This window comes from Podarcis filfolensis (assembly GCF_964270895.1).
Source record: "Podarcis filfolensis genome assembly, chromosome: 12".
Lineage (NCBI taxonomy): Eukaryota > Metazoa > Chordata > Lepidosauria > Squamata > Lacertidae > Podarcis > Podarcis filfolensis.
In genome coordinates, this window is record NC_139614.1 from 40,333,759 (window position 1) to 40,391,751 (window position 57,993).

Sequence of the window (57,993 nt, forward strand, 5' to 3'; positions counted from 1 at the left end):
GTCCTACATCACGTCCTGCCTCATTAATTCTGTTGCAGGTGGGACCCACCCTAATTGGGAAAGCCATCGTATGTCCCAACCCAGTGATTGCACGATGACCAACTAGTATGAGTGGTACTCACCTGAAGAGTAGATTTGTTAGGTCATCACTGGGGCCTCTCACTAATATGGGCTGCAACTGAAATTCTTCCTATATAGCACAATGTTATGGTTATTATATTTTGAGTTAAGCTATGGTTGATATTATTGATATTGTTGGGAAGTGTGCTTTTTCGCTTGTTTTTTCCTTACTTGTAATGTGAGAGTCTGGTGAAGGTACAAGCTTGGCAAGTCTGCAAACTGGGAGCCCACCCACTTCCCAGAGCTGTTCATTCCTGCCTTCGACACCAGAGGGAGCCATAGCCCAACACAGTGAACGCATGGTGACCTCACAAATCTACTCATGTGAGTACCAATCATACATTTTCTTTCACTGTGCTTAGAATGCACTCCTGACTTTTCTTTAAAAATTGTTTTATGCTATTATGATATGGCGTGCTCTGGTCCATGGGGTCACGAAGAGTCGGACACGACTAAACGACTAAACAACAACATTATGATATTTTTATTATTCTTACTGTTGTTATTAATTTTTTTAACCACCCCTCATTTGAAGAGCACAGGGGAGTTCACTACATAATTATGAACTGCTTTGGGACCCAAGAGCCCACAGATATGCTATTTATTCAGAATAAATAAATACTTGCCCCAAAGCAAGTCCAAGTTCTATAGTGATTACTCCCAGCATTAATTCTGCAGCATTAATTCACCAAACAAGTAAATATGGCTTCAATCTTAAGCCCCATCTGGGAGTAGCAGGGGTGAGTAGGGCCTACTCAGAGTAACCAGGACGGAAGGTGGAGGCAGAGACAGATTTTGCTGTAGCAGCTCTAGGCCATCACAGGACAGAGGCCCAGAATGGGTTCACTGCCAGTAGCCAAACTAGTTTAGGAACCAGCAGGTCCCTGAGTGGCCCATTTCCACCCCCACCCCCCAAAACACCCTGCTACAGGGCTTTACTGGCTAATAGAGCACTAGCAGTACGTTCCACTTGCCCTGCCTTTGGCAGGTGCAGTGAGGATCTCTGGATTCACATCCCATGTCACACACCCCAGCATGGTGGATCAGGGCGTAGGATTGCACTTCAAGGGTCAGTTTCCTGCTGCAGTTGGAAAGAAGTATGGTGTAGCAGTTTCCAGCAGCTAGAGTTTTCTTTGGTAGGAGATAACCACATTCAAACCTTGCTCAGCCATTTAGCTCCCTCTCAGCCAATAGCTACTTTGCAAGTGAGTGTGAGGTTAACCTCTTTCTGAGCTAATTTTAAGTGTTAGAAGAAAAGGAAACCACATAGAGAATTATTAACAGTTTAAATGCAATATGTTACTCAGATGTTGTGGGTGATGGGAAGAAGGGGGATGGGGAGGAAACCAGTAGAAAGTCCCTGTAAGAGTATGTTTGAACACAACTGGTTCAAACTGCAGTTAATTGCATTGGACTGAAAACATCAAATCCAGGCTTGTGATGTGAATGTCTTAATCCACATGTGTGTCTACCACTCATGTATTTCCTCAATATACAGCTCTGAGAGGGGTAGGACCCTTTGCATGGAAACACTACATGTGTCTGTTAAAAATGTGTGTGGCTTTAATTCTTATGCTAAATAACTTGCACACCAGGAATTAGAAAAAGATTGTTTATTACACTTAACTATAAGAGACCAGGTGTTTGGATGCTGCTTCAGAAATCAATATGACTATTCCTTTGGGGTTTAAGTACAGTTTGTCTCCCACTATGTTCTATGAAGGGACACGGGTGGCGCTGTGGGTTAAACCACAGAGCCTAGGACTTGCCAATCAGAAGGTTCGAATCCCCGTGACGGGGTGAGCTCCTGTTGCTCAGTCGCTGCTCCTGCCAACCTAGCAGTTCGAAAGCATGTCAAAGTGCAAGTAGATAAATAGGTAACGCTTCAGTGGGAAGGTAAATGGCATTTCCGTGCACTGCTCTGGTTCATCAGAAGCGGCTTATTCATGCTGGCCACATGTCCCGGAAGCTGTACGCCGGCTCCCTCGGCCAGTAAAGCGAGATGAGCACCGCAACTCCAGAGTCGGTCACAACTGGACCTAATGGTCAGGGGTCCCTTTACGTTCTATGAAGAGGACTTCCCGAGTGAGGTAATAATGTAACACTCAAGTCTTTTGTACCATTGTTTACTTATTCCTGCTAGTTTTTCCTTCTCGAGATGACTTTGATATGACCTTAATTTTGGGGGAAACACAACTTTATCTCTACAGTTCCTGAAAGCAATCTTCATAGTCTATTTGAAGTCTGCTTCCTGCCAGGAGGAGGTTGTTTACCAATCCTTGTATTGTCAGGTAGATCTAGGTTTCTGATATTTTCTACAAGTCATAGGGGTCAGGCTGTTAGCTGCTCACTTAGAGGTCATCTGTAAGATAAGAGCTTGTACCAGGGTCACAGCTAGTAACAAGTCTAGACTGGGCCCCATTGTTACACAAGAAACTCTTGCCACAGAAGATATTGCAAGAGTGAAATTTGGTATCACTTTTCCAGGACACAACAATGCACATAGACACCATGGGGCTATAGTTATGTCAAAAAAGTAACATGCACATCATCACACACAGGTCTGGGCTGCAAACTCTAATGCTAAATATTGCATTTACTTGGAAGTAATCCCTGTGAAAATTAATGGGAGTCACTTCCAAAGGATGATGCAGCCTCTAAGCATGTTCATTCAGAAGCTTCTGAGATTAACCTTTTCAATGCATGTACTGCCAGGGTTGTAGGCGGCCATTAATACCCTCCCCTTCTGTAGCCAGTTTTGGCATGTCCAACCTTGAAAGCACCTTCACTCAAAGAACCATTGGGCTTGTAAGTTATTTTTCTTTTGAGTGCAGAGATGCTCTTCAGGCCTATGATTACTTGACAAGTTTCTGATTTGATCTGATTAGGGCCATTGATAAATTGCCTCATATGTCCAGAGTACTCAAAGCTGTTTGGTTTTTTTTGTCCCACTTCTTGTCATTCTTATGTTGATTGTGGGTGGCTGTATATTAAGTCATGTAAACAGGTGGAGGGTGTGTGCCTGGTTGAGAGCAAAATGCCCTAATCCAGCTGCAATCCTGCCTTCAAGCTTAGAGAAATCTCACCTGAGAACATATTCACTCCAAGCAAAATACCCTTTACAGGTAAGCCCAATTTTTCTCCCTCTAGTGTTACATGAAGATTAGATTATTGTTACTGTATAACTAAAACCAGAATGTTTCTCCTCAACATTTTGATTGTGGTATTTATTTGCAAGACCTTTATCTTTTTAGAGATTCTTAGGTCCAGTTAGTATGTTTAGGATTAAATTTCAAATCTGCTTCTCAACAAAAACTTTTGTATTATGTACATAATAATAGTTAGGGCTGATCTATTTTGTGTTCAGGTAAGTTATTTGTAGTAGATAAATTGTTTTTACCTCAATCTGACAGGTTTCTTCAAGAGGTACTAAGTTACAAAGCGCAGAAAGGAAATTCAGGTGTGATGTTTTAAAAGATTTTTTATTTAATAAATAACTTCCATGATAGCACTGTAAAAAGTGAACATTTGTTAAAATAAAAGGCACTTAAAATAAGAATGTGGATAGTATAGAACACATGACAGAATGGGCAGCGGCAAATATACATGGCACATCAAACATGAAAGTCATGTTACATGACAATTGTGCAGTCTTAGCTACAATATGAAGGTAAATTTACAGCCAAGACTGCAAAAAAGTTGTTTTTACAACAATCATCTTACACAAAATGAAATCAAATACATTAAAGAAAAAGGTGACAAAGCACCAGGCTTTAACCTAAGCAAAAACATTAGAAAAACCACCACCACCGACGAATTAAGGCCCTTTATGCATTCAGAAGATGTATTGGCAGACTTTTTTTCTGTACCAAAGTCAGGATTTGAGTTTACAAAGTAAAATTCTTTTTCGGTCACCATGCAGCAATGTCATAAAAAAAGAATGGCACAGTATTAAAGCTATTATTCTGAATCTATTTTTTCTTCCTATTTCTTATACATCACCCCTGACAGTTTAAAATGCATCTGTACATATTAAATTGTCTTTTACATCATGATTTCTGTCTCATTAAACTTACTGCATCAAGTAAGGTTAAATCTTGCAAAAAGTCCATTATTCACAAGCTAAAGTTAATTTTGTAATTTACAAAGAATTATTTGGCTTGCATTTTAACTGTGCAAACCAAAGCCCTGATGTGCCTATAAAGAAAAAGAAAAACTGATCTAATATTAATACTTAATGGCTAGGCAGAACCCTTATACTGGTTACTTTAGCCATTTCACTCCAGATACAGGTCAGAAAGGCACCATGTGACCTTAGTTAAGGAGGCTATGCAGTGTCAAGTTTTCTTACCAATCTCCTGGCACTATTTGCAAAAAGAAAAAAAAACCCTTCAAAAAATAAAAACATACTGTACAGTTTTAAAACCTGCATAGAAAACAAACCTATATGTAATGTATTGAATTAGTAAATTCATTGCGATATTGCTCTAAAGCTATGTTACCGTGACTACAAAACTGCTACATTGCATACAGTGTTGTGGAGTTAGAAAGCAGTTGTAGAATTAGAAAGCAGTTTTCATTTCCCCTCATATTTAGGATTCACCACGGTTGTCACTGCACTCTTGTAGATAGGATTCTCGCCCTAGAAGAAAAAGAATTATTAATATCACAAATGACATAAGAAATCTTACTGTAAAAGTATTTGAAGCAGCTCATTTACTGGAAGCAATTCCACACACCGTCAAACCAATCCAGAAATCCATGTGCATGTTTGACCCTCAACTCTTGCGAAGGATTACTGGATTGCAACAGGCAAGTACATAAAAAAATAGCTAAAGATCATCTAGCAGCTTTAGCTTTTATGAAGCATCATGCCTTGTATACTTTTTTAAAGAATATGTAAGAGGGTTAACACACATGGATGGCAAATCGATAGAAACCTACACCTGCTACTTTAGTGAAAGCTATGAAGGCTTTAGGCACATGCTTTTTAAGGACAGGTGCTTTAAGCATTTCATATCTTTCCTCTACAAAAAAGGTACATGGGATTGTTCCTGGAAAATGGGTTGCATTTGTACCAATGCAAAACAAAATGGTGGTATCAGGACAAACTGATTGCAACCTTATTATTCACAGAGCCTTAAGAGAATGGCCAAACAGAGGCTATGATAATAAGACATACAGAAACCTGTAGCTAATAAAGGCCAATGTTTGTCATAATTTTCATTTATAACAAGAATTGTTCATACATTTTATTCTATGAGACACACAAAAACATAGCTCAATTGTGACCATAGCCATTCACATCTTTAGTTACTCAAGGACAGTGCTATCGAAGTGAGTGAACTGGGTGGGCTTACCACTAGCAACCCCTCTGCTACAGATAATGTTTCCACACCATTAGAAAGCCTATTATAAGCAGCTTTGAATTGAATTCATAATTTCTGCATGTCTGGGTGTGCCTGCCAAATGGTCCTTTATATAAGCATGCAACACATCCATACACATGCATGCTCTGGAATTATTGTTTATGCAGAATTCAGAATGTTTTAAACTTTACAAGAGTAAAACTATTATGTGCTTCCAATGTAGCAGTTTATATGCCACACTTAACTATACCAAAGCTTAGTGCAAACACATAAGTGTGTGAGCTTCTGGAGAGGACATGATGAGCAAAGCAGGCCAACAAGCAACCTAACTAAACATTCCATTTGCAAGGACAAGATAGAGGCAATTCTGTTGTCTGCCTGCTTTGCTGCCTTCAAAAGGGACCTCAAAAAGGCAAAGCAAGAACTCATGGCCATTTTGAGAGCTCTTGTAACAACAATTCATGCCTCTTAACTAGCATTTTTTCCTGTGAAGTGAAAATATGCAAGAGGAAGGAAAGACTGTCCAAGGAAAATTAGCAGGAATTTGATAGCATTCAGAAATATCTTAGCTGGTTTCCTGGGAGCTATTATGCCTCTGGTACCCACTTGTGCAGATACTGGAAGAGTGGCAAACAGCATACGGGTGGAAATACATGACAAAGCCAGCACAGCCTCATGATGGCTTCATATTACAAAGGAAAAGAGAGAGAGAGAGAGAGATCGAAAGCACCACTTCTACAGTCTCGTGTGAAGAGGGAACTACAAGGTCCTCTAGTGGTACTACATGACAAGACTGAAGTACTCTACAATATCGGTTCCCCTTTGCATGTACTTGGAGGCCTCTAACTTCTCTTTCATGGCTTTCTAGGCAAAATTCACTGCCTGTAAAAATTGGCCTTCCTTCACTAAGCTGGAAGGATGGCTGAAAGATTTATAACCAAGTGAGTTAGAAGCTGAGGAGTCAAAGTTTTAAGTGTGAGATTACCAACAGAAAAAGTAGGGGGAAATGAAAAGGAAGATGTTGCATAAGTCAAAGCCAACAGCAGGATCATTCAACACCAGTTACCTATGATATTTAACTTAAAAATCCAGCTAAAACTAGGCAGATTTAGTCTTATGGAGCTGCATTCAATGAACTTTTATTCTGAGTGGGCCCAAGTTAGTCAGGGCCATTAATTTCAATGGGTATACTCTTGAGCAGAATTTAGCCGAGTACAATCCATGGATTTTAATGAAAATGCATTAAGCAGGGTGGTTAACACTTCTGTTGATGTTAATTAAGTCCTAATACTTCTTGTACTTGACTATAATATGCCCATATATCAATTTGGCCAGTTCCAGAGGACACTAATCTTGGTCATTTGTCCTATCCCAAAGCCCCCAATAGTATTGCTATTCTCAATTTTCAAGGGAACAGAGGCCTGCAGGCAGTGCAAGAGAATTCTATTTACCTGCCCCACTTTTTTCAGTGCAGCCCCTTTAAGTGCACCTTGCCTGAGAGCCACAAACATCCTGGAGCTGGCACTGTACATATGCTCAGGCAAGTTGTTCAGATCTTACTAAGAAGGGGACAGGGCCCTAAAGCGCAACCCTAACTATAGTTTGGTCATTATTTCCCCTCATTTAAGCTCCACTGCATAATTCATAAAAAAGCAGCTGGCAAGATTGGTAAGAGTGATTAGTTAATGGCACATACAGCAGACTTTGAAGAAAGTGACATGCACAGAGAAAGAAATGGAAAGGAAAATACGAACGGAAACTTAGAGACCAGCTTTACGTCCATAGTTTGGATTCTTGAAATTATTAATAGGACTCTTGTATATAGGATTTTCTTGCTGAAGGTAGAAAAATGGTCAATGTGGAATGCAGAATTTCAGTGTATCAGTTTCCAAATAAGGTTTTCAACAATTCTTTCAAATATGACATTTCAATAATATATAGTATTGTGATGTTTTCTGTACCAACTATATACAGTGGTACCTCAGATTACAAACCCTGCTAACCCGAAGAGTTACCTCGAGTTGAGAACTTTGCCCCAGGATGAGAACGGAAATCGTGTGCCAACAGTGCAGTGGCAGCAAGAGACTCCATTAGCAAAAGCACGCCTCTATTTAAGAACAGTTTCAGATTAAGAACGGACCTCCGGAATGAATTAAGTTTGTAACTAGAGGTACCACTGTATACACAATGTATTGACTCTTAACAGAAACTATATAGCTCAATTACATTGTAGCTAAGACCCAGGGAATACTTGTGAATATCAAGAGTAACTTAATGTGACCGTTGTTAGTTCAAATGCTTGGTCTCCATCTAAAATTCCTGGGTGGCACAATGAAAGCCTCAAAGCCAGCCACGAGATGATACATCTATCTGTAAAAGTTATCCAGTCCAAAGACCACCAGTTTTTATTGCAAAGTTTAGGTAGAAGATCCAGAGAAACACTAAGCCAGGCTGTCTGGGCTTTATTCTAGAGCAGCGGTTCCCAATTAGCTAAGTACTGCAGACCTCCCATTTTTTCAAAAGCCAAGCCATGGACCCCCTAATTTTGAAAATTTTGATTTCTCTATGGTAATTTTTGTTATGTGAATTGTGCTGTGGACTCCTTGGGTGGATTACACAGACCACTAACTGGGAACCACTGTCCTAGAGGGATGAATGTCTAAAATGTCTGAAGTATACAAAAGAACATTTGCTGTATTCTCCAGGTGTTGTGTATAGCTATCACTCACCGTATCCCACTTTGCATTCATCTTTTCCTTCTCAAATTTTGCAAATTCTCTCCTGTCATGAATGATCATAAGTAGCTTCCAAATCAGCAGTAAAGCAAGACCAATAAGAACAATTCCAGCAACCACACCAGCAACGATGGGAATGATATCGGGACCTGTCGGGCATTCTAGGGAGCAAAGCAATCGAAGCACAATCAAGCATGATGTAAATCAGCAATGTGGAAACAGGATGTTTGGCCAAAACAAATTCTGAATTTCTGCTGCCTGTAAGAGTTCAATTTTTACAGATAGAGCAGTTTTTAAATTAATTTATCTAGAAACGTAAAGCTTAATACTTTGTATTTTGATAGTAATAAAATAAATAAATGTATGATAATATATTGTTAAGCACTTTCTTGTTTTTGCTTTGTTTTAATTTACCTTTTCTCCACCCTTTTCACTTTATTTCTCTGCTGAAAGCCAACAATATCCATGTGAGAAACAAAACATACCTGGGGTCTTTACCACGTGGACAATGGCATTGTTGTTTGAATCAACTGAGTAGGTGAAATAGAACCAGCAGTCATCAATATCCTTCTCTTTGCAATGAGACTGTGCTTTATAGTCTCCAGGCTGTGGCAACTTCTCTCTATGGTCTACTGGTGTCAAGCTAAAATGTGAACACTCTTCTTCACAGGTGTCCTTCTTTCCTCCTCTGTTAAAAGCTCTGCACTGCACACAGTCCCTAATGCAAGTCAGATACAAGATACATCAGAATAAAATTAGTGTGGCAGTTTAGTATGCAGGAAGAACACAAAAGTTAAACAGAGGTTGAGTTCCAGTCCTCTTTAATTTTCAAACACAGCTGAAATGGAACTGCAGACACATTATCCCTACCACTGCATTGGCTGCATCTTCCTTTTTCTTTTCAATACAGCCTCTTTGATCCATTAAGAGAGCATCCAGAAGCCTGCTTAGCAGGGCCTACATTACACTGCACTCAGTGGAATAAGAGAGAAAGGGAGGTGGACAAGGATCATCCCTGAGCCTGCTCCAGCTGGACTTTCCCCACAGAACCATCTTCCATCATGCAGCCTACTGAAATTATTTCAGGAGAGGCAGGCGAACAAGAAAGTATCAGTGCCTGCTCCAACTGGACAGTCACCTCCCCCACATCCTGGGTTTTCCGCTACCAAGTAAGTACTATATGGAAAGGATCCTGATGAACTATTATATTTTAATGCTGTTGTGATTTTATTAATAGATTTTCATGTTATTTCCAAGCCAACTTGGAAGGAGGACTGCATCCTGAAAGGCAGCATATTAAAAAAGAAAGGAAGAAATTTAGCATATTTAAAATGAGTTGCAAATACATTCTAGTAATAGGTATTCAGCAACTGAACTACAATGCTGTGAAATAACTGGGTGCACTCAAGTGCAGTTTTTACACAGATTTAAGATATTCTAAAAAGGTAAAGGTAAAGGGACCCCTGACCATTAGGTCCAGTCGTGACCGATTCTGGGGTTGTGGCGCTCATCTCGCTTTATTGGCCAAGGGAGCCTGCGTACAGCTTCCGGGTCATGTGGCCAGCATGACTAAGCCACTTCTTGCGAACCAGAGCAGTGCATGGAAACGCCGTTTACCTTCCCGCCAGAGCGGTACCTATTTATCTACTTGCACTTTGATGTGCTTTCGAACTGCTAGGTTGGCAGGAGCAGGGACTGAGCAACAGGAGCTCACCCCGTCATGGGGATTCGAACCGCTGACCTTCTGATCGGCAAGTCCTAGGCTCTGTGGTTTAACGCACAGTGCTACCCGCGTCCCCTTAAGATATACTAGTTGGCTTTAAATGGTATTTGCAAGTGCAGGTACTATTTATTTTTTAAACTGAAAAGCTACACACTTCGGTATACCCAAGAAAAAAAACCCAAGGCAGTTTACAACAAGAAAACCAATATAATAAAACACTAATTACCAATAATTTTTGCTCCAGCTTAAGAATTTTTTGTTTTTTTTTTGGGGGGGGGGAGGGAGAGAGAAAGCAAAGCAAAAACATGGGCCACAAGAAACAGCTCCTTGTACAAAGGGGAACACAAAAATTCCCCTGGAGCAATTTGCAAATATCCCAGCAGGAAGTTAAAAATCCAAAAGCCTTACTTGTGCTCTGCACAAACTCCAGGACAGGTCGGGCACAATTCACATGTTGGCCCCGTGAATTTGGGATCTGTGCAGTTACAGACTCCACACTTGCAGATTCCTCTGCCATTACAGATTTGTCCATTTCCAGCTACACATGGGGTGGTATCCATGTAACAATCACAAGCAGAGCCTGTATAATTTTCTGCGCATTCACACTCACGACATTTACATTCACCATGTCCTGCAATAAAAAGATAGGTATTTAGTTTCTATAAAGCACATGAAATTGAACATCAACAATTGCCATAATCTGATTTAATTTGACAGAGGCATTCAAAGTTGATTCCTACCACCCAGGTAAAGGAATAGATCATGTGACTTCTATTTCAACCACAAGATCCCGTACTGCAAGTCTCTTCCACAGTTCCAAGGAGAGGACATGCTGTAGCACTAATCTCCAAAGGCCAACTCTATAGAGACAATGGTGTCCTGTCTGCAGGATATGAGGTCCACATTGTAGCCCAACAAATTTCTATGAGATTAATGGAGAACTGCTATGAGTGTGCTTTCATAGAATGAGGTTTGGTAAAAGTTGGGTCTTGCATGTTGTGGCCATACATGACTTGACCATCTGACTGTAGTAGAGCATAAGACCTTGGTCTGCCTCAGAGGCCAGCAAACTTGGGAACAATGTGCCTTTAGAAAGTAAGGGCAGAAAATCATTGTTGCTGAACAATTTTGAGGTTCATCTTGCATGCTATTATCTAACCACTCACTCTGCTATGTCCACTGGCAGTTTGCTAAGAGTGCTGATTTTAGATTGCACTGTCACTTGGAGCTCCTAATCAGAATATTCTCCTTTCAAAATGGTGTCAAAAGTTGGCACAAAGGTAAGGGATTAATGGTGTTTGGCAGGTTCCTCCCCATATTATCTTCCTAACCTGTACTGTCCAAAGTGGACAGTTTTGGCTCTCTCTGTAATCTCTCAAGTTGCACTCCCACTGAATGGCTCCCACCACAGCAATGGCCAGCATGTACTGCTTCCAGATCACAAGAACTAGAGACACTGTGGGCACTGGAAATCCCTGTGGCGGCCAGAGCAGCTGTATAGGGTCTTTGCTTTAGGGTCTTTGACAATACTTAGTTGTAGGCTCAGTGATTACTCATTTCCCAGTTGGCCCCCTGAGTCAGAAAATAAGAGGAAAAGCAAAAGTGGAGAATAAAAGGTTTGTTTGTTTTTTAAGGCAAAAAGGAATGATTCAGAAAAAAGGAGTAGGAAATAACAGAAACCAACAAAAAGGGCCAAAGGAAGTACACACTGTAGATAGAGGAGCTGCAGCTGAACAACTTGGCCTGGGTAAGATAGGACCAGATCTGGTGGTTGAACTCCAGACCACATAACTCCTGCCTTTTACTTGATGTCTCTTGTAAATTTATAAATTAAAGTCTTGTGAAGGCATATAATAAGGGCTACAGTGTATGATTCTCCTCAGAAAAAGCCTCTCTCCTTTTACTAATAGTATTACTGTGTACTGTGTTGCACAGCAGAGTATCGCAAGCCAAGAAGATCTCCTCCCAAATGTTAGGCTCTCATGCTTAGAAATAAGTACAGGACTGCATCCAAGCATTCCCCTTCCTCCAGAGGAACTTCTGAATCCTCACAGTTTAAAAGGGTCAGTTCATTACCTCCACAAATCAAGCCATCAGATCGATCACAGTTGAAGTTATCACATTCGCAAAACCGGCCAGAGTAGATCTCATTTGCATTCTCTCTCTTCCTGCACACACACTGTCCACAAATACATTCTCCATTGTTACTACATATTTCTGAACTGTTTGCTGGTCTACAGGTGCCTGACATATCTTCACTGTTTACTTCATCCATGCTGCATTCACAGAGCTTTCCAATACGTCCTGGTTTACACCTAAAAGAGAAAATGATTCTCATTACTAAACTGTTAACTAAAATCAATGCAAAACTTTCTTTCCCCTTATATACATATTGAAAAGGGGGTGGGATGAGATACTGGTGCATAGATACAGGAAACAGTCTCTTTCACGAGAGCATGATTCATCCTAGAGGCAGATGTTCCGAAACTCAAGAGCAGCAGTTTGGGGAAGCTGCTGAATGACTCTTCTACTAGGTTCATTAATATAGCAGCTGCTACTAATTGCTGTAAAAATAATATAAATGCTAATTTATTCCAAAGGTGAAATGAGGCACATGCCTGCTTGACACACCAGACATTCATTTTTCTATGCTAGAAAGGTCTTGAAGAATGGTCTGCTACAATTGCACTTAAGAACAGGTCCAATTAGCCTGCAACAGTATTAATATTCACCACTAATAATAATAATAATAATAATAATAATAATAATAATAATAATCTATTTGTTTATTGCCCACCTTATTCCCCACAGGACTCAAGGCAGCTTACAGATAAAAACAACACCCATAAAGTACGTAGCATTTTCAAAATGCTATTTTCTAAGTTAAAACAGGAAAGGTAGTCCATGCCCAGCAGGCTCAAAATACAGGATACAAGAGGAAAAAGAATTGGGAGCAGAGGAGGAAGTGAGCATTGTAGCACAGTCCTTTCTTGCAGGGAGGAGAAAGGAAGCTCCTCGCAACCATTTCTTCTCTGCCTGATGGGTGGGGGCCATGTTCCTCTTCTCCCTGACATGATCATCATCAGGGTGTGTGGGTTTGTTGTAGCCTCCCCGTCACCCTCAGATCTCTACTTAGTGGCAGAGGCCACAGAATGCTCCCCTTCAGTTCTACCAGTCTGTTTTCAGTGCCTTTCTCTCTTTGAATGTTTTTGAGGGCCCAAAGGCAGGAAAGTTCACTTTAAAAAACAAAAACGAAACAAAAAAAGTGTGGTCAAAATTACTTTTGGAAATACATGGGAATTTAAAGATCCTGGTAGGAATAAGCTGCCGGTGTTCATGGGGAAAAGGAAGGCAGGAGGGGCCAGTATGATATGACTGAAGGTACCTGAAGGCCCAGCATTAAAATACAAATTTCATGCTTGCTTAAGGAGCTGACTTGGGTTCCCTTCCCTTTATTCATACGTTTTTTCCTATATGAGGAGAAAGGACACACAACTTCTCTTTGTGTAAGGATTATGTGGCACAGGAAGGAAAGAGGTTAAGAAAGAAACAAGGACGGGAAATGGTCCAAGCTAAGCAAACAATGAAGTAGCGGGGGGTAGTGAGAGAAAAATGAAATAATGATTATATTGACCTGCCAAGCAAGCGGAAGTGGGTGAAGACGCAGTGCAGAAATAGCAGGAGATAGGAAAATGAGATACGTGGTAGGAATTGGTGAAAAGCTGAGGTTTGGAGAAAGAGAGGCAGGTGGTGGAGAGAATGATGAATGAAGGGCCATTTAAAGTAGGAGGAAAAGGGGAGTGGCAGAGAATAGGGACTCTTGTGAGTTCTCCAAAGCATCTGTTTTCAGTGTCGAGACTCAACCCTGAAGCATGTGAGGAATACATGGAGGTTCTCCTGAGCTGGTGGACAGCACATTCCTTTCAGCGCTGATTCCACCCAAGAAGAATCAGGGAAAGGTCTTCCAACTAAATTTGTGTCTAGTCTGGGATTTTTTGGGGGCCATTTACACTCAAGGGATATTTTATTTCCTAGCAGATTTATCTGAGGGAGAGAAAAAACATTAATATTTATCTACCTGCAGGCACCACACTCAAATGTTCCATTTCCAAAGAAGCAAATAGGGCTGTCTGGAATTCCGTCCTTGTGACATTCACATTCACAGATGAACTCCAGATTAATTTCTACCTCTTCAGTGAAACCTAGTGGCTTGATTTTAATGGTTTCACCCTGCCCTTTTTCTGGACACTGGTTGGCTGTTACTTTAATCTCAAAGCTAACCTGTAAGCAAAATAAAGAGTACATAGGTAAATTGTTTGACACTGATTAGAGGGGGTGAAGCAATAGCACACCGATTCCAGAATGCAGAAAGTTACCTCATCTCCAATTGAAATGTTGGAGCACTTTCTTCCTTCATCTCCTGTACCATTCACTCCATTCTTGCAGAAAGATTTATATTCAATTGTGACTTCTTTTGGTAGTTTGTTGTTTTCCAAAATGACTTCTGAAGACAATGACTAACACAAAAGTCAAGTAGTTTAGTGAAGGATAATGGAACATGCAGCCCAACTTCATCTGGAAAGCCACAGGTTTTTCTACTCTGTGGTCTCCCAGGTGTCCAAACAGTTCCTTAAAAACACTTGGAAAATACTCTCTTGCAAGAGATACATGTTCAACAGATTCTATCTAGTCCTTTTAAAACGTGCATTTCTGAAGGGACTACAGTGGTACCCTGGTTCTCAAACACCTTGGTACTCAAACAACTTGGAACCCAAACACTGCAAACCCGGAAGTAAGTGTTCCTGTTTGTGAACTTTTTCGGAAGCTGAACGTGCTCCGTTTTGAGTGCCACACTTACGTTTTGAGAGTTATGCTGAGTTCTGTCTGTTTTTGCTATTTATTTTGCATTTTTGTGGCTCTTTTCTGTTTTGGTTTTGTTACTGTGTGGAACCCAGTTCAGCTACTGATTGATTGTGTAACATTGTTTATTGCTTTCATTTTATGGGTCAATGGTCTTGTTAGATAGTAAAATTGTTAAATTGCTGTTTTAGGTGTTGTTTTTTAAAGTCTGGAATGGATGAATCCATTTTGCATTACTTTCTATGGGAAAGCGTGTCTTGATTTTGGAACGGACTTCCAGAACGGATTAAGTTTGAGAACCAAGGTACCACTGTATTAGTTTTCTCTGTATCTTGACAAAACAAGTTTTGAACTAGTGTTACCGTTTTCTTGTGGGTTTTGTGCAGCCAGCGTCATTGTAGCTTACAAAACGGATAAAAGAGATTGATAAAATTGTATTTCTGATAAGATCAGCACTGCTATTCTCCTCTCCCAACTCCTCCCCCGAAAAACCACGCGCAAAAATATTGAAAAGGACTGCAGACTGTTTAAGGCTTTATAGGCTAAAATCAGCACTTTGAACTGGGTCTGGAAACTAACTGACAGCCAGTGCAGTCAAGCCAGGACCAGTGTAATCTGCTCAAACCTGTCTTGCCCTGTAAGCAAGGTCTCTGGGTGGCTAGCATGGGAAGCTGCCAACTCTTTTTATACCACATATACATCCCAGAACCTCATATGCTTAAATAAGGGATGGGGATGAGGAACAAGAGTCCAAGCCATGGCTTCCTGCCCTACACCTGATGATGTATGTGACAAGTGTGGGGCAAGTAAAGGCAGGGCTTGGCAAAAGGTGCTTTGAAGCTGATCATCAGTGCTGGAGAAGCACTGCACAAAGGGTTTCTTCAGTGCTGACAATCAGCTGACTGATGGCAATAGAGAAATACTGCACACATTTTTTGTTTATACATTTGATTTCAAAGCATGCAAGCGAAGATTGCCATTGCAACATCAGGTGATTGACAGGTGGACAGGGCCACCCCCTTGTCAAACTTGACTTGTGTGTATATGTATATGCATATGTGGCCAGGTCCGGATCCCCCATACATCCTTTATTGTATGCAAAACACGCTGTCTTTGGGTGTATGTGGCGATAATGAAAACTGGTGAACTCACATTGTAAGCATCAATTATCAGTTGAATCACATTACTGGAGTTTGAAGAGAGTGTTCCCACTGCAGATTTTGGAATCAAATTCTTGAGCTCCTTTACATGAGAAGAGTGAGAAAAACATTCAGTTAAAATCATAAGCAGCAGATAGATTAATTCTATACACAAAATGCCATTTACAGAAAACCATAAAAAAGGTAAAGGACCCCTGACAGTTAAGTCCAGTCGTGAACGACTCTGGGGTTGCGGCGCTCATTTCGCTTTACTGGCTGAGGGAGCCGACTTTTGTCCGCAGACAGTTTTTCCAGGTTATGTGGCCAGCATGACTAAGCCGCTTCTGGCGAAAGCAGAGCAGTGCATGGAAACGCTGTTTACCTTCCCACCAGATCGGTACCTATTTATTTTAAAAGACAGCTGAAGGTGGCCCTGTTTAGGGAAGTTTTTAATGTCTGATGCTGTATTGTTTTTAATATTCGGTTGGAAGCTGCCCAGAGTGGCTGGGGAAACCAGCCAGATGGGCAGGGTATAAATAATAAATTATTATTATTATCATCTACTTGCACTCTGACGTGCTTTCGAACTGCTAGGTTGGCAGGAGCTGGGACCGAGCAACGGGAGCTTAACCCGTTGTGGGGATTCAAACCGCCAACCTTCCGATCAGCAAGCCCTAGGCTCAGTGCCACCCGCATCCCATATAGAAAACCATAGTTATACAGAATTCAATTTCTCAAGTTTCTAACACATGCATAGAACAGGGGTGGGGCAACTGCAACCCATCAATTCTCTCTATATTCCCACCTAGGGTGGGTGGGGGTAAATACCATTATTGCCTAGACAGTACCATTGGTCGTGTGGGTGGAGGCATTTTCAGGCTGGGGAATCTCAGCTGGTGAGGGAAGGGACTCTATAGAAGCTTTTGTCACTTGCTCTTACCTTGTAAACTGGTTGAAATTCTTGTGTAACAGCAAATATTATTTGAATATTATTGTCACTTAGCTTCTGAACAAGGTGTGCAATGGAGGGATAATCCTGAAGAATGAAGTTTACATTTTATATATACTTGAATTTCACACAATAACATTCTTATATACAATTTTCTATACAAACATAAGCAAGAGCAAACAAAAGATCAAAAACATTTTTTTAAAAAGCAATCCATCAACTCTCATTAACAGAAGCCTCTAATTCTCAGATTCTTCATTCTTATCAAAGCAATACTTAGGCTTTTTCTTGTATTTTGCCAGTTAAATAAATGTTCTCCAGTTCTTGGGTTTCTCTCTGGATTCAGAAAAGGAGTTTTAGCAAAGTAGGATAACTTGGTTTTAAAATAGGCAAACCAAACTTGGCATTCTTCCTCCATGAAGAAAAATGTGAGGGCTACTATAACAAAATTAAAAATCTCTACATGTTTTTACATACAAGCTCTGATAGCACTGGTCCATAAAAGCTTACAGACCTTGCTATTTTAAAAGTTTAAATTATAAGCTAAACTTTTAATGGGTGTTCTTCTCAAAGCATTCTTCTACATTGGGGGGGGAGTATATTGGGATTGTCTCCCATTTCTACATGTGTGTATATTTGCGTATATGTGTGTGTGAGGGAGAGAGAGAGAGAGAGAGAGAGAGAGAGAGAGAGAGAGAGAGAGAGAAGCACACATACACAATAACATACATGTAAACACAAAATTAAACATTCTCTTAAGCATACTTACATAATAATGGCTCATTGTGTACATATTGTTATCTAAATGACATCGCCCGTCATTTGGCAAGACAATTCCTCCAAGTTTCCCATCTCCAGCAAAATGAAATCCAGCATCCGTAGAAAATACCAACAACCGAGTGACATTTCTCCATCCAAGTTTTGACTTGAAAAGAAATTATATATATATATAAGCATAGATCATTGTGAAAGAATATGGTAGCAGAGAAAACTGAAAAATGAGTGATCAGTATCCCCATGGAGTTTTAGCAAATGGAAAGATATAAATAAGCTCTCTTCCCGCCACTACTGTACAGTTTTGATAGTAGCTTCAAGAACATGTGCATGACAAAAACATAATGTGGGAAGAAGCCACCTGAACACACCCGGAAGTGACAGCTGGGATGTGTTGGCACCAGGATACAGTTGCTCCAGCTCAATTCAATGAGGTCAAGAGGCATGCAGAAATGACCATGCAACCTTTGCAACTGGAGATTGACTCAGAAAGCTTCAAAGCAAGAGAGGGGTAGGATTCCACTTGTACACTGAAGTTGCCTTCCCAATTCCCTCTGAAAATTGCTGGCACCAGTCATCATGGTACTTGGGCATCCAGATCAGAGTTCTGGTCCAGGGTTTTGCTCTATATCTTTACTAGCAAAGTGTCTGGGGTGAGGTGGGGTGGGGGATATGAGCTGGGTTCCCTCAGAATACACTGCTGGCTAACAACTACTAGAACTGAAAATCAGCAGCTAAACTTTATAGGAGCAAGACCAGAAGCAGTAGAAGAGAGAGTCTGCAAATCATAGACTGGTGACTGAAACCTTTTGTTGTTGTTGAAGAGAGAGAGAGAGAGAGAGAGAGAGTGTGTACACATTGACTAAGCCTTTTGTTTCCTGTGCAAGAGCTGCAACAAACAAACCCTTATGAGTACACATGTGGTTGAATGCCTTTTAAGCATCCCCACTGGCTTTTAACTGCTTATCATTGTACCTTTTCAACATTTGTGTCCAGGAAGTTAAATTAACACTTTTGATCCATTAAATCTGAATAACAGCCAAGGGTCTACAAGTCAATTGCATTTATAGTAATATCCAAAAGAAGTGAAAATACACTTACACCACAAACAGCAACCTGCATTATTGCATCAAATCCACCTTCAGGAGAATCCAGATTGCCAGAAATCTGTTGATCACCTACAAGCTGGTTGAACAGATTTCCATCGCTGGTAAAGTTGAGTACATTCCTGTAGCTAAAAGGGCTTGTACAGTTAAGGTCAACGGTGCATGGGTTCTTGAGTTTGGCTGGTGTAGTACTAATATAAGGCATTACAGTTTTTTCAACAAAAGAGCCAAAACCTGAGAGAGAGAGAGAGAGAGAGAGAGAGAGAGGGGACGTACAATGGAACTCTATTAGTTCTGTGGTTCTGAATGCAATAGAGAGCCCTATGGAGAAGCCACCAAGTTGCAGGGCAGGTTGCACTACAGCAAAAGACATTCTTTTTCATCAGGAAACAATGGGAAGCTTGGTCTACCAGGTAATGAAGTGTCCAGGAGGAAGTGGTTCTGAAGGGTCAGAACTCACCCTTAGCAAGGGTTATATTGAATGTCTTCTACACAGCAGACATGTTTGGAAACCCGGAGAGGCTATCTGGTTGTCATGTGGGTTTCTTTTGTGCATGTGTTCATCCCAAAAGGAAGGATATATTGCCTGGAAGGAGTGCTATGAACTGGGACCATGTAGACACTTTACTTTCTCAAGAGGCTGTATATGAAACCCAGTAGGAATTCCAATGCTTACACAGAAACCAATCAACATTGGGTTGTATTCAACCAAGTCCTACTTAAGAGTAGATGCATTCAAACTACTCATTAGGTATGTCCAGAAACTTTAGTGGGTCTATTCTGAGGACTAGCTTTGAATACTATGTGTTAAGTTTGTACATGACTTAAGTTATCTTCGGAACAAAAGCATTGACAATAAACTTGATTAACTTAAGTTTACTGATCCCAATTAGTCTACTCTGAGTATGCCTTAAATTTGATGCAACCTATTATAATCCTTGCTTCCACTAGCTTGCATATAGGCTCTCAGATTTGCTCTATCCAAATCTGTTTTTATCCAGCAGCAATCTAATACAGAATCTATGTTATAAAAGTATGCATTTTCTTCTCCTAGTACAAACTTACTAAATCATGTTTATATTTCTGAGCACATGCATATTACACATGTATATTTCTCTTTACATTTTGACATGATAAACAGAACTTTGTTTGTAAAGAAAAGCAAGCCCTAATTTACAATGATCTTAAACAAAATTATTACCAATTCGAAAATCTGAAGTTATATTCTTCATTTTACTCATGAGAGAAGTTCCAAGGCTTTTCACATTCTCCAAGTCATCTTTCATAGAGTAGGAGAGATCCATAAGGTAATAAAGATCAATGGGATAATCTTCAGCTCTCTTAAATTTTAATGAAAATGTCTGTGGTTCTCCTAATCCCAGAAAAAGAAATAAAAGTTTTAAAGCAAAAATTCCATAATGACACTAGACAATAAGTACGCTAAACATATAAGTGCACTGACACTTCCACCCTATGCTTAGTGCCTCTGTCTTGCTAGAATACATCCTTGAGCTGTGATGCCACTTCTTCCTTTCCTGGATGGAGGGCAGAGATCTGTGTGTGAGGTGTCAGTTTATTTTAAAACCTCTTTGGCAGAGGTGGAAAATAGCCCACTGTACGAAGTCACACCTGTTGCTCCACCCACATTTGCCTTTGGCCCTGCACACCATTGGCATGTGGCCCCCAGAAGATGGCCCTTTATTCCAACATAAGGGGAGGCTTCGTGGCCTTGCCACGCAAATATAGCTCTGAGAGGGACATTGGAATCTCCTAACAAGGATACTTTGGGAGAAGCCATGACTGCTTCAAGTGGTATGATCATGAATTCAACGTACAGTACAGTGCAGATGGGGCCCAAATCTACTTAGGAGGATATTTCCAATAGGATAATCCAGTTGCTGTTTCCAATGGTAAACACATATTTTGGTACATTTCCAGTTCCTGCTCGCTAGGCACTCCAAAATATGTATCGCGGTTATCAATGCCTGAGGCACATTCTGTGTTTCCTCTGAGCAGTTCCAAAGCACTTTCGGGGTAAAGAAAAGCATTTTCGACCCCAAATGAATCTTAAACCATTTATGCATGTACCAAAATTGTTTTGAAAGCCGCAATATTCTGGAAATTATCCCACACCATGTTTCATGAAGACTGGTCATTTAAGAGCTTCAGATGCGTTTCCTGAATAGGGTAAGTTGAATGTCTGTGAAGTGTCTGTCGAAAGGAATTTGAGTTGCTGTTCTGACCCATGCTGCTCAAAGCAATATACTTAAGGTGGGGAAACTACTAGAAAATCAAGGTACAACGTTCCCACCTCAGTTGAAGCAAGATCTATCTATCTATCTATCTATCTATCTATCTATCTATCTATCTATCTATCTATCATCTATCTATATCTATCTATCTAAATGTTTTGACAGTTCTAGTCAATTTCTTGAATAATGGTGAGAACATAAGGAATAAGACATTACTGTTAATCTGATATCCTTACCTATTCGCAGCTTTAATTGCACTTGCTGTGGTTGAATTTGAGTAATGTCTTCCGGTTTAAGATTCTCAGCAGCCCCTTTGACACGATTGGTTACTTCCTTGTTTTTCGGCATAGCTTGTGAACCTCTGGGATTTTCTATTTCATCTGGAGGGCAGCCCTTAGTTTTTAAAACTTCCAAATCATCACATTGTGCTGAAGTAGATTCTCCTTCTTGTAAGAAGGTCTAGCAAACATAAACAAAATCAGGTTCTAAATTGTTCACAGTAGGTTCATCTCCAACTATACTACCACCGTGGTTCATTCCGCATACGATTCAAAACACCATTGACATTTTAAAAACCAAATCTGATTTTCACTTTGTATTGCTATATTAGTTGCAGGAGGGGATCACCTTCAGTAAAGGTATGTTTTCAGAAATGCAAAGATACACACAGCAGGGTACAGCAAAGTCTAATTGTTAACATTTGGAACAATATTACAGTTTAGTACAAAATTATCTTAGCTGTTTTACTATTTTTAATAGCTCCTTGGAAGATGATTGAAAGCAGCATAAAAATGGAATGGAATTCAGCAATGTTACAGTGATGAGCAGTTCAGAGTAAACTAGCTTTACAGTAGTTTTCAAGAAAGACGCTGTAAGCGGGCTTGGTAGGTTTCAAAGCTATCACCTGTCGCTGCAAGGAAGCCCTGGGGGAAGGGTCGAGATGCAAGGGCCTAGCAGAGCTAGCAAAAACAGGAGACAGCTGCAGGATGGGCAGGGCAGACTGTAAGGGCACAGACTCAGAAAAGGAGTCATGACACCGGTGTGGGTGTGGGTCACGGTTGCAACCACAAGCTACAAGGAGAGGAGGAGAATGAAAGAGATGTGAGGCAGACTCAGAGAGGAAGAAGTCCTGGCGTTTGAAAGAATGGGCTCTTGCTTCCAGCAGTGGGGTGTGTGATGGAGCAGTAAAGCCAAAACTAGCTGGGCTCTTGCCAGGAGCCAAGTGCCGGAGAGGCCGAGGAGACATGGCAGGAACTGAACTCGAGAGACAACACAGCCAGAAAAACAGCTCGGTTGTGGGACAAAATTAAGTGTTTAGTCCAAGCACAAAAAGAAAGATCCAACAGCAAATCTGATGGGGGGGCTGCACATTGTCATTGTTAGTGTGCCTGCAACCGTGAGGAACAGACCAAAACCAGGAAGGTTTTATACATAATTTTAGCGAGATCACTTCTGAAGGGAGGGAGGGAGTAATGTATGCGTTTGATGTAGAGCTACCCCATCTTATCTCTCAGTCTTGGAGGACCTGCCCCCTGCCTTGCAAGCCTTTTTTTCACTGGCCTGAGAGCTACAAAAGCTGAGACTGCTGAACAGAATCTTGGGTTGGGGTAGTTTTGGGCGGGGGGAGCAAGAAGTTGTTGCTGTTGATTTATAGTATCTTTATTTTAGATATTGTTGTGATATATGTGGAAACTGTTCTGTTTGGTTGTGTTCTTTTAAAAACAATTTATTCATTGTTTAGGACTCCTTTTGTTATAATGTTGTTATGTATCTTTTCATGCTGTAAACTGCCTTGAGCATGGTTAGAAGGATGAAAGGTAGCATACAAACAAAATTATGTATGTATGTATGTATGTATGTATGTGTACCTTCAAGTGTGGAGGATGCCAAAGTTAGATTCTTTCCTCTTAGAAATAAGTACACAATACACATGTGTAGCATCTTGATAAGAACGTACAATAGTGGCCAAAATTGTCTTTTCATTTATATATAATTTTATGGTATTACTAAAAAAAAAGTGGTGTTATTAGCCATCATTGCCAAAACAAGATGACACCTGATTGGCTCTCTAAAAATTCCTTTTTCTGGTTATTTGGCTATAACATTTGACAGAATACAGATAATTGAACAATCTTGCATTACATTCTCCATAAAATTATCCTTCCATTGATATATAATTTTAAGGTATTACAACCAACCCTCGAAAATACACTTTCTCCAAAAGATTTCCACAATTTTCGTCACTAGTATAAGAAGCTGAATGCCCCCCTCCCCCAGTCAGAATCACTGTCCATCTACCCCAGAGTTCTCTGCTTTGGCTGACAGCATTTCTCTGGGGTTTAAGGAAGAGGTGTTTCACATCAGCTACTGCTTGACCTTTTTAAACTAGAGATGCCAGGGGCTGGGGCTGGGACCCTCTCCATGCAAAGTGTAGGACTCTGCCACTCAGCTATGGCTCATTCCCCCTATTTTACATATATAGGAGCCCCAGAGGAAGATGCCAGACAGGTTCCTGAGGAAGTACACTCAAAGCAGCCCATCGGAGACCCAGAATGGAACAGTGAGTCATTGCTGTCTGCTGGTTTACGTGACCACACGACCAAACAGCCAATACCTGACACTTTGCATGTAAAATCCAATGAAGAACCATTATTATATGCTACAGCACAAAAGCAATTTGTGTTTTATCACTTTCACACACATGGATGGGGCTGGAAGTAATTTCTGTAAAAGGATGGCCAGGAGGATAGGAACTGCTCTTTGCTGTATCTGTTAGACAGCCCAGTTCATACATTGTATTTATCCCCTGAAGTTTAGTGGGAAAACACCAGTGAACAAAACAGTAAACCAAGTACAAATTGTGCAAACTAGCAGTGGCCCTAGAAAGGAACTATTAGAATTAACAAGCAGTGGAAAAACAAAAAGGGACCAAGTTAAGTTTTGCCTTTTCTGGCTTCAACATACCATACTACTGTAATTTATTTGACTTCTTCACTGTAAGGTTCCAAGGCAGGTTGCTGAAATTTACTATTTAACAGTTTAAAACAATTTATGCTCACAGCAGTAGAATGGGTCCTGAAAATATACACCTCGGGTGTCAAAGGCCAGGGCAAAGTGGCAAAGCAGAATACAGGTATTTTATTTTGGGGGGTAGAGACCCAGGAAGCTATTCAACGGTTCAGTGGAAACTAGCTGTCAGAAGCAGGGCTCTAGCCTAGCCCTCTCTTCAACATTTTGCTTTTATCATTAAAAAAAATTATATCCCAGTCTTTGTCTGTACACTTTGGGAAGGGTTATGGCAATCAAAAACAAAACTATTAATCACAATTAAAAAAACAAATTATGTACATTATGTCTTCTGGGTATCTCGTGAATCAGAAGGCCTGTAAAAGATAGGCATTTTCAGTTATCTCTGTGCATGGATTTTTGTTACTTTTGCTGCTGTTGTTTCGGAGAAGTATTCAAGCATGCAAGTCCCGATCTGCAGTCTGAAATAGTACATTCCATACAGAGGTTTAACCACCTCTGTGAAACTGGGCCTAAGGATTGTATCAGAACTTAGGACTCAGGACATTCCAGAAGTCAAACTAGATTTAAAACGCACAGAAAATTCTGTTTCCCTGTCCACCTGCTTTGTCTGCAGCTAAAGTTACTGCCCTTCTAATATCACCAGGAGAATATAATTAAATCCAGACAGAGAGACTCCGGAGTGGAATGATTTTAAATAACTATGAGGGAGAACTTGGGAGGGGGCAGAGTCCTTGCCACTGGCAAAGGGAAGAGGACAAAGCCTAAGGAGACTGCATTCTTAAAATAAAAAAAGATTTTAGTAACAGAGTGAAGAATTTACCCATTCGCCTGGTTCCAACTGCAGATAGCAAGTGCTTCTAGCTAATCAGGGCAACGTGGATCGTTTCAGAGAATTTGCCTCTCTACCCCCTTCACCTGGCATTCAAGAGACCTCAGACTATTTCATGCATACAAGTCAACTACTTATGTCCACATGACTAACACCCCTGTCCCTGTGTAGGGAAGGGGGCATGGAAAAACAGCAGTGTGAACTAAGCTATATATGGATACAGCCAGTAGTGCCAATCTGATCATTACAGTTGGAAAGTAGAAGAGCTGGGACAGGGAGAAATAGAGAACAGTCACAGCATGCTATTTGATAGATAACTTGTAAATAATTCAATATATTTCAACGGATGCATAAGGGACACATTTCTATTCTCAGTGGAGTATTAAAAGAGAGAAATGGCAAGCAATCTTTCCTTGCAAATCTGCCTGTTTCTTTCCTGCTGGTCACGGGTGAGGTGGAATCCCTTCCCTGCAAATTGAATTTGTGGACAAAGCACCAAATGAGGAATCTCTTTACCCTCAAATTGCACCAGGGTCTTTTTATTCTGCTGTGTGAAACAAACAGATCCATTCCATCTCCAAATCCTCTGGCACATGCAGCAGAGTTGGGAAATAAGGCAAAGGTGTTTCACCCAGATACAAACAGGGAAACTCAAATGCACTAAGAGAAGGTCTTGTTCTTGCTACTTCCTATAGTGTATTCCAGCCCAGGTTAACAGATGATTCTTTCAAGCAGGAGAAACACAGGGTAATTTGCTGACCTACTGGTGGGCTGGAGCAAAGATAAATTTTGAGCACCTCCCAGCCCAGCCCAGGTGAGTAAATGGCCCTGCCACTCTCCAGGAGAAAGCAGTCTTCCACCTTGCACCTTACAGGAACTTCAAAGCAGCACAGGAGTGATGCTACCCATTTAATCGTCACAACAACCCTGAGAGGTAATTAGGCTGAGAGTGTGTAACATAACCAAGGTAGCCCACAGAGCTTTATAGCCTGAGTAGTGATTAGAACCAGAGTCTCTGCATTCTTATTCCAGCACTAACCATTAGACCATACTGGCTCTCAAAAACCTCTCCATGTGCACAAAAGCATCTTCCAAAGGCACCAAGGGCTCATTAAAACAAGGAAGGTTATTTCTGACAAAAAATCTTTGCTGGTCTTGATGCTGCTGCGAGCACTGTTTCCTACCAGTTCCAGAATAACAGTGACAACACAACAACAACAATAAAAACTTAACCCCCAAGCTAGGAATTGTTATTCACAAAGCCAATCTTAAACATACATGACAGCCTCCAAATCACCACCAAAATTTTAACCGCAGCACTTATTGTTCACATCTGCTCTGCACTTTGTAGAGTCTAACACTGACCAAAGAAACCTGTAGCTTTCATTTGCAGCTTATTTATCAATGCAAAGGAGTGTATCATAAAAAGTTATTGAATGTATAAGAATAGCTACAGATGAAATGAAATAGGAAGCAAAATATTGCAAATGAAATATATTTTTTAAAAATACGTACTGCATTTTTGCACCATCCACAATTTGGTCCAGCTTGTATACAATCAGCACATGATTTAGCATTAGCTTTTATACAATTGCTCCCACCTATAAGAAAATGCAAAGGTTTTTTTTAAACAAATGATAACACATACCTAACTTAATGTACTGTACAAGTAAATGTCTTACTAGCCATAAACTGAGGTTCAAACTAATCATTATATCTATAATTAACACGATTGCAAGTGTTGCTTAACAATCAATTCCACAAATGCTCAGAGCCTAGAGGGAAAGTTGGAGCACCAATGGACATTTCTTCTGTGCCAATCATAATTCATTAATTAGGACTGCTTCAATCCTAATTAGGACTGCTTCAAATGCCATGGAATAATCCTCCACATAAGTAAAACCATGAAAACCACAACAGTCATGCATGACAAATTGCACATGCATTCATTGCACTGCACACACATGATGAAAAGGAGACGCTAATCTAGATTTCCCAATGTATGTACAAACAGTAATATAGATGCAGGTGAATTCCAAACATAAAGGATGAAACGGCGGAATGTAGAGATGTTCTGCAAGAGAAATTGCACCTGCATCTATTTCACTGCATGTACGGAAAGGCTGTTTGGTTTTTCTTACTTGGACGAATAAGAGGTGCATAACATTTCAAATGACCTGAAGTGGGACAAGAGTACAATTTCAAGCAGTAGATGCAGTTCAGCATCCTTCAGATGTGGCTACACTAGAAAAATAAGAGTGTGGTTCCGAAGATACAGCTCAATCTCTTCTCCAGGGCAAACACTTCCTCCTCCTACCTCCTGTTCATATGTCCTCTTTGCCAACAGTTTCAGAGACATGAGCAAAGAGGTTAAACCAACACGGATTAATGTTGTATGAAAGTGAAACAGGCAGCATTTGTCCTTGAATCAATTCAAAACAAGCATAGCAAGCTTACACTGGATAGCTCTGGAATTAATAGGTCACCTGCATTGTGAACAGAAAAACAGTATGCTTTCTAAACCTGTGCATATTTCCATTTACCTTGTTGGGCAGATCCGCAGACCACAAAGCAGCTTAATAATCCAATCCAGATGAGAAACATGAAATTTGCCTGTAAAATAAAATACAAATAATTGAACTAGTTAACTATTTCTATTCCTTTGTTACAAGCACTTATGTCAAAAGTATATACATAGCACTGTCAACTGCATTGTAAAAAGACATATACAGTTACTCTTTAAAATGTTGCAGTAAAAGCAGAATTAATACTGTATTTTGTCCTTCTCGAAGCAAAGCTCTACAGATCATAAATAGGCATGAAAAACACAGCATATAAAAACAGAGACAAACACACAGATCTCATGTAACAGCATTTTTTCTTTAATTGCATTTGCATGTTTGCATATGAATTACTACTTTGAGCTTTATTCATGTTTGTAGTACAGTGATCCGTCTGGGAGGCACGTTTGCAACCCACAGTGTTCGCAACCCACAACGCTGCGTGTGCGCGGGTCACAATTCGGCGCTTCTGCGCATAGCACAATTTAGTGCTTCTGCGCTGAAACCTGGAAGTAACCTGTTCCGGTACTTCCGGGTTCGCACCAGTGCACAACCCGAAAACGCACAACCTGAAGCGTCTGTAACCTGAGGTATGACTGCATTGTATAGTTTAATTGTGGAAAGGTATTCAATATACTTAGAAAAAAACTAGAAAATAATTCGCGACATCCCCACAGCACTACAGTGATTCCAACTATAAACTTAAATACAGTGTACAGTTGTAAAAACTAACTAATACCTCTTTTATCACAAGTACATGAAGCACAGAGGAAATGTGGGTGTGACCTTTTTTTTTAAAAAAAGAACTTGTTATGGGTCAATATTGGGGGCTCTTGCATGAGAAAACGAATCTCAATTTCTCCCAACTAGGCTTGCTTTTATTAACATCTTAATTCCATGCATTTCTGATTTCTGATCAGAGAACCACAACAAAAGATCAGGGGATGCTGGAGACATAGTGTATCTTGATTTCAGTAAGGCTTTTGACATAGTCCACCACCATAGTCTTGTGGTAAAAACAGCTGGTAAAATGTGGACTGAAGAAGGTAACTGTTAGGTGGATTTGTAGCTGGTTGACTGACTGAACCCAAAGAGTTCCTCATCATCCTGGAACTAATGGTTCCTTGTCATCCTGGGGGGGGGGGGAGGGACAAGTGGGGTGCCGCAGGGTTCCCTCCTGGGCCTGTTGTTGTTCATCTTTAGATGATGGAATTGAGGGGATGCTCAACAAATTTGCAGATGACACCAAACTGCCACAGAAGACAGGGTCTGGAAACCAAGCCTTATGAGGAATGGTTGAGGAAGTTGGGTATGTTTAGCCTGGAAAAGAAGAGACTGAGAAGAGATATGATAGCCATCTTCAAATATTGAAAGGGTTGTCACATGGAAAATAGAGAAAGCTTGTTTTCTCCTGCTCGGGGGGTGGGGTGGGGTAGGCCTCAAATCAACAGCTTTGAGTTACTAGAAAGGAGATCCCAACTAAATATTAGGAAGAACTTTCTGACAGTCAAAGTTGTTTGACAGTGGAACTGTCCCCCTTGGAAGGTGATGGGCTCTCCTTCCTTGGAGGTTTTTAAGCAGAGGTTGGATGGCCATCTGTCATGGATGCTTTAGTTGAGATTCCTGCGTTACAAGAGGTTGGACTAGATGACCCTCAGTGCACCTTCCAACTCTACAATTCTATGATCTTATGGGAACATATATAGTTTTAGCAGACTGCAAAGCACTTTGGACTGAGATGGCCTGTTTTCCAAAGCACCATAATGCATTTCAAACCAAGTATTGTAGTTGAGGCAGATCTCTAAAAAGGATCAGCCTTTACTTTTTCAAATGTCTGGGAACTATTTATTTCCTACAAATAAAGACATCTAGTTAGTAAATGCAGTTTTAGTTATGTAGCAGATGCTGACTAGCATTTTGTTATCACCTTAGTTCATTTTGATAGTTTGAAAACCCTTACCTTACAATTATCCAAAAATCTCACTCCCACTCCCCCCGCAACCGGAAATCAAAGTAGAGGCAATGACTGTTCTATGCTCGTCCAATAGGCATGTGACCGCGCATGTGCGCATCACTGCAACCAGGAAGTGGCCAGGAAAGTGGGCAGGGTGTAACAGGGTGAGCAGGCTTATGCATGCTCTGCTGACATGTGCAGGGATCAAGAACGTAACCCCCGTGCAGAACCATTGTTACCCGTACAACAATTCACCAGACATTTCTTATTGCAGTTTCTGGTGGAAGCAAAGTTAGTGCCTCATTCTTTGAGCAAACTCAGCACCACAGATGCTTCCCACCCACAACTCCTTCAAGAAGAGATTATTCAGCTGGGTGTAACTTAAAAGCCCATATTTAGCTACACAAAATTGATTTTGTTTAGAATATAAATAGTTCTTACACAGCTTACCACAGCCTGTATGTATTACACAGCAGTATTTCCACATCATACCTTAGCCTTCATAAAGGCCTGACTTGCTTAAAAAAATCCCAACTATCATTAAGAGGCAGCACCCTATGATGACTACAATCTTACCGAGAGAAAAAAAGATAAGTAGAAAACTAAGCTTCTTTGTTCATGCATATTAAACCTGGAAACACTTATCTCATTATTCATATAATAGGAAGATCAGTCAAGAGACAGAAAAGAATCATACAGTTTAAGCCCTATAATGACAGGCTATTCTTGGGAGTTTTCTCCAAATCACCAGCACCAACCAGGACAGCTGTTACAGGGTTTGACTTTTTTGCCATGTGGCATTGCTCTCCTAAAAGCAGCATGTTCACTACATATTCAAGGTGAAGTAAAAAGGAAATTTCTGCCTAGTACATGCATAACCCAATGTCTGTCTACCTTCAGTAAAAGGAAGTTCACCATTTCCTTTAGAACTCAGACTTTTAAATGCTCCCACCCAAGAAAGCCAACAGATGCTCAGTGATAGAGCTTTAAGCATCTGTGATGTTCCGAATATTCTCAGTCAACCATAAAGTATTTAACATTTGTACATTTCTTATAGATAGTAAGTAGGTATTCAGCACCTAATCATGCAGCAAAAGTGAGGCTTCCCACGCCCTCATTTTTAGACTCCTACCCATAACAAAAAGAAGAAACAATTCAGACAATTTGTGACACACACCCCCGTTCCCCAACTCAAATGCAAGGATGGGGGGGGGCCTGTGGCCCTTCAGCTGCTGTTGGACACCGACTCCCATCAGCAACAGCCAGGATGGCCAATGAACTGGGGTTATGGGAGTTATAGTGCAACAACACCCGGAAGGCCAGAAGGTCCCCATCTTGCTTTAATGGCTTCAAAATGTGTAAAAAAAGGAGATCTGAGATTTAGAAACGGGGAGGCTGTGTGTAAATCACAATTCCATGCAAGCACAACAAATAGAAAGTTATTTTACAGGCCTCTTTTCAGCTCTAAAAAGGGCCCTAAAGCAGCTCACATAAAAATGTTAGAATGATAATAAAATATTCTATATGATAGAATACATAAGATTCGTAAGAATCTCGGCTTCTATTGAACAAGTTGACAGATATATACAATAGAGTTTCTAGTCCTCAAGGAATGTGTGGAGATGAAGCAGCAGAAGTCGGAGAAATTCCAGAATAGTGTTTTTGGTGCTCAGTGGGGGCGCTCAGTGCCCTTTATTGCTTCTCACCCCCCAGTAACTGGCAGAAACATACTCTAAAAGAAGCCATGCAAAACCCCCCAACAAACATGATGTATACAGCTGTGTGAGTGTTCCCCAGCCAAATTAATCTATCATTATTTCCAGTGTGCATTGTTTACTTAACTCTATGTTGTAAACTCATGAAAAGAAAAACTTTTCTTGTAGTACATGAGAATCCCATACAGAATAATACCATGGGAAACGGCAATTAGATTTTAAAAAGATTTAAAATTGGCAGTATTATCTCCATTAACACCACGCCCAAAGGAAGGGAGTATTTCCGGCTGTGTGTGTAAGTCAACTAATGAAATAGATTAGAAACACTCCTGACTATTCTACTGTAGCCATCAAGTGAATATCAAGGTGCTATTGTGCTATATATGCCCTCACAGACTCTCATATACAGTGGTACCTCGGGTTAAGAACTTAATTCGTTCCAGAGGTCTGTTCTTAACCTGAAACTGTTCTTAATCTGAAGCACCACTTTAGCTAAGTGCCGCCGGAGCACAATTTCTGTTCTCATCCTGAAGCAAAGTTCTTAACCCGAGGTACTTTTTCTGGGTTAGCAGAGTCTGTAACCTGAAGCGTATGTAACCCGAGGTACCACTGTATATACATATACATGCATGCATACATATCCCAGCACATTATCAAACTGAGGAAGGGCCATATGCTCTGCATGCAATATCTGGCTTCTACAGGTAAGGCTGCAAATGACTCCTGTTAGGAACCCTGAAGAGTTGCTGCCAGCCAGTGTAGACAGTATTATGCTAGGTGGGCTGATGGTCTGGTTTGGCATCAGATTCTTATATTCCCAAAGTCATACCATGAAATAGAACCCTAGGTGGGGATATACAGATAAGAGTTGGCTCGGTTCTCAATGGATCCCAGTGCACATGTTTTGCAGAGAAATGCCCAGGTTCAATCAATGGCACCATCCGTTAATAAAAAAAGGAGAAGGTAGCAGATTTCAGACCTCCCTGCTCAAGATACTGGAAAGCTGCTACAAATCAGAGTAGGCAATACCAGTTTAACTGGATAAATAATCTGATGCAAAAAGGTAGCTTCCTAAGATATATGCAGTATATAGCGCTCTCTCCTCACACACATAACCACCTGCCATACTGACTGGTATTTCATTAATGGGATATTAATGGGAAATTTCAGTGGATTTTTTTACTGCCTGTGAAGAAAGAGGCAACCATGAAGGATGAGCCTTCATGTATAGCATCTCTAATAATGGTCCAATTCACATATATAAACCACGATTAACAAATGAAGAGGGAATTCACTCCTCCCCTGGTCCTGTTGTACTACCTAGGGCTAAGCCATGGTTTGGCTTTGCACTGCGTCAGAACCCGAAACCTTGGTATGTCTCCCCCAAACTACAACCAGTAAATCAAGAAACTTAAGTTTGTTTTTGCTAAGCCATTGTTTGGATTATTATGTTCATAAGTACTAGAAATTCACTTTTTGAGCCATCCTGCTATCATACATACATAAAAACCACACAAGTTGCAGCAGCAATTATGGTTCCTAGAACCACTGGCAAAGTGACTACCACAATGTTGAGACTACTGCTAAAATAGGAGACACAGGAAAAATCCATATATCTGTAAAACGCTCTCGCAAATTCCATTCCCCTGTCCCCCAAAAATCACTACCCTGAGAAAGGGTGGGTTGAATGGGTTGGCTGAAATTTAGTTTTTTAAAAACCCTATTGTTGGTACTGAACCATTTTTAAAAATCTGGAATAAGCCCTTAATCACATGTTTTGGGTGTTCTGGAAGTTCTGCATTTCAATAAACAAAAATACTTGCTTTGAAATAATTAGTGTTAAAGCTTGGTACAGATTTACATTCTTCTCTGTAAAAGAGAAAGACAAATACAAAATGCAAATAAGAAATCAGGATCTGAAATCTTATTTTGTTACTGCTTTCACAAGAGTTTAAACAAACCAAAGCTCTAAGTTCGGACATTATGAGAAAACGTGGTTTGTTTAAAAAGCAAGCGCTTCTTATCTCTTGCGCCTGTTGGTAGTCTGAGAACTCACATACATAGAAGGAGAACATGGTTTGCTATTAGTGAGTTAAAGTCATTTTCAGATGTATCTTTTAAAGATCTCATTATTGCTGACTGCTTCTATTTAGTACTTTTTGATACGTAATCATTTACTGCCTAGAAAAGGCTGCTTAATCATTTCCTTGGGATACATTTTTGGTGACACAATAATTAGTCATGTTTTGTCATCGTTTGGGTAGATGCTTACAGCCTATGCCTCATTGCCTTTAAAAACGTTAAAGGTAAGACGGTATCTCTGATTGTACTCGCTAAATTATACTAAAGAACAGCCAATCTATTCATTCTTCTTCCTAGTTATTTTGGCTACAATCCAATCTACATGCACAGAAAGGTTCCACAGCAAGCTGTAAAAGCCATAAAGACCTTTTGGTTTACGTTATTCTGCAACTGATGAGAGGAAAATCTTGGGAGGGGAGGGCTGCAGCATTTCCTTGCTGGGTTCCAACCAATATTATCAGAACTAGTGTGATACTAAATTTTTACTTTCATAAACTTCATTTCATGCAATTCCACCGGCTTCCATGCCATATATCAATGTGACTAAATTGCCATTTGCATGTCAGTACAATACAACACGTAGCATCAGAGTGTGACCTACAGTCCCAATTTTAAATCTCACTTCAGCAAGGCAGCCTCAGCTCTTCTTACATGGCTACTGTAAGGATTACATATGAAGTTCTTCAAACACTCTAGAGCACTATATAAATAGCAATTAGCACACACTTTTAAACTATCATAATTCCAAACAATCACTAACAGATGAGCACTTAATAGAGCGGCGTAATGCCCAAATACATACAATATTACTTATACCAAGAAATGTTTTGGTATTTTTATAGTTACCAGTAACATTCTTAATCTGAGTTTTGTCAACAATGTTAGGAGCTGTGTAAATTCATCTTTAAAACTTGGTAATGCCACATCCCAATACAGTCGTACCTTTGTTCTCAAAGTCCATTTGGAAGTCCATTTGACTTCCAAAAACTTTCGAAAACCAAGGCGTGGCTTCCAATTGGCTTCAGGAGCTTCCTGCACTCAATCAGAAGCTGTGTCGGACGTTCGGCTTCCAAAATATGTTCGCAAACCGGAACATATTTTGCGGCATTCGGGAGCCAAAACATTGGAGTTTCAAGGCATTTGAGAACCAAGGTACGACTGTAGAGTCCTTGAAAAATTCCTATTATTATTATTAAACCTGAAATGTCTTCCATTAATACATGTTTGGAAGCCTTCTTGGCTGGTGTTGGAAGAGATGTACTATACTATATGTACCCACTGCCATTTTTCAACTTGGGCAGTGAAAAACTCTTCAAAGCGTAGGTGACAAGGACAAATAAACCTCAAACTGTAATACAATCTATAGTGCACAGAACTGGGTTAAACACAACATAGTTAATAGGATTAAACAGTGTATGAGTTTTTCAATAGTTAACTAAAAATAAATAAATCACATGTTAAACTCAAGGGGATAAGAGTCAATGTGCTTTTTCCCTTAGAACAATCCACACATGTTCTGAATACACAATAACTGTCCTTGCTCATTTCACCTCACTGCCAGCATCACATCTAAAATAATAAAATGATCTCATAGGGCTTTGACTTTTATATTCTATGCATGGAATTGGTTCTTGTCTATAAAACCAAATGTCATAACAAATAAATATTTAAGGCACACAAAAAATCTATGCCCTGCGCTACTTACATAATATACGGCTTGATTTCAGGAGCACAAATAGGGTAGCAGTACCCAGAAAAATAAAAATAAGGAAGTATTATTTATTTCCAATATTCACATACCAGTTTTCACTACTAATGGTGACAATAGTTTATAAAACAATGAATACAACAATTTTTTTGTCAGAAGCACAGGGGGCAGATGCACTAAACCATGGTTATGAGAACAAACAGACAAGCCATAGGCTTGTGCACACTATTCTCACCTTTCCTTATGCACAGCACTTCACAGATTCCAATTCTGCTTAAGAAGGAAAACATAGTTTGCTGTTCTATCCAAGCCTGCCATGCTGGTTTGTGCAAATTGTACCTTGCTTGCAAAAGGGGATCATACCCTAGGTTACAATCCTGGGTTGCTGGCAAACTATAGTTTGTTGAAACCATCAATTGCTGCTCTTTTGCCTAGTTTTTTGCTATTGTGATTGCTATTTAAAAATAAAAATAAAAAATTAGCTGACTTTGAACTCAAGAGGCCAAAGGTGTGCTATAAGTATTCAGAATAAATAAATGGTTATCCAAAAGTAAGTCCAGGCTCTGTAATGTTCCTCCAAAGTAAGCATGTCTAGGATTAAATAATAATTCATTGAACAATAGAAAACAACTGCAAACTTAACTCCCATCTGGGAGTAGCAGGGGTGAACAGAGCTACTGTATCCAAAGCCTTGCAGCTAAAGCTAAGGGGTGGTGGTGGTAGCGATGAACTTTGCTGCAGTTGCTCTAGTAGTCTATGAACCAGGAGATCCTTGAATGGCCTATTTCTGCCTCTGGCTAATGTACAGGGAGTGGTGGATTTCCATTGCCCATTGTTTTGGCAGGTGTAGTGGAGATCTCTGCAGTGCTACATCCTCTATAACACTCTCCAGCATGGTGGATCAGGGCTTAGGACTGCACTTCAAGTGACAGCGTCAATTTCCAGAAGTAGTTGAAAAGAAGAACCCTCCAGCCTAGGCCTACTTTGCAGGTGTGTGAGAAGCTAACCTCTTTCTGAGTTAATTTAAGGTGTCAGAATTAACAGAAACCAGATAGGGATTTATTAGCAGTGAAAACATAACATAAAATGGTACTCAGGCATGGTTGACAGAAAGAGGGGAGAGAAAGTCCCTATAAGGGCACGTTAACATGCATACATGGACATAACTGATGCAAACTGCAATTCATTGTATTGGACTGAAAATCACGCATGCAAGTAAGAACAGTCCCAAAACTGTTACCACAAAATATATTATGAGAGTGAAATCCAGTATCACTTCTCCAGGAAACAACAACACACATAGGCACCATGAGGCTTGAGCTGCGTGCCAAAAAAGCCACACTTAAGTCATTAAACTTTGAGGTAAGCATGCACATTATCTAGGCTACAAAATCTGCAACTTTTACATGAAAGCAAACTCTGTGAAAAGTAATGGGAGTAGCTTCAGGATGCTAGACTACAGTCCTAAGGCTATGCAAACATGGAGTCCCTTTCTAAGCATGCTCAATCAGAAAAAGTTCAGCTGCGCTTAATGGAGCAGACTCCCAGGTAAATGTACATAGGAATATGGCCCAGTTCCAATGCAGTTCACAAAATGTACTTGCAAATTTGGTAGACAATGTTCACTTTTAAGCTTTGTAAAGTCTATCAGGAAATGGCATGACAGGCATTTCCTGTCTCTTATGTTGGCATTCTCCTTCAGCTGGGGCATGATTAACACCATCAACTTACAGACACTATTGGGGGAGGTGGGAGAGAGAAAGCAAGGGGCATAAATCTCCTGAGCCCTTCCAGATGTTGGCACTCCAACTCCCATCAGCCCCAATCAGAATAGCTAGTGGCGAGGGATGATGGGAGTCGCAGCCCAACAACATCTGGAGAGCCACAACTTCACCATCCCTGCTCTAAACCAAAGTCCAACCAAAACAGCCCATCCACCACCACCACCACACCCACCCACAGGGAACGAGGCTTGTGGCACATTTAAGGCTAACACAACGACTGTGGCAAAGGTTTAGTGAACTAAAGCCCACGTCATCCGACGTGGCCAACAAATCCGTTAACCTTGTATGGTGCTACAAGATTCTTTTGTTGTGCTGCTGGCTGCAACATATGTGCCTGCCTGGAACTTGCAATTAAAAAGTCATTTAGGGAGGGGAGGACATATATAATAAATAATAATAATAATATCCTCCGACGCAAGTGCAGCCCTCCCCCCCCGCAGCACCTTCGGTTAGTCTCTCCCCCTCGTTCCCGCCCGGCGAACACGCCCTTATAAAGGCACGCTTTGGCTTTTTCTGAAAAAGGGCACACGGCGCTCCTTCCTCCCTGCCTCACAGAAAGGACGGGGGGGAGGGCAGCGCTCTCCCTCCTTCTCCCTATGTCCCCCCCCCGCCTTTCTCTTTCTCACTCGGCCACACTTTCATATCCCACAAAATAGGGAGAGGCTGGAAACAAAAACCCCAAAAAAGAGAGAGGAGGGATACAGATACACTCGCAACGCCCAGGCTTAGTTTTGCCCCCCCCCAGCAGACCCCCCCCCTTGCCTGCCCCTCCTGTCCGCCGCTACCTGTGCCATGGCCGCGCCTGAGCTCGGGCGCCTCCCCGACCCTTGTCCGGGGGCTTCGAGAAGTTGGTGGCGGGGCTGAGCCTGCTTCCTCCGCCTCGACGCTCCTCTCCCTCGTCTCCTCAGCTCCGGGGCCTGGCCCGGCCTCCTCAGGGCGACGCCTCGGGGGTGCTGAGGGTGGCGGCGGCGGCGGCGGCGGCGACTGCTATCCCCTCTCGCCTACCAGAGCCGCGCCTTCTTCCCTTCCTTCCTTCCAACCATACGGCAGGGCCGGGAGAAAGGGACGGCCAGGCCTTGCAACTGCCGCCGCCGCCGCTCCTTGTGCGCCTCCGGAAGCGCATTCCTCCCCGCTGCCGTCAGGCTGGGCGGAGCATGAAAGGCGCGGAATTGGGGCCCTCAGGCTTGTCTGCGTGGGAGCAAAGCGGGGTTTTCCCTCCCTGGCCCTCGTCACGGAGCTCACCTTTGCCTTGAAACTCGGCTTTTAGGCTCGACAAAGGTTCACAAACACACACGCGTTGCCTTCATCCCCCTGCTGCAAGTGTAGATTGGCCAAAGGTTTGGTCCTCCGTAAGGACACTCCTGGGATATATTTTTTTTACTCGGAAGTAAAGCTTGCATTCAGAGGGTGTAGACTTGCAGCCTGAGGCACGCTCTTTCTCTTCACTCCTACAGGTTTCATTTCACGTCAAGCTGAAAAACAGAGAGTACATTGGAATTTCTGGGTGATCTGAAGTAGATCAGGAAAGGTTCCTTCCTGACTCCCAGTTGTTTGCCCTAGGAAAGACTCCCGAGTAAGCAGGTAGTCGTGTAACAAGGGGAGATGCTGCCCTTCTGCGGATTGGTAAAGAGTTCTAGCAATGGAGGAATTTAGAAAGTGGAGTCTCTAAGGTTGTTTCTTGTCATAGGGAAAAGGAACCGAACCATATCCCTAGATCCACTTTTTAAAGACAAAATTTGATTCTATTCACATTGAATAGGCACTTTGCACATACTCACAACTCTCTCTCTTTAAAAAAGCCACATGTAAGTCCATGATATTGAACAGGCCCTACTAGTGTTGAACTACAACTTTCATCATCCCTGGCCATTGACGTACTATTTCAGAACCAAACTTCCCCTTGACCTCTCTCATCCCTGGTTAGCTTAGTCATTTGTCTCATCCTGCCAAGTGACAGTTGATACAGAATTTTAAACACCCTTATACTGAGTCAGATCACTGGTATATCTAGCCTAGTAGTGTGTAATCTGAACTTCCAGTGGCTCTCTAGGGTCTCACTACAATAACGCACTAATTTGGAAGACAAATTCCCACAAGAACAAAGTGCTCTTTTCGGTTTTTTACTGGTGGTGGTGGGGAACTTTACATAAATCTTTAATGAAAGAGGAGCACCCCTTAGAAGGCATATGTTCCACCAACACCACACTATTAAGAGCAATGAGCATTTTTGCTAATGGGATATCTCCAAAGAACCTAAAAAGACGTATCTGAAAGTCTGCTACTGCGCACATCTGGATGTCTGCAGGGGGCAAGACACTCAATTATGGTTGCCATATTTTTAAAAAGTGAAAACCAGGACACCCTAAAGTTGTGTAATATCCGGGGTGTGCGTGTTGGTTTCTAGCACTTGTTGAACCTGAGAAATTAATCAAAATGTACAGGCACTTGCTTTGTTTACCATCTAGTTTTATGAAGAGTTCTGGAGAACTCAAATGTTTGCATGCAGTTTTCTGATATTTTGGTTGGCCTAATAAAGGTATTGCCCTAATCAGTGCTATTTTTTCTAGAAAAAGAGGTGCCAGAACTGTCCATGAACACCTCCCTCATACTCTTAGTTCCAGTACCTCTCAGGTAGGTACCATTGCCATTCTGAGTTCTGGCAAGTTCCAGCTGAAAAAAAGCCCTGGCCCTAATATTTTTTTCCCCTTATGACTTAAGACAGGCATTTCTACATATTGTGTAACAACTGATTAATCTTTAATACTTTAGTTAGTCTATAAGACTTTAGCAGCAACAGTAACAACAGCTACAATATTAAATTAGCACAAAATATTAAAAAGCACAATGCTTTTAGAAATATACCCTTGTCCAGCTTTCCTCTCTACTTTAAAATAATAATTTGCCTTTCCTTGTAACTGCAATAGCAAACATATTCCTCCCTTATATATCTTTTCCGGCATTGCCTGCACAGTTATTTGTATAAATTTAGATTATGGTTTCTTAGGGCCATTCAGATTCCCCCTGATTTATAATCACACATTACAATGTTAGTAAGGGAAATGGTGTGGCTTTCAGAGAACACAAAGGGAAGTTCAAAAGGAGCTGTCAGACGTGTAGATGGGGCTCTATAGAAAGCAGAACTGCATAATTGCCAGCTCCCAATTCAAAACCACAAGTTCAGCAACCTGTGAAATTGATTTAAAAGCTGTCAGGAATAATATATAAAATATTGTCAGTTTCTTAGTCTCTGGAATACACTGTAGTCACTGTAAAAGTTTAGTTGTTGTGATCAATTATGTTTTAACAATTAATAGCTAAATTCAGTAATATTGCACTTTAACATATATTCAACCTGAATTAAACTCCCCCTTAGTTTTAAAATAACCTGCCAGATGGGTGGAGTATAAATAATAAAATTGTTGTTGCTGCTGCTAATGTTTAAACCTAGATCTACCATTTGTTCATGACCCATTGAACATCCATCAGCCTATCTACACTTGCACTATTCCTTTTGTTACAAAAAGCCCTGTGAGAGCATGTGAAAAGCTCAGTGGAGCAGCAATGAAACTATTATCAAAATGCCCTACCATCAGCCTGCAAAAGTCATACACCAGAGATCATTGTGTTCCCCGCTATCAGTTTGCTAGCTGTAGCTGGGCCTAGGGACATCCTATTCCATAATAATAATTTTACTATTTATACCCTGCCCATCGGACTGGGTCACCCGAGCCACTCTCGGTGGCTTTCAACATACCATATAAAAACATAATAAAACATTAACTATTTAAAAGCTTCCCTATACAGGGCTGCCTTCAGATGTCTTCCAAAGGTTGTACAGTGGTACCTCGGGTTACATACGCTTCAGGTTACATACGCTTCAGGTGACAGACTCTGCTAACCCAGAAATAATACCTCGGGTTAAGAACTTTGCTTCAGGATGAGAACAGAAATCATGCTCTGGAGGTGCGGTGGCAGCAGGAAGCCCCATTAGCTAAAGTGGTGCTTCAGGTTAAGAACAGTTTCAGGTTAAGTACGGACCTCAGGAACGAATTAAGTACGTAACCAGAGGTACCACTGTATAGTTATTTACTGTATTTAGGTGAATCCAATGCGCCATCGAATCTAATCTGCACCCTAATTTTCGCAATGTAATTTGGCCAAAAAAGGTGTGCATTTGAGTAAATACGGTATCTCCTTGGCTTGGGCGTCGCATATACTGTAGTAACTTTGTTATTAACTGCCATATGCAACTATTTCTGTGATTTTTAAGATCTGTTGATGATGCCAAGAAATCCTCCCAAGCACTTAATATACTGCAGCAGTTTGTGGCCTGGTGTTTTCATTCCTTTCTTGAAAACACACCAGAAAGTTTGGCACTGATACATAGTGAAATGCCAAACATATTTGCCTACGATGCTAGGCAAAAATAGACGATTTTGGCTGGCAAAACACAATGGAATTTTATGTCATGCTGCCATAAGAGTTTGGTCAAGAACTTGCCATCATCAAGATCTATCAGGGTCCATATCTGTTCATCTTTTGAAACTGATGGGTAATCTGTCCTGCATTTTCTAAGAAGAAAGCTGTTCTGAATTACCATTTCCACTAGAATATTTCAAAAATTTGACAACTTGGAAGAATAATTATAAATCAGATTCACGTCAGACATTCACCAAGCTCCTTGGCAATAGTGTTATGAAAAACAATATTTTGGTTAAAAGGAAAGGTTCATCAGAAAAAGTACATGAAGAATTTTATAAAAAATGAGCACTTCCAATGACAGTCCAATGCTGAGTCCAAGCTGTAGTGGTGTAATGTTCAGTGGCTGTAATGAGGCCAGTGATTGGCTGTATTCCATCAGTACAGTATTTGAAAAGAGCTGTTTTGGAGATCAAATGTACCCTTAGGTGAGGGATGGGGAACCTCTTTGGCCCATACCTGTCAAGGAAGTGGAATCTGAGCATAAGCTGTCTCTTAACTGAAGCCCAGTCACCAATAAGATATCCTCTTTTTAGAGTAAACAGTTCATTTTTAACTCTATACATCCAGTATCCATTGGAAAACTGAGAAACCCATGTTTTGTCCTCTATTTCAGTTCCACAGACACCCATCTGACAGAAGCAGGGTGGAGTACATTGACTTAGTCATTGGTACCACCCATTAGCGTTCAGTTAAAACAGAGGGTGGATTACTGGGGGACTTTGGAAACTAACTATAGATCTCAGCCTAACTCATCTTGCAGAATGCCTCTAAGGAGAAAATGTAGAAAATGTATACAGGTAAAAAAAAGATCCAGTTTAACCCATTATTAGCCTTAGAGTATTGCGGGGGGGGGGGGGGGAATCCACACATAGTGTAGTGGTAAAAAATGATGGATTCTGCCCCTATCAGCACATTTCAGCTTTCCTCATGAAAAAACCCATAAGACCTTCTAGGCATAGGATCCCTTTAAAACAAATTCTTAGCCAAATTTACCCTGAATGTTCCTATAATTTTCACTGTGGGTTAGGATTTCCACTTCATCCTTTACACACACTCTTAATGAGAAAAAGTAGGGAGGGAGGGAGGACAAATTATTTTACCATGCCCAAATAACCAAAGCTTATTAAAGGCTCAATAATACAAGCGGATTTATTTTGTGATTGTCCCATTATAGGTAAAAAGCACGTACTCAAGTCAAGCCGTGGAATTAGCTAAATCTGCCTGTTCTGAAGGCAAGAAACAAGTATTACAGCTTGCAGCTATGGTAGAGACTTTGCCTTTTGATATATTTAGTTTGTGGTTACACAAACTCTTTTCCATTCCAGATCACACAATACCTGTGCAGTTATTTTAAACAAAATCCTATTTTAAAAAATCTATTTCTTTTGTCTCGTTTATGATCATATCAGATGTTCCCAGGACGGTTGCTGATGCTGAATGGAAAGATGACTGTGTTAGATTTCCAGTGATTCATAAAGCCACCTCCTTCTCTGTTCTCCTTTCAGAAGCCTTGCAAATTTCCCTCTGTCAGTTAAATTAGGGGTGGAGAACCTGAGGTCCTCCAGATATTGCTGAATTTCAAGTCCCATGGCCTCTAATAATGGGCCGAGTTGTTTGGAACTGATGGGGTTCAGAATCCAACAATATCTGGAAGTTCACAGCTTCTGTACCTAAATTGTTGCTCATGAGGAACATGCATTCTTAGCATAATGACAGTTTTGTATAACTGAGCTTGTGGGTCATCATAGTGAACTTGCTATATTTATTACAAAGGAAATTGGGCACATGGTTAATGTTTTCACAAATACTCACACCACAGAGCAGTATAAACGTTGACAAAAATGAGCCTGGTTTTAATCATGCCCATAAAAGTTAATGCAAAGAAGTCCTTAAGACATACTTCCTCCTGATACAACCTCTTCTCCTTGTGGGATATATTCAGGGTGGTACAATACACAGAGTTGGGCTTTATTGGAAAAAACCTCCCCTTTCAGTCATTTACTGCAACAAGGGTTGTGCAATGGAAGTATTTTGTTATGATTAAGTCCTCCTCTCCTTTTTAAACAGTTGACATATATCTGTAACAGTGTTACTTTCAGTTTATATCTCCATTATTCCAGTTTAACAGCATCACACAAAAGGAAAGTAGCTACTTATCTACCATTTCTTGTTGATTATAAACTATATTGCATAAAATGCAGTAGTAAATAATCTAGGAGAATTGTTTATTACATTTTTTCCTTGCTTTTTACATAAATGTCTCAAAGAGACTTAAAGAGTATTTAAAAATACTGGACTAGCTGCCAAACATTTAAAAACTGTGATACTCATATGTTGAGAGAATATCTGAAGACAGGTACTTGCCACTTCATATTCTTTATATGCCTTTGAAACAAGGTAAATATATTGGGTGAAGCATTTTATGGACATATTATCCTTAATTCTGCATTAAACCAGCACATGGTGCTTAGCATATGTTTTGTTAAGTACAAATTTAAAAATAGTTCATGACCATCTTAGAATCAGCAGAAGCCCAAGGCGTTTTAGGACTTTTTTTTATGTTATCACTTTATCTCCCGAGTTGTGAGTAAGCCAAAAGCAGGGTTTTACTCACACAGCACTGTTTGCACTTAGTAACACAAATAGTTTGTCAAGCAGGATTAATCAGCAATGCTGCTATGAGATTGCTTGCTTCTTATCACCAAATCTGTAGTATAAACATGCTGGCTGTGTTGGCCAAAATATGTTGTATGCTGTGGGGTAGACATCAAAGGAATATCTGGAAGCATTCCATTTTTGGTATGAATATGATATGAATTTTTAGCTTGCTGCTTGGAACACTGATTTGGAAATGACTGTGTCATTTTAAAGCATCCTTCCCCAACCTGGTGCCTCCCTCCGATATTTTGGAGTACATCTCCTCTCATCCCTGATCATTGGTCATGCTAGGGCTGATAGGAGTTGTAGTTCAACAACATCTGGCGGGAATCAGGTTGAGGAAAGGTGTTTTTTTAAAAAAGTTGTTCAATAAGGTTTTCTAAGTGGATTGCCTTGATTTCAGGTTTGGTTTGTGCACAGATTTCCACATCACAATTAGAAACCCTATCTAACAGCTGCTCAAGCTTTGAAAACTAGACAGATGGTGTTACAAAATGTGTTGTGATGCTTCCCATTTCTCTAAGCAGTAGGAAACTCCAGCTGCTACAGAGTTGAGTTCCCTTTTGAGAAGCTTGTGTATTTTTTTGTAAGCATAAAAATATACAAGTTGAGCAGGGGGCATCAGACAAGAACTTTGGCAATCATGCATGCTGGTCTTTAAAGCAGTATCAGCTCTCCCAAAAGCTGAAAGCATAGCCTTAGAAACTCACAGCTGTGGCCAGGAAGAGTCAATTTCCCATGAAAAGACATCTCGATTGCCTTCTAAAGCTTGATTCCATGTGGATTCTCAAAGATAAAAATATATAGATTTGGTTCCTCAACAGGGATTTTGAAGAATTCTGATGGAAACATGGGTGAAAATTGCTCATGTTTGCTTATTCATCCCACTTATGGAATGGAAATCAATCCTCTGATAACAATTCCATAGTTTCCTCTAATTCCGCCATCTGCAATCCCCTGCATCATATCCCATATCATGCCCAAAGGCCCCCCAACTGCTAGGAGCACATGTTGGTGTGGGGCAGTGAGGTCTGAAAGCCCCATTCTGAACTTTCCTCTATTCAAAAAAGGAAAGTTAGGATCTTAAAACACAACAATTAACAATCCATAAATTTATACATACAGTTTAATGTGGATTATAAAAGCAAGCTATATAGCAAATCTAACACATAATGTCCTTGTTATTGTGGCTTACATTATTCCGTCTTGTTTGGGGGGGCTGGACTTCAATCCCAGTAAGTCCTTCCCTGAATGCACCATGGTTTGTGGTGGTGGGAAGTGCAGAACAATATTAATTGCAGAATAAGATTACAGATTTGATTACCTCTATTCATTTACAACTCTTTATGAAAACAATTTAGTAAACTGGTTTGTTGTTAGTGCATTCCATGCTGCGTATGTTTCTGTTGCAGGACTCAGTGTTGGGTTTGTCCTAATCTATAATAGCTCCCTAGCAGTAAACTTTGATGATTCACTCTGATTCATTTTGAAGGATAGATTTATACCTCCAGTTCAGCAGCGTCCAGATAAAATCACTGGCTGTTTACACAAGACCATCCCAAGGCTTTAAAATGGCACATATATATTTTCTCCCTTGAACATTTCACTTCTTACTTTCAGCTGCAAGTTAGCAACACAATCCTTGTCTGCAGTTTTGAATGGAAGGAAATCAGTAAGTACTGCTATAAATTAAATTTCAAGTGCCAAGTGAATGTCCTCCTTTTGTGGAGGTAATTGATAAGAAGAGATCCTCTATGTTACTGTGCTATGAGAGAAGCCTCTTGTTAATGGGGGTTCAGTCTTATGGAGTGTATTCATGTTGCCTCCTTAGAACACAGTGAAGTTGCTTCCCCATCTCCATGTGCTTCACAGCTCTTCCCTTCCCCTCAGCTGTTCACATCAGCACAGCTTCATTAGTGTCAGATTCCTTTCTGTTTGTATACACACCAGGGGGCATTGATAGGGTGGGGAAATGCCTTTTACCCTATGCAAAGGTATTCATAAGTACTTAATTCATTCCGGAGGTCCGTTCTTAACCTGAAACTGTTCTTAACCTGAAGCACCACTTTAGCTAATGGGGCCTCCTGCTGCTGCCGTGGCGCCGGAGCATGATTTCTGTTCTCATCCTGAAGCAAAGTTCTTAACCCGAGGTACTATTTCTGGGTTAGCGGAGTCTGTAACCTGAAGCGTATGTAACCTGAGGTACCACTGTATTTTGTTAGGATACACATGCATTTTGGATAACATCATTTGATGTATGAAAATTAGCAAGTGCACAGCAAACAGGAGTGTGAACACAGCTGTGTTGTCCATAGGACAAGTCGGCAGAAAACCTGTAACTAGCACAATCCTGACCATGTCTGCTCAGAAGTAAGCCCTTTCTAGACCACTTTTATATTAGAAGCCAGAAGGCATTCTCCACTACTTGTTTTGCTTACTAGTTCTGAAAACCCCTTCGTTTAGCCAATATGTGCCTGACAGCACAACCTACGCAGAAGTGATCCCCATTCAGTTCAGTGGGGACTTATTCTCAGGTCAATGTATGTAGGCTTAGCTCGAATGTTTATCTTTTGACCCAATAAAAATGAATAAGTTTTTGGGGGGCTCTTGAGATCAGTTTCCTCAAATGTTGGAGAAAGGTTAGCTATGACTTACGAGTTTCAGTCCTTCCAGATGTTTTACTTCCTTAATGTTGGTTAGACATACAAATATAAGGTTCCTGGTTTTCTACTTTACTGTAATGGAAGAGGACGTCCAGGAACTGAAAGGAACAAGGATCAGAAAATGCACCATCGTTCTAAATCTATTTTAGAGGAAACTATTAAATGGATACTGTACTAACTTCAGCTATCATGTCCCTGTTACTGGTTTTTAAACCAGTGAATCCATTGTTTCTGGTTTTCTTTTAAAAATAACGGTGTTTCTGCAATATAGAAGTGTGCAGATAGGGAACAAAAAGAATAGCCCAAGGGCATTCTCTGTCCAATGGGTGTGTCATCGTGACCTTGCAAGCCAGGGCAGCACTACTGAATGTGTTGCCAAAGAATAAAGTAAGCTGCAGCAGGGTCTTTGTTTAAAATCTTAATAAAAAATGAATCATCGAAAAGAGCATGTCCCTGCATGGCTTCTCTTTTCAATCTCTTTGAGATTTTTTTCTACAATCAAGTGACATTTTATTAAACAAACAAACAAACAAACAAACAAACAAACAAACGATAGGAGTTCAAATATCCTGCCCCATGTTTGCCTTCTGCAACCATGTCCTACTTCTCAGTGGTTTAATAGTGAATTTCAAAGTGCAGGAGACTCATCATGGCTGCCCCCTAAGCCACATACCAAAAATGCAGGCAGCTGTACAGATCCATTATTATTCACAGACACAGCCATGGGTGTAGCCAGGATTTTTGTTAGTGGGGACAGGCCTTTTGTTAGGGAGGGGGCAGAACCTCAGTTTGCTATGTATTTATTTTTATTTTTTTGATGGGGTCCCATGGACACAGCCAGAATGACTTAGCTCCCTCACCCCCATGAGCTGCATAGCTTAGAAAAGAATTTGACTTGAACTTGTATAAACTGCAAAGAAAGCAAACCAAATCACTTTGGACTCTAGCTTGCAAAACAGTGACACTGACTGCCAGGCAAGGAAGGTTAATTCTAAATCCACATTTCACTTCCCAGAGTAAAAGCAAGGCCTGTGAGTTACTGTGCTGCTCCTTCCATTAGCAAAACAAGAGGAGGAATGAATGAGCTAGATATCTCAGATGCTAGGTTGGGAAACATGTAGATGGACAAAAGGAATGTCAAAAGGAGGAAATTGGAGGCTCCAGTGTGAAAGGGTAGTGCAGATAAGGCTCACTGAGCAATTAATTCATTGCTTTCCCACTCAGCTTTTATCTTGCCCTTCATCTGACAAATTCTGGGTGGAGTTCATGGTTCTCCTCCCAATTCTTTGCTTATGACAACCCTGCAAGGTAGCCTAGGCTGAAAGATAGTGACTAGCTGAAGGTTACACACCCAGCTTTGGGGCTGAGTGGTGATTTGAACCTGGGGATCCCTGGTCCTACTCCAAGTAGGGCCTTTTAGCATACAAAATGGTAATAAAAACTTTCAAGTCACACTGAAATATTCAGGGATAGATGATCCAAGTATTATTCTTTTTTAAATCACATGTGTGGGTGATAATGTACCAGTAAAATTGAGGGCTCTTTAAATTGAAGTTTAGGCAGGGAACAGATCAGAAATCTATCTGTTATACAGTTTATTTATCTTGGGTGGGGAAGGAGACACCCAACAAGGATTTCCAGCAGAATTGGCGGTGGTTGTGGGCAGAATTCAGCAAGAAGATACAGTACAATGAAATTAGAGTGCACTGAGTATTTACTCTCCAGCGCTGGTCTATGGGCAGTAGAATCTCTCTGCATGAAGCAGCACTCCGGATTATGTCTGTATATGGAATCTGACACGGGTGGAAAGAGAATCAAACTCCTGACGCAAAGCCTTTAGTGTGCTAGAAACTCAGGGCCAAACTATGTGTTTTGCCAGAAGAGATCTGTGACTGATCTCTTGATGTTTTGTTCTGGTTTTTTGTTTTAGCTAAATATATCCGTGGGGGAGGCCCCTCTGCTCATTGGACTGGGGAAGGAGCAATGAGGATGGAGCTTTTTAACGTTCCCTGAAGCTTTTTGCTGCTCAGAATTGATGCTTGCTAGTTTATATTTCTTCCTGTATTTTTTTTCTCTCCCAGGAAGCACGAGGAAAAGAGAGGAGGGAGGATTAAAACACCCAGCCCTTATGCCACTTCCTTGACCAAATTAGGACCTCTCCCTTCTCCCCGCAGCAGTGTTTAGCTGAAAAAGAAAGTTGGGAGATCATTCAAGGGTTTCCCAATATTACACATACCTTGGCACTAATTTTCCTCTTATTTCAGAAGCACAGCCATGCCAGTTTGTTGCAGCTTGGGCACTGCAGGTACAACAGCTGATTGTGGCATGAGCTCCTTTATGCTATAGCCTACTTTCTCAGCTGCATCTGATGAAGCAGGCTGTTGCCTAGGGAAAATGTGGGCTATCATAAATTTCTTAGCCTTTAAGGCACCATATTTGCCCCTCTTGAGCTATGCTAAATCCATGGATAACAAATGTGGGTTGGGATGGTTTAGCCCCACATGTATTCACTAGAAGTTTCATAGCATCCAGCTGTACACATCTACAGCTCTCTGCACATGATCAGGAACCCTGCCTCTCTATATTCTAATGAGCATCTGTATTCTAATGAGGGAAGGGGAGGTCAGAGCTTCAATGTATCCCCTGCAATAGTTTATTATTCATAGATTCTTAGTGCCTGAAAACAACTATTGTTACTATTCTGGCAAGGAAACCTGGATGTGCATTTGATGTGATTTGCTCCTTTATCCCTGTGGCAATTATGTAAGCAGAAAAGGGAAAGTTACACTCTGTCTAACGTCTCTAAGTTCCACCATTAGGGTGAAGAAGGGCCTGCTAATTTAAAAAGAATAACTTCCAGGGTTTTTTTTATTATTATTACAGTATAAAAAAATAATCTTCTTTACCCTCAACATTCTTTCATTCTGATAAATGCTGAATCACTTTCTTGCCTCTGTCCATTTCCTGTTGCTTCCTGTCACTGCATGTAGGTAGGGCTGTGAGATCTTTTTGGAGCAAAGACTCATCTCTTTGCTTGGCAGCTGCGAAGCAAAGGGATTGAAATAGGTAAGCGGCATTCACAACATTCGCACCTCCACCCTACTTTTAAAGTGTCTGTTTATCATCTCTTAAGAGCCTTTCTCTTAAGAATATTACAGAGCTGGAAAAGGGACAGAAAATGACAACCAAAGTGACCTAGGGTTTTAGGGAACAGAGTGACTCCCCTGGGAGGAATGGTTGCAGTGTTTGGCGAGGAAAAGGAGAAACAGAAGCTGGTGAAATGATGCATGTTTCTCCCTCTCTCAAATCACTAGAATTCATGAATGCTGAAAGTTGGAAAATTCAGGACAGATAAAAGAAATCACTTATTTGTGTAATGCATGGTTAAAACTATGGAAATCAGTTCCACAGGAGGCAGTGGATAGGTTTAAAAGAGGGTCGGACAAATTCATGCAGGATAGGGCTATCAATGACTATTAGGTATGATGGCTTGTTCTGACGCCACCATTGGAGCAAGTAATGCTTCTGAATACCAGTGCAATAGCTGGAATCCAAAGACAAGGGGGAGAGTGCTCTTGCAGTTTGATCCTGCTTCCATGTTTCCTGCTGGCATCTGGTTGGCCACTCTAAGAACAGGATGCTGGGTTTAATGGAAAATTGGCCTGATTCAGGCTCTTCTTATGTTCTCCCTCCAAAGCCTCAGCTGCCAATTCTATTGGGAATAATCTCTGCCTATTTATTACTACATGTATAGCCAACCTTTCCTGCAAGGAACTCAACATGACATGCACAGCACCCAGCCATGGATCTTTTGTTTAATCTGTAGTTCAGCCCTAAGAGGGAAGCTTTTAATCATACTGTTGGAACTGACATAGGTTTCAGATTATACAGGTTTTAATCTTTTTCTTTAAAAACAAAAGAGAACATGTTACTACTGTCCAGTATCATGGCTATGTCACAAAACTGCCTTTAAAAAGTTGTAAAACAGGCATTCACATTTAGTCTGCCTTCAGATGGCTGCACATTAACTGTTTGCTTTACAATGGTGTGCTTTCTGGTGCAGTCTGCTAACATCCCAAAATGTACTTTCGTAATGGCAGTGGGTCAGCAGTGGAAGGACATCTCAGCTTGCAGACATAAACCGTTTTGCATGGCAGATTAGTCAGGCCAGCAAGTCTGTTCTCGTAAAAGGTGAAATTGCCTTGACATGTTGTGCTGATAAGAACAGCTAAAGGTATTACATTGAAATATTTTCTCCCTCAAAGTAAGCAACGCACATATTTTGAAGGAAAGAAAAAATATGAGGCAAAGGGGACTTTTGTTGTGACAGCTGGCTTGACAGCTGTGGTGTATAACTGTGCCACAGCTATACCTTCAGTCAGCCAGCATGCTCTGACACGACACTGTGGTCTTACAAAGACCAAATGGACAGCCACTGCCCTAATCTATACTTGCCTAAGCTTTAGTTGGATTTTGAACACAGCACGGTGATACAATGGCAGTAAATACAACATAAAGGTAAAGGGACCCCTGACCATTAGGTCCAGTCGTGACCGACTCTGGGGTTGCGGCGCTCATCTTGCTTTATTGGCTGAGGGAGCCGGTGTGCAGCTTCCGGGTCATGTGGCCAGCATGACTAAGCCGCTTCTGGCGAACCAGAGCAGCACATGGAAACGCTGTTTACCTTCCCGCTGGAGCGGTACCTATTTATCTACTTGCACTTTGATGTGCTTTTGAACTGCTAGGTTGGCAGGAGCAGGGACCGAGCAACGGGAGCTCACCCCGTCGTGGGGATTCGAACCGCCACCCTTCTGATCGGCAAGTCCTAGGCTCTGTGGTTTAACCCCCAGCGCCACCCGCGTCCCTTAAAATACAGCATACCAACCACCTAAACCATTTTGCTTCAACTGGTAGGTCATGTGACCCACAACAGGGTTTTAACTAAGGTGGGCTGCTCCAGTAGTACCATAATTCATTTTCTTTTTATTTAAGTTTTGTAATAAGCCTCATGTATGTGCTAAAATTAAGACACAAAAAGGTCAAGGGAAATTGCTATCAACCTGGGGCCCACAATGCGGTGCCTGCAAGCACCACAACACACTCAGATATGCTCCTTGGAAGCCACTAAGGTCCAGTTTTTTATTTTTAAAATTGGGTATTTTTGACATTCTTGTTGTTTGATTGGGGTTGTATTTTTTGGATGGGTGTGTTGGTGTTTTGTCTGTTAGGAAGCAGCTCCGAGCGTCACCAGTTTTTCTTTTGTGAAATGGGCATCTTGTGGTGCCCTCAATAGCTCTTTAAATTTCCCACTGGGCCCCTGGGCCCAAAAAGATTGGGTACCTCTGCTATAAACCATTACACTGAGGCATTTGCAGCACTCATTCACAAATCAACGGGCAAAAAATTATCAGCAGTGGTGGAGTTTGTCCAGTCATGTAAATGTTTACATTTTCCATTGGACCTGTTTAGGAACATAAGACCATTAAATTGCTGGTCCAGGTGCACTGGTCCACTGGACCAGTAATATATCTGCAACAGTGCCCAAACTGATGCCTCTGTCAGAGTCAAAGGTTTACTACTCTTGAACATGAAGTTTTTTCCAACTTGAGCTGCATTGCCCAGGATACTGTTTTAGCAGAAGTAGTGCCGTCAGACTTTGACCAAACTGCGGGAGGCAGTGAAAGACAGGAATGCCTGGCGTGCTTTGGTCCATGGGGTCACGAAGAGTCGGACACGACTAAACGACTAAACAACAACAACAACAGTGCCGTCAGACTGTTGTCCATAATATCGGGCTGTAACTCCTTCAATTCTGTTGCTCTGAATAATCCTGGCATTGATATGACAGGTTACATAGGGGAAAGACTCTTTCCAGCTCTCTAGAAAAGCCAGGCAGTGAGATTTAGGCTTAAGGGGACAACCTCAAATCACTAACTCAAGAGCAGTTCTACAGAAGGCAGCAGAACAGTTTCAGAGTATGCAGCTTGAGATTGCAGCCTTAAATGGTAAGCATTTATACAGCACATAATTTTTCCATCCCTGGGCAGAATGCAACAGACGTCTTGAGTGCTTTGCAATAATACAGCATAATTCATTTCTCTCTATGGTACTTTGAATCCTGAGCATTAGGTCATCTTTTCCATACATTTGCCAGAGCAGGATTATTGCACAGAGAAGACTCTCTCCAGGGCTTTGTTCTAAATGACCCAACAGATGAGACACATCATTTTTCTTGAATGTGTTCCACAGTCTGATAATTTTAAGGTCTCCTCTGCCTTTGGTAGTTGGCCCAAATTTTCCTGTTAAGTCCAAATGATTTAAAATCCTGCATTTTTCTCCTTGTGGCAAATACATTCTAGAGCCGATTGATCCTGTCACTTTGTACAGTTAATGGAATAGCTTCACTCCAGAAGAAATAGATCAACTTCTGTTCCTCCACCGTTATATAAAAACAGTGAGGCCTGGGCAAACACTGGAGAGGGGAAAACATGTAGCCAGTTTTAACAATTACATTTTTAAAAAGCAGAAGAAATGCCTACAAAAACATAAAGCATTCTTGTGTTGGGAGTGGGCAACCTTGCTAGTTTTCAACCTTTTAAAAAAAGCCGTAGGAGTGCTCTCATTCATGAGTGATACAATGTGGAAAACTTGCTTTAAAAAAGTTCACATAATAGCACACATGTGTGGAAGGAATTAGCATCACATGATGCATGTTTTAGCACATGGATGAGTGTGGAGGTCATAAAGCCACATTCAATGCAGCATTCACAATAGCCGTGGAGAGAAGGGAAATAGCATTTCCTGAATCACAACTACAAAACAATGTAGTTTGAGTACTGTGAAAACAGCAGCACAACCAGTCCTTTGAGGAAAGTTCTTCAGGGTCTTGGAAACAGACGAGCAACAGCTGTACATTTCATAGAATCAAAGAATTAAAGAGTTGGAGGGAACCCTGAGCATCATCCAACCCCTGCAATACAGGAATCACATGGGTGGCGAAGAACAGTGTGGAAATCGTTCTAAACTGCTGGATCCCTAGTCTGGGGATTCCTACCCCCTTACGATTGCATATGCCATTTATAGTCTCCAATACTTGGTACATTCCCTCCTTCATTGGCATCTTTCTTGGATTTGTACAGCCCAGTTCTAAATGTGCAAACATGGAAGGAAGTCCCATTGAGTTCAGTGTGACTTATTTTCAGCCAATCTACTTAGGACTGCATTCTTTCTCCTTGTCTCTGACTCCTCCTGATTAAATTCCAGAACCATATGTGGCAAGAGTATTGTTAGCCCAGAAGAAATTCTGATGAAAGAAGAATGGCAGACGAAAGTAATGGACTATGCAGAATTGGACAAAATGACAGGAAGGATTCGAAATCTGCGGGATCAGAGATTTACAGAAAATTGGAAGAAGGATATGAATTATTTGAAGAGCAACTGTAACCAACAAATTACGCTAGTAGGACTACAAGAAGTTTTGTAAGGAGAAATATACGAAGTGTTACAAAGTAGAAAAAGATAGAGATATTGGTTATGAGTTTGAAATGTAATAGGGAAGATAAGACATGCATACTGAGAGATTACATTGGAAAATTTTCAGACAGGATTGATGGAAGTCAAAAATTTGAATAAGATGTAAAAGTATGTTTAATTACTGTTGAAAATGATATGTTAAAAAAACTAATAAAAATGTATATATGAAAAAAAAACGAGAACCATATGCACATAAACTAAAACATAACAAAAATAGTCATAAACAATAAAGAAAACATTAAAAAATACACAACCAAACTGAACAATTTCCACATAAATCACGAGATCTAATATAAAGATACAAAAAACTGAACAGCAACCCCTCCCCCACAACAAAACCCCCTAAACAGTACCCTAGCCCCAGAATCTGTTCAGCAGCTTCAGCTTTTGTAGCTGGAGTCATTCAGTGCTCCAACTTCCCAGGCCAGGTGGGAAAAGGCCTGCAAGGCACAGAGCAGGTCTTCCAGGATTTGCAGCCAAGATGGCATAGGGGCACAGAAAAGAACTGATCAATTTTCCAAGAATGAATATAAGGGCTGTCCCCCCCCCCCTTTTAAATTTTTTACCTGATTGGTGAAAGATAGACAATCAGTGCTAATTTGTACGTGATACTCCACAGCAAAAACTGCTGACATTATGCCGATCATAATCTGCATAAATTCGTTATCTGCACGTTTTAGTACAGTGCCATTGCTAAATGTAAAATTAATATGATATGCATGGAAATAAAAGCGTATGAAGGGAAACATTGTTAATTGTCTTTATGAAACGCTAAGAAATTGGGGGGAGAAATTTCACAGCAATAAAACCGATAAAGGAAAGAAACAATACAATTTTTAAAAGGCATTAATGGCTGCAATCAAGCTAAGTGTAGAGAGCACCACAAGGACAGGGGGCTTCACAGCTCTCATTTATGTGTAAAGAAAACTCTGCACTTGTAATGTGTGTGGGGGGTGTTATTTATTTATTTATTGCATGTATATCCCCGCTTTTTCTCCAAGGAGTGCAAAATGGTTCTCTCCCACCTCATTTAATCCCTGCGACAACCATGTGAGGTAGGTTAGGCTGAGAGATAGTGACTGGCCCAAGGTCACCCAGTGATATTCATGGCTGAGTGCAGATTTGAACCCTAGTCTCCCAGCACCCTGTCCAACACTTAACACCACACTGGTATGCGATGCCTTTGCTACATACTTTCAGCTGCTTTACTACTAAATGCTGCCTTAGAATTCCTTTCATGGATTCCTTTCTGGCTTTTAAATAGCTACTGATGTTTTTTTAAAATAAAAAAATGTACATTTATGAGGAACAACAGCACATGAAATCTGATATAAGCATAGGACTAGCCAAATGAAACAAATAGAAAAGATGCAGAGTTAGGAAGTACAAAGCTCAGTTCGAATCCCTGCCTAGCCTCTGGGTGACTCTGGGCCATCAGTCTACTTCTTTCTCCCTCAGGATCAACTTGTTTTCTTCAAGTGACATTGTTTTTAACCAAAAGCAGCTGTGCAGAACTGCAATCTAGATCGGAAGTTGAGGAGTGTGGGGAGAGGAGCTTATCTCTTCCTTTACAGGTCATTTTTCTCTCAGAATAGCCCTCTCTAAGTTTAGCCCTGCCACACTGGGCATTTCTTATCCAGACTGTCAAACCTTGTTTTGGTTAAAGCAAACTTTGTTTTTTTAGAAATCCCTCATAAGAAATAAGGCTATGTATACACATTTTATTTTAAAATCATTGGGGACAGAATACTTGGTGTGTCCCACCCCCTATATAGTCCAAGTACAATCTAGTTCTATTGAATATCCCCACCCCCTGCGGAAAAGGACTTCTTGGAAACATAACAACTCATTGCCGACTGATTCTGTGTCCGTTTGAAAACAGAAGAAAACAGCAGCCTGGGCAATGGGTGTGTTTGTATCCACACCTGCCCAGGGACATTGTAAGAGGGCGTAGCATCCTTGTAAATACCCTTAAAGTATTCCTGGTTTTGCACCTGTTGGTTATTGAACAAAGTGAGATTCAGAAATGAGATAAGAACTAGAGGCTCCTATGGAGAAACCACCACTGTTACAGGGGATAAGCAAGGAACAAAGGACGCTTTGTGTTTGTCCTGCCTTTATTTTTTTAGTGTGAGCTGTCTGATAGGGAGCTTGTGCAGTTGGAGTTTGTGCTTTGAAACTCTCCTGCAGATCAGGCCTTTTTATTTTGGTCTTGCTCAGGGGCGGCAGCAGCACCCGCCCCGTTTATGATTAAGAGCCAGCCTCCTGGCGACGGCTGACAAATCTGGAAGCTTGCTCACTTCTTTGTGACCTTTCAGCTGATTCCAACAGCACCACACTACTGTTACTAAGGATTCCCCATTCCTTCAATGGACCAACACAGCTACTTCCAATTTTTCTCCACTTAAAGTGCAATGCAAAATCAACCATGATTTAGTCTAAGTGTGAGAGAGAAATCAATCAGGCAGGCAGGAGGGGCTGGGGAGCAGCTTAAATGTGCAAGCCCATTTAAAGAAAAAAAAAATCCTTAGAATTCCTCTAGATTTGGCCTGATTCCTACTGACTGAGGAGCTGGCTGCCGTCTCCTTTTCTCTTTGATTTAATGACAGACGTATCCAGGAGGCTTCCAAAGCCAAAGGCCCCATATGTTTGACATTCTTTTTCTTCTGGGAAACTGGAAATGACCTCGGACCTCAATGCTTATAGTCAGCCAATTTGTGTGTTTACTGAATTGTTGTTCCTATCCCCCCCACCCCAAGGGAATCTAAAGGGAATATACTTTTGCCTGAGATGGAATTTTGAAACTCCAAAAATAACTTTTTGGCTCCTTTGTAATACTGTGAGTGCTGTTGAGCTTCCCCTTTTTATTCTCTGACCATTTCACTCTTGCAATCTCTCTCTTGACTTTTCTGCTGATTCTGGTGAGGCCATTGGCTCATTTGCTCTGATGTCATGGTGACCCTGTGTGAAAATGAGAGGCGACAGGGTCTCTTGTGGATCTTTTGCTTAGCTGAATGCTAATGGGAAGTGCAGAATCTGAATTCTAAGACTGGTCACATGAAACCTCTGGTACATTCAAGCACATGCATATTGCCTACAAGACTTGGGTTACATATGCTTCAGGTTACAGACGCTTCAGGTTACAGACTCCGCTAACCCAGAAATAGTACCTCGGGTTAAGAACTTTGCTTCAGGATGAGAACAGAAATCCTGCTCCGGCGGCACAGCAGTAGCAGGAGACCCCATTAGCTAAAGTGGTGCTTCAGGTTAAGAACAGTTTCAGGTTAAGAACGGACCTCCGGAACAAATTAAGTACTTAACCCGAGGTACCACTGTATTTGAATGACTGAATTCCTCATGCAAATGGAATGATTCTAGATAATGCACTTAGAAGCCATAGGCAATTGATACTTGCTGTTTATAAGGTCATATCTTGGAATGCATCAGAACTGTGTGCAGGAAAATATGCACAGTATTACGAGAAACTGTGATTCTCTTAATGTGGATGTACCAAAACAACCAGCTGTGTGAGGGAGCATATGTGTCCACATTAATGCAGCCTGTATACCTCTTAATATGGATGTTACAGAACAATGCAGCTCTGAGGTGCTGTCGGCTTTTTGACATAGACATCAGGATAGGTTTAGATAAGAAGAATTGCTTACTTGGAATTTTGTACCTTTATTACTTCTAAATTAGTATGTTTAGGATTACAAACTAAGGCTGTTATCACGTGCCACTTAAAAAGCACTCTGTGTCTGATACTGGACTAAACTACCTACATTGGCTAATGTGGTTTTTAAAAGTAGATTTCTGCTGCTGCCTGCTGCCTGGTGTATGAACATCACCCAAACATATGCACAAAATAGTACATGAAGAGACAGTTATATTGTCATGACAGAACAGCCAACTTTTGTAGGTCTCCAAGAGACAATTCTATATTCTGTTCAATTTATTACAGTGCCAT

The 57,993-nt window shown here is 40.9% G+C and overlaps 1 protein-coding gene and 3 long non-coding RNA genes across 6 annotated transcripts; 2 read left to right on the plus strand and 2 right to left on the minus strand.

The window, feature by feature from the left end:
* Positions 1 to 3,583: 3,583 nt before the first annotated feature.
* ITGB1 (integrin subunit beta 1) lies at positions 3,584 to 38,256 on the minus strand. Of its 3 annotated transcripts, none has more exons than XM_083579502.1 (17): positions 37,933 to 38,157; positions 27,430 to 27,499; positions 26,402 to 26,487; positions 21,264 to 21,486; positions 19,977 to 20,147; positions 18,771 to 19,009; positions 17,665 to 17,820; positions 16,887 to 16,982; positions 15,960 to 16,049; positions 14,324 to 14,464; positions 14,026 to 14,228; positions 12,024 to 12,262; positions 10,356 to 10,578; positions 8,710 to 8,942; positions 8,219 to 8,385; positions 7,244 to 7,324; positions 3,584 to 4,762 (listed from the first exon to the last, which is right to left on the minus strand). In XM_083579502.1, exons 2-16 carry the CDS (start codon positions 27,488 to 27,490, stop codon positions 7,250 to 7,252), a joined length of 2,403 nt encoding a protein of 800 aa, XP_083435628.1. In that variant the 5' UTR covers positions 27,491 to 27,499; positions 37,933 to 38,157; the 3' UTR covers positions 3,584 to 4,762; positions 7,244 to 7,249. The 3 variants fall into 3 exon arrangements, with proteins under 3 accessions (XP_083435628.1, XP_083435626.1, XP_083435627.1); XM_083579500.1 differs by having other exon boundaries at positions 37,476 to 38,009; XM_083579501.1 differs by lacking the exon at positions 7,244 to 7,324 and having other exon boundaries at positions 37,476 to 38,256.
* LOC310746284 lies at positions 8,951 to 15,254 on the plus strand. The gene is made up of 2 exons (XR_014540578.1): positions 8,951 to 9,393; positions 14,999 to 15,254. It is a non-coding gene; the product is annotated as an uncharacterized lncRNA (long non-coding RNA).
* On the plus strand, positions 38,136 to 42,523 carry LOC310746352. The gene is made up of 3 exons (XR_014540662.1): positions 38,136 to 38,271; positions 39,258 to 39,321; positions 42,347 to 42,523. It is a non-coding gene; the product is annotated as an uncharacterized lncRNA (long non-coding RNA).
* Positions 42,524 to 42,998: 475 nt separating this feature from the next.
* Positions 42,999 to 57,164, minus strand: LOC310746280. The gene is made up of 4 exons (XR_014540571.1): positions 56,903 to 57,164; positions 49,400 to 49,534; positions 46,486 to 46,591; positions 42,999 to 45,476 (listed from the first exon to the last, which is right to left on the minus strand). It is a non-coding gene; the product is annotated as an uncharacterized lncRNA (long non-coding RNA).
* Positions 57,165 to 57,993: the final 829 nt, after the last annotated feature.

What these genes read in the sequence shown, in the direction of transcription:
- ITGB1 (XM_083579500.1), bottom strand. An exon ending in CTGCGGATCTGCCCAACAAG is followed by an intron (nt 26,488 to 27,429) that starts GTAAATGGAAAT and finishes ATTTTCTTATAG; the next exon opens with GTGGGAGCAATTGTATAAAA. An exon ending in TTTGAGTGTGGTGCCTGCAG is followed by an intron (nt 12,263 to 14,025) that starts GTAGATAAATAT and finishes TTTCTCTTTTAG; the next exon opens with GTGTAAACCAGGACGTATTG.